A 70,122-nucleotide genomic window follows, 5' to 3' on the forward strand; every position below is an offset into this window, starting at 1 on the left:
GCCCTAATCCAGTCTGTCTGGTGTCTTTACAAAAAGAGGGAATTTGGACACACAGAGACACCAGACTAGTGTGTGCACAGAGGAAACGAGGACACAGCAAGAAGGCGGCCATCCTGCAGGCCAAGAAGAGAGGGCTTAGAGAAACCAGACCTACCAACAGTTTGATCTTGAACTCTGAGCCTCCAGAACTGTGAGAAAATAATTGTCTATTGTTGAAGCCACCCAGTCTGTGATACTTTGTTACGGCAGCCCCAGCGACGGATACGCTTGCTGTAATGCAGAAGCTTATGTGCGACTCTTGTCTTCCTCTGAGCCAGACACTAAAGAGATTTGTAAAACTGTAAAACAGTGCCACTCTCTTACTAATTTGGGGGAGGGGTGGAGACTGTTGTTTTTCATAAAATATTCTGTTTATATGAAATGGGTACATTTATTTTAAAGTAAAAAAAAATTAATTCTTTGATTTTCAAATACAGTAAATATCACTATATATATAACTCACCTAAACAAAAGTTCTTTGGGGTCCTTAGTAATTTTTTAGTGTTAAGCGCTCCTGATGCCAGAAAGTTTGAGAATGGCTATACTATACTGTACTTCCAAATGGGATCCTATTATATATGATCTTATATAATGAGCTTTTCTCACCCAGCAATACATAGTGGATCACACTGGTCTTTAATAGATACAGATCTACATCATTATTTTAATGTCTGTTATAGGTATGTTTTATCCTTTAATGGCTAATGGGCATTGAATTGGTTTCCAGGATGGGCTATTATGAACAATTATCTTTGTGAATTTATCTTTTTGTGCTTGTGGGGTCATCTAGAAATGGAATTAAATGGGTTTTAAGATGTATTCAGGCCAGGCATGGTGGCTCACGCCGGTAATTCCAGCACTTTGGGAGGCCAAGGCGGGTGGATCACATGAGATCAGGAGTTTGAGACCAGCCAGACCAACATGGAGAAACCCCATCTCTACTAAAATACAAAATTAGCCGGGTGTGGTGCTGCATGCCTGTAATCCCAGCTACTCAGGAGGCTGAGGCAGGAGATTTGCTTTGGAACCTGGGAGGCAGAGGTTGCAGTGAGCTGAGATCGCGCCATTGCACTCCAGCAAGGGCAACAAGAACGAAACTCCGTCTCAAAAAAAAAAAAAAAAAAAAAGATGTATTCAATTTGGATTTCTTATTAGAAAACTAAGGTTTCTCTTCTCCATTTTAGAATTGCTAAATATTAAGTGCAAACAGAAAAATGTGTAAAATATATGTACCAATTAGCACATATACTTAGCAGCTCCTCGTGTTTGGGGCCATTGTCTTGAAAAGGCTGACCTGCCAGTAATTCTTTCAAACATTAGGAAAACCAAGCTGGGTGTGGTGGCTCATGCCTGTAATCCCAGCACTTTGGGAGACCGAGGAGGGCAGATCACCTGAAGCCAGGAGTTCAAGACCAGCTTGGCCAACATGGTGAAACCCCATTTCTACTAAAAACACAAAAATTAGCTGAGCATGGTGGTGGGCACCTGTAATCCCAGGTACTCAGGAGGCTGAGGCAGGAGAATCGCTTGAACTTGGGAGGCGGAGGTTGCAATGAGCTGAGATCCACACCACTGCACTCCAGCCTGGGTGACAGAGCAAGACTCCGTCTAAAAAAAAAAAAAGAAAGGAAAACCTTTTCTTTTTCTTCTTTTCTGTTTTCTTTTGAGAAAGAGTCTCACTCTGTTTCTCCAGCTGGAGTGCAGTGACACGATCCTAGCCCAGTGCAGCCTTAGCTTCCAGGCTGAAACAATTCTTTCGCCTTAGCCTCCGAGTATCTGGGACCACAGGCATGTGCAACCTGGCTCATTTTTAAAATTTTGAATAGAGATAGGGTCTTGCTATGTTGCCCACGCTGGTCTGGAGGCTAGGCTCAAGCCATCCTCCTGCCTCTAGTCCTCCTAAAGTGCTGGGATTACAGGTGTGAATCAGCACACGTGGCCCTTTTTTTCTTCCTTGTAAACTAAAACTATTGGCCGTTTCCTACAAGTTTTACATCAGTCATCTGGAAATTGGGGTTCTTCTTCCTAAATAGCATTACTATTGGCTTCACTAATGGGACTGGACTAGTATTGACCCAGCTTGAAGGTGCTACAGAAGGCGAGTCCCACTGGAGAAGCTACCTGGGACTGTGGGAGCCATTTTAACCCTGAGAGTCTGGAGACAGCTATTGTCATATTGATGGGCATCTTGACAGCACCTTTCCAAACTCTTCATTTAGCAACTTTGGTAACTCTGGAAGCCCCTAAGATAGCACAGGAATGGGACAGCTGTGGTATCTGGTACCTATCTCCTAAGTGCCTTAGAGATATATAGTTAGCTTTGCTAAAACACACACACACACACACACACAAGGATTGTAGGATTGAGATAGTGGAAAAGATGGCAAATTTTCATAAATTTGCAGAACTATGGGACACCGTGGCCTTCTCTTCCCAACCAGAGGGAAGACTAACTTTTTAAAAAATGCCTATTATGCCCAGACACTTAGTATGTAATTTTGCTTGCACTTTACAGCAATTTTAATGGTGGTATTACCATTAATTTTAGTTAGAAAATAGGTAATTGCTCAAGAATCTAGCCAGTAAGTGGGATTCTGTCCCCCAGTCTCCATGACAGCAAGCCGTGCTCTCCCACTGTGCAGCGCCAGGACACACCCAGGAAGAATGCTTTATTACTGTGAGATGAAGACGTCAATGGCCAGGGCCTCACTGCAGCACCACCAATAAATCCAACAGCAAAGGAAACAAGAAAACACGGAAAGGGAGCTATTGTTTTCTGTTTTCCCAAGGAGACTCCAGCCTGAGCCACTGAGGCATTCAGAGTTCCCAGACAGGCCAGATTCAGGGTGAGGAGGAACCTTGTAAGCTATGTTTTTTCCTACTGATTAAGATCATGTTTTTCATTGCCTTTTAAAATTTTATTTTTTAGATCACAGCAGCTAAGTCTTTTTAAAAACAGTCTAGGCCTTGGGTCACAAAAGTTCACTAGGTTTTGTCCCATTAGATGATGTTTCCTCTTTAATGTATTTGTAATGTAAACCTCTCCCCATTTCTGCTGTGATCTTGGGACTGTGGCCAGCCTCCAACCTTTCCCCGCTGGTATGTCAACATTTAAATCTACAGCCAATAAGGAGGGTCACAGTTTCAACAAAACACCTTAAACAAAACCAGCACCCCACCCCATCCCCGCACGTCCCAGCTTCCCCAGTGGCTCATTCAAACTAACTTAAAGTCAAAAAAACCATAAGCAAATATGCCTTTTCCAAATTTGCAGCCTCCAAGGCAGATGAAATGGTCAGACATTTGCCTTTTAGGGTTGTCCTAGGAAGAGCTAACAAAAAGGGTGACAGCCCCTAAACAGCTGCTTGGGAAGGAGGACATCTGCCTCTGTTTCACCAGCCACTCAGTGCTCAGGCCTTGCCTCGCGCAATGCGGTGCCACTGGGGAGCAATGGTTCTGAGCAGCCAGTTGTTATACGGCTTTTGTTTTAACGAAGCCACCCATTACGGTAGAGCCATAACTCCAGGAAGCCAGCTGTCAGGGTTGTGGCGCAGGCCCCTGCGGGTGGGAGGCAAGGGGAGAAAAACGGTGTCTGGCTAAATTCCCTTTCTGACACCTGAGCCTGGCTGGCTTTGTAACCGGAGAGTTTTGCGCCCTTTCCCCCATCCCATCTTCCCCGGGGAGATCCTGGGGCCCTTCTTGCTCTCCATCCTTGGAGGGAGCTCAGGGACATTTCGGGATTCTGATTTCTTGGTCTGCAACTCCCTGTGTGCCAGGCTGGGCTGGGCCCCGCTGCGACTGGCTGGCGTTTGGCGCTCTCATCCAGAGAGCGCTTCGCTTTGAAATCTACCCACTCCTTTTTTTTTTTTTTTTTAAACCAGGTATGATGATGTCAAACGTGATGCTGATGCTACAGTTACAGCCCCTGCTGGCGCAGCCTCTCTGATTCTGTCTTCCTCTCCGCGTCCAGTGCTGGGCTTTTTCAGACAAGTGCATCTCCTAACCAGGTCACATTTCAGCCGCGACCCACTCTCCGCCAGTCACCGGACGCAGACCGCGGGAGGAGGGCTGAGGACAGCCGCGTGCTCTTCACCAGCAGCGGGGTGGGAGGAAGGACATTAAAATACTGCAGAAGTCAAGACCCCCAGGTAGAACCCGGACCACGATGCGCGCCCCGGGCTGCGGGCGACTGGTGCTGCCGTTGCTGCTCCTGACCGCGGCAGCCCTGGCCGAAGGTGACGCCAAGGGTCTCAAGGAGGGCGAGACCCCCGGCAATTTCATGGAGGACGAGCAATGGCTGTCGTCCATCTCGCAGTACAGCGGCAAGATCAAGCACTGGAACCGCTTCCGAGACGTGAGTCCGCAGGGCCGCCCGGGCAGAGGCCCAGGGTTGCAGGTTAGGGGAGTGAGCTCCAGGATCTGCGGGAGTGGCCGCCGCACGTCGCAGCCCAAGGCTCCGCAGCCCGGCCGGCTAATTACACGGAGAGTAAACAGTATGGGGGTCACAGCCTGGCGCCCCTCCCGTGTCCCTGTGGCCCTGGCCGGCGGCCCTGGGACCCCCCCAAGCCCCGGGACCCTCAGCCCCACACCCGCCCGACACTCCGGGGGCGCACTCTCCCGGGTCGCCCCTGCGGGCCGGGAGCGGGAAGGGGTGCGGGGCCGGGGGAACCCGGGCTCTGGCTGCTGCTGGACCCCGACCCGCTCCCCCGCTGCGTTGTGCGAGCCGCCCCCGGGCCTGTCCCAGCCACGGGGATGCTGCAGGCTGCACATACGGGGCACTGCAGCACCGGCAGGTCTGGGTGGGGCCGGCAGTGAGGGTGGCATCGGCTCGCGCGGTGCCCTCTGTTCCCACCGTGGGCTTTGCGGGAGGGGGCAGCAGGGGACGGGAGTGTGGCCGGGGCTCTGGGTCTGGGGTCCCAGCAGCTTTCCTAGGCGAGATGGTGGAAGGCGTGTCTGTACGGGGGTGGGCTGGGGTTCCCGTGCAGAAGGGCGCGCGAGGACCCAGGAGGGTTTTCCTGGACCAATCTTTCAGGGGGGAACCCAGCTCGGAGCGAGGGGAGCAGCTCGGAGCCGCAGGAAGGCTCCCGACCCGGTGGGCTTGAGAAGCCCGGGAGAGCCCAGAAGCTGGGTCTGGGGGCCCCCGGCGGGCGCCGCCCGAACCCCTGCGTAACCTTGGGCCGAACTCCGCGGGGTGGGGGCGGGGGGGCGGCTGCGGCACTTTTGTTTACCGGCACCTGTGGATCGGAGGGGAAGTCGCAGGCGGCGGCCTGGCGGGCCAGCTCCTTCCTCCGGGCCGGGCCGGGTTGTGGGCTGGGGAAGCAGGGGTGAGGCAGGGCGGGCGGAGGGTGTGGCTGGACCCCGAGATCGTTGGGGGTGCTGTGGGAGATGGGCCCGGATGCGCCAGAGGCGACGCCGGCTGCTCCTGGCGACCTGGTGCTCACCATCGCCCTGACCCCAGAAAACCTCTTCTAGGACCCCGGTCCTTACTCCTGCTTCCCTAGATTCCCTCGTCCGACCCACCCAGTACAACGCAGGCCACACCATGACCTCTCCGGTTTTCTCTTAAACTGTGTGCATCCACAAGTTCCTTGGAAATTTGTTTAAAACACACTTGCTTCATAGGCTGTCCAGCCAAGTAATGGGAAGAGGCAGAGATTTGGATCTTTTTGTTACCGTCAGACAAGTGACTGTTTCTCCCCAAAGTCAAACTGGCAGGTTGTAATTCACAGAGGACAGCAGGAACCACGGGTAGCCAGGTCTCCAGGCTGAGTGGCCGGGCCCCCGATGGGCTGCTGATCTCCGCCTTCTCCCCACTTGCGACCTGTCCAGCCGCAGGAGCCTTGAGCCCCGCGAGGCCTTCCCGAGGCACCTGCAGGCCCGGCGCAGATGAGCCGCAGTCTCCTGCCGCCTCCTGGGCAGCAGCCCGGCCGCAGCAGCGAGGGGGTGGCAGCAGGCCGGCCTATCCGGAATCCATGTGTCACTGGCCTGGGCCTCCCTCCGACTCACTGGCTGTTTGATCTGCCAAAATGAGACCAGTGAAGGTCAGAGGGAAAAGAGATGCTTAATCAGAATAGGAAAGGTTTAAAATAAAAGATTCCTCCCCACCTCCCTCTTCCACCTGCTTCTAATAGCCAGCTCAGTGGGTGAGAATAAATGACTTACTGCTTGACCCCATGGCACTGGGCTGCCCACCTGTCTCCCTGTATTGGTGCCAACCACTTCCCCCTTCCTCCCATGCTCATCAGAAGAAGGGCAGTAGATTTGAAAGTCTTCAGGACTTGCACATATAAGATTTATGGGAAAGCTTTAGGCGTGTGTTGATTTTGGTAGCCTCAGGCTTTTGCAGGGCAGATGTCCTCTAAAACCCCATTGAAGGTAGTCCTGGCTGCAGGAGGACAGGGTCAGGGAGAGAAGTAGGACAAAGAAGGCTGGGCAGGAGGGCCTGGCCCTGGGGATCTGTTGACAGCCTCTGCAGAAAGGCAGGAAGGAGGCTGCTAGCTCAGAGCCACTGCATTGCATAACTCTAGGGGTGTCACAATAGAAATGTCGCCCCCTGAAGTTGTGCAGTGCACAGACAGTATACAGGGTCCCCACCAGCACTAGAAACGTATTCCTCTTCTGCCAGAAGAAGCCCTACTTCCTGCCTAAGGGCTGAAGGCACTCTAACTGGGCCCAGTAGCAATGGGCTTTATATTTCCATTAGGCCAGCTCTTTGGAAAATATGCTCCTTGGTTCCTCAAAGGAGAGATGGGAATTTCATTTGAACCCCTTAAGGGGTTGCAAGGTTGAACTGGGACTTTGTTCATAACCCCATAATGGTACAGGGCCCCTCATTTGCCCTAGTAGGGTGGAGGCAAGCAGGAGGAGTGGGATACTCTCAGGCAACAGGATTGGGAGGGAAATGCCTCATTAAATGATGTGGACAGAACTGAAGGGGGAAGTTGAGGGAATCATGTTGAAAGGGTCAGGAGAATAAAGAAGAGCAAGAAAACTTGAGGAGTTGCTCCACTTTGGAACTGGCCAGAGCTGGTTGAGAGGGAGCGCAGCTTAGCATCTTTCTCTGAGCACCAGGATTATAGGGAAGGCAGGATTTACCAGTTGAGTAATCCTCCCCTCCAGTGGGCTCAGGGCTTTCACAGCCTGCGCCTGGCTAGATCTCTTCTAATGCTAGGTGCCCGACTGCCAGGGAGGAGGGGATTCTGGCAGAGGAGCAGGGAGGTTGTGGACTCCACCTGGCTCCCTGGCCCACAGATCTAGCCATGCCCTGCCCTGGGCAGTCCTGGGCTTTTCCAAGCCCTGCTGCCCGATGCTCCTACCTCCCAATTCACTCCCTGCACAACTGGGTGGAATTTAATGCAGGTCTTTGGAACAAAGCATCTAGGGCCTAGAGGGATGGACACTTGGAGGAGACAGGTCCATTACACAGCATTCTTCAGGGCAGGCTCCACAGAGCTTGGCTATGAAGAACTGACTGTTCTCTTTCTTCTTGGTTCTTCTCTACTTTGTACTCCACTTCTACGAAGTTTTCATTATATTTATGAGTGTCTTGCACAGTGCTTGGCACCCAGGAGGCGCACAGTTCATATAAGTTGAGTCTCTGGTGCAGTGAGCACTCATGTCTGCCAGTCCCTATGGAAAGCACTTTAATTTGAGTGGTCTCTTGTGCCTGTCGACGACCTGGGAGATAGTTATTGTTACTTTACAGACTACCATTTTATGGTTGTAGAAACTGAGGCACACAGAAGTAACTTACCCAAAGGTCAAATAGCTAGTAAGTAGCAGAGCTGAGATTTGAATCCAAGTCATCTCACTTAATTTTGCTTTTCAGGGAATTCTAGGGCTCACCCTTAGCAAAAGTGAGAAGGAAGGGTCTATCCTGAAGAACAAAGTCTACCCTGGCTCGTGTCCTCTGAGTCTTCAAGGATGCCCTGAGTAGGAGTGTCACCTCCTAGGAAGGTGGGCCAAAGCCCCCAGTGTCTCCAGCAGCCTTCCCATAGCCTGCTCCCCACCCAGGCCTAGCAACACTCCAGAGGCAGCTCTCCACCCAGGAGGGGCTGGGGTGCAGTGTGCTGGGACAGCTCTGGCCTGGGTGCAGGTTCAGACTCTGCCACTGACTGGCCCCAGGATACTGGGCACATCACATAACCCCTCTGAGCTTTGGTTTCAGACTAGGAAACTAAAAGGGACGCATAAGCCTGAAGGCACCTTGTCAGGGGGCTGGAGGGCTTCCAGGGCAGGTACTATGCTCCTTCCCGATGGAAAAACCACCAGATGGGTCCTCATTTCTGGGGCTGGCCCACACCATGCCTGTCCCTGTGAGAAAGACGTTACTGCACGTTCACTGTCACTCATTCACTGCAGATCTGAGCACTTCCTGGATGCCAGGGACTTCATCATGATCCTGGAGTCTGGTCCAGGGATATTGTTACCTGCTGGCTACATATGAGTCTCATGTGTTTAGGAACACCAAAAAGGCAAGTAGCAAGTAGCCACAAAGGGGCTCCCTCCTGACCACCCCTCCCTGCTTCCCACCCCACACACCTAAACCAGCGTGAGTGTGGGGATGCGCTGCGCCAATGTCTGTGGGTAAGTGTGGGTGTGTGAGAAGAACCCAAAAGTGGGTCAGGATGGATTTCATAATTGGGGTTTGGGTCCTCTGCCAGATAAAGTGACTAAAAACAAAATAAAACATATAAAAACAACAACAACAATTGGGGTTTGAGAATGGAAGGGTGGGCCTTTCCCTGACCTCCCCTCCACCCCGGCTTCTAACTGGAGCAGTGTCAGCAGAATGATGGGCTCTTGAACACCCAGCCAGACTCCAAGCCTGGGAAGAGAGGGAGAGAAGAGCCCTCTTTGCCTGGAGAGGCTGTCGTATGCTACTCCAGTCTTGCAGCAGCCTGAGAGGATGGGAAGCCAGCACCCTCCCCTCCCCTTCTCGAAGAGGTCAGAAGGCTACCTGGAGCACAGAAGAGCTCTGTCCTACCCTGAGCCCCAAGGGCCAGAGAGAGTGCTCTGCTCATCTTCCCAGTGAGGGGATAGAACTAGTTGTGACCTTAGGGCAGCCACTTCACCTTTCTGGGCCTTGATTTTCCTGGTGGTTTAGTGGGGAGGCGAAACCAAATCATCTACAGAGGCTTTAGCATGCTGTGACTCCAGGAAGAGCCTGGAAATGGCCTGGCCACCCACAGGTATACCCTGCCTATCCTGCCACACCACCGCCACAGGCTGGGCAGCAAGTCTTTGGGTTTAAGGAAGAGATTCTCTTTTTTCTCCAGAGAAAGTACCTGTGACCAGATTAGGTGAGGGTATATTAGCTGGAGACCAAGAAACCTGAGAAATGGGGCCTAATGGCATCTTGGGGCAAGCACCAGGCTGAGGACGCACGTATCATCTCTCTTAGTTAGCTAGTTAGCGTGGGCTGCTGTAACAAGATACCAGAGATGGGGTGGCTTAAACAACAGAGATTTATTTTATCCTCACACTTCTGGAGGCCAGGAAGTCTAAGATCAGGATGCTGGCAGACTTGGTGTTTGATGAGGGCCCTCTTCCTGGCTTACACTTTTCTCATTATAGCCTCACATGGCAGAGAGAGAGAGAGCATGAGCTCTATGTAGCCTCTTCCTTTTTTTTTTTTTTTTTGAGACAGGGTCTCACTCTGTCACCCAGGTTGGAGTGCAGTGATGCAGTCCTGGCTCACTGCAACCTCCACCTCCTAGACTCAAGCGATCCTCCCACCTCAGCCTCCCAAGTAGCTGGGATCACAGGCACACACCACCACGCCTGGCTAATTTTTGTATTTTTTGTACATAGGGGGTTTCACCATGTTGCCCAGGCTGGTCTTGAACTCCTGGACTCAAGCAATCCACCCCCTTCCACCTTCCAAAGTGCTAGGATTACAGACATGAGCCACCATGCCAGCCTCTAGCCTCTTAAACAGACCCCGATGAGGGCCCTACCCTGATGGCTTACCTAGACTGAATCCACCCCCCCAAGACCCCGCCTCCTAATCAACTCCCATTGGAGGTCAGGATTTCAGCATTTGGGTTTGGGGGAACACAAACATGCAGTCTACAACGCCATCTCTGCGTCTCCTTGCAGGAGCAATGTGGGTCTTCTTAGATTTGCGGATGGGAAAAATGTATGCCCAGGCCTAGGCCTGGATACAGAATTTAGATACCACTGTGCCCAGCCTCAGTGTGCAGACCTGGCCCGGCTGTGGCTCTTGAAGTGTGCCAGCCTCTGACTGCCCAAGGGCTTGGCCAGCATCCAGTTGCAGGTGTGGCTCCTTCCTCGGGGTTCCTGCAGCATTTATTGGCCATAACTCATTTGGCACAGGTTTAGATGCCACCTCATAGCATCACTTAAACTGCGGGCTGTATCTTCCGAGTCCTCCTGCTGGTATTTGTAGTGTATGTTTGTCACATTCCTCCCATCGTAATCCCCTGAGGACAGGGTCTGGGAACAGACTGCCTCGCGTAGCTTACCACCCCATCCCCAGAGCATTGCATGGGGTGTTTGGCACACAGTAGGTGCTCAATGTAAACGTGTGCACTGTGGCATGTTAGAGCCAGACAGGATCTCATCCAGCACATTCTCTGCACCCCTCCCTCTCCTCTCCAAGTAGCAGGGCTGTGGGTTCAAATAAAGAGGGGCTGGGGTGCTGGTCTGACTGTGCTGGTGATTTGGGGAGATCTCTTCCTCTTCCTGAACCCCAAAACATTGGGACAAACACAGCAACACGCTCAGCTCCCTGAATTTCAGTGATTCATTTGTGGGATAAGGGAGTGAATGATAAATGAAGGACGACTGTCCCTGGGTCTCCCTGTCCTTCAGCCCTCTGTGCCTGTCCCTGGCTGCAGCCAGTCTCCCACTTTATCCTGTGGAGAGGGTGCTCTGAGCCTCTTCCCCACTCCCACACCTTATTATGCCCAAAGAGTGTGCCAGTCACCTATCAGACATGTGGATGGTGGGGACAGGGCTCCCTCGGGTAGAGAACAGCTTCTGTAGGGCGGGGTGTACAGCCCCCTCCTGCTCTCTGCCCTAACACCTGCCAATCTGTCAAGGCTGCCCTGTACAGAAGGGTAAGCCAGACCCCGCTGGTGTCTTACCTCTGCCTGGATGCAAACAGCTCGCTCCTTCCCTGACCCCCTGTCCCCTGGCACAGGGCAGAGGACGCAAAGAGTCTGAAATCGTTCAGGCTCCTATTCTGCTGATCTCCAAGTTCTCAGTTTGGAAGAACTGGGGGAGCAGAATCCTGGAGGCTCAGAAGCACTGAGCCCCACATTTCACAGGTAAAGAAACAGGGCCAGCCGGGCGCGGTGGCTCAAGCCTGTAATCCCAGCACTTTGGGAGGCTGAGACGGGCAGATCACGAGGTCGGGAGATCGAGACCATCCTGGCTAACATGGTGAAACCCCGTCTCTACTAAAAAATACAAAAAACTAGCTGGGCGAGGTGGCGGGCGCCTGTAGTCCCAGCTACTCAGGAGGCTGGGGCAGGAGAATGGCGTACACCCGGGAGGTGGAGCTTGCAGTGAGCTGAGATCCGGCCACTGCACTCCAGCCTGGGTGACTGAGCGAGACTCTGTCTCAAAAAAAAAAAAAAAAAAAAGAGAAACAGGGCCAGAGAAAGGGCAGAAAAAAAAAAAAAGAAACAGGGCCAGAGAAAGGGCAGGCACCTGCGACACCGCTCCTCTTGCGGCCCGGGGCTCTTCCCCTGCACCATTGCCTGTGGCTCAGCTCCAGCCCTGGGGTCTCCCTCAGACCTCCCTGGGGCTTGAATTCTGACCCCCATCCCCATGTTCCAGAAGGGAAGCCAGGGTCCTGAGGCAGCTCAGAACACAGCCCCGGGCCTCTCACTCCTCCCACTGTTCTCTGCCCTTTATGGACTATTGGGGCAGGGACCAAGGACTAGGGCAACCACCAAAATGCCACTGGACCAGCAGGGAGGTCAGGCCCCGGGCATCAGGTGGGTGTTGGCACAGGCATACCTGAGCCCAGGCCCAGCCTGGCTCCTGGCACGCGGGGAGTGATGATAAGCACATTTTTGCCCTCCAAGGAAATTCCTCTGAGGGCAGAGGAGGTGGGAGGCTGGAGTCTTCTAGATGCCTGTCTCCTTCTGTTTATCCAGGCCTAACACAGCCTCTGCCGCCGCCTCCAAGAGAGGGGCAAGTATTTATACCTGGCCCCTCTGCCCCCCACCCCCCTGCCCAGCCACCCCCACCCCCTCGCAGGGATGCTGCCTCCCCAAGTGCCCTCTCCCGGGTGTGTGATGGGGTGTTAATCCTCAGCAGAGGAGGATCCCAGGTGTCGCCACTGGGCCCCGCCTCGCTCTTTTCTGGGTCCTTCTCTCTGTGCCCTGTGGCTGTTTCCAGGGAGGGCAGGAGAAGGCCACAGAGGCCAGCTTCTTTCCAGTCCTGGGCCTTCTTCGGTGGACTGGCCTCCATCACAGGCTCCCTTGCCTGAGGAATGAGGTCAAAATAATGGCAGGTACAGGGCCTCTCAGATGCTGAGCCAGGCCTGGCCCACTTCCATTTTTAGAGATTCTTGGTCTATTAAAAAATGAAGAAATGCCGTAACAAGGTTAGGGAAGTTGTAGTGTATTCAGTCTTATGATGACCGTCTTCTTTCCGTCCTCTTGCTGTGCTTCTGGCTGTGTGGCAAGTGGAGACAATGTCAGACATCCATATTGAGGCCCCTTGTAACACTAAGATCCTACAGAGCCTCTGCCCAGCCCTGCCCCTACGCTCCCCGGGTGTGTGCCAGAGAACCCGGGGTTCAGGTGTCCTGTCTTGTGTGTTTTGAAAGTACAGAGCTGGCCGGGCGCGGTGGCTCAAGCCTGTAATCCCAGCACTTTGGGAGGCCGAGGCGGGCGGATCACGAGGTCAGGAGATCGAGACCATCCTGGCTGACACGGTGAAACCCCGTCTCTACTAAGAAATACAAAAAACTAGCCGGGCGAGGTGGCGGGCGCCTGTAGTCCCAGCTACTGGGGAGGCTGAGGCAGGAGAATGGCGTGAACCCGGGAGGCGGAGCTTGCAGCGAGCTGAGATCCGGCCACTGCACTCCAGCCTGGGCGGCAGAGCGAGACTCCGTCTCAAAAAAAAAAAAAAAAAAAAAAAAAAAAGTACAGAGCTTCAGTTCACAAAGTGCCCTTGCAGACACGATTGCTCAGGTTCTTCTGTAGCTCAGAGGGGAAGGCAAGGGGGTCTTCCTTATTTTGCAGCCAAGGAAGCCAGTCCAGCAAGGGAAGCAACTCACTTGCTGGCAGTCAGTGGCAAGACCAAGCAGGAGCCCAGGCCCCCCGAGTCCTTGGTGGTGAGGGGTATAGGGGGTAAGGTCTCCCTGTCACACTGTGCTGCAAAGAAGCAGGTGGATCTTGACCCCATAAGCCAGGGTCTGGAGGGCTGCTCTTCTTTGCTGATGCGCTGCTGGGCCCCAAGCTTCCCACCAGATGGAGAAGCTGGGAGAGATTGGGTTAATTCAAGCTGTGAAGTGAGCGGGTGATTTGGGTGCTAATTAAAATGACAGGAAGTAAACAGCACTTGGAAACACCCAGCATGTGCCCCCTAAGCCTGACTAGGCTTGCGCACTCACTGCTGTCTCCCCCAGCTTGGCGCAGTGGGCACCGTCTCCATGGCAACTGAGCTGAGCTGCAGAGATCAAAGCTGGAGATGGGTTAGCTCCAAACCAGCCAAACCAGGGGTCGTGTGAAGGGGTTTCTGAAAAATGCCTGGAGAACGGGGGCCCCCAGGTGTCTTCCTCTTCCACCGCCAGACCCTCCCCTCCTAACTGCAAAACTCCCTGCCTAGGGCTTGAAGCTGAGTTGGTGTGGTAGGAGAAACCACCTGTGGGCTGGGATTGGGCCTCCTGGGACCCGCCCCTGGCCTGGGACTTTTTTCATCAGCTAACATTCATGGAGTACTGGTTAGAGGCATGGATTCTGGAATCACAGTTCTGGGTGCAGCACTCTTCTCCTTTGCAATTGCTGTGTGACCCTGCATAAGTCACTTAACCTCTCTGAGCCTCAATTTTATAATCTGAGACATGGAGATAATAATAGTAATGTTTCTTAGAGTTGTTGTGAAGAGGAAACAAGCCAATGAATGTAAAATGTTTAGCATAATGCTTGCCACGTGGTAATTGCTGTAAAGATGTCAGCCAGTGTTAGGAGTGTGTATTACTAGATGCTGGGCATAGAGAGAAGAAATTTACATGATCTCTGCCCTCAAGAAGGGCATCCAAGGAACTGGCCATCTAACTAGGGCAGAGTGAGGCGGAGGCGACATTGCCTGGTGTCACTGGAGCAATGGTAGACTTCTGTGAGGTGCAGCTGGCCTGAAGGATAAGGAGTGGGGCTCGGGAAGATGATGGCCGAGCTGGGTTTTGGGAGATGAGTAGAAATTCTGGGGCTGACGTGAACTGGCATTCCAGATGGCGAAGGCTGTGCTGGCCATGCTGGAACCTTGCAGGAGGGACCTGGAGCCGGGGTAGCCAGGGAGAGATCAAGAGAAGATGGAATTTCTTCTGTAGGTGACAGGGAACCCGTGAAGGGCTTTCAAAATATAATACTTATGATTTTTTAATTATTTTTAGAATTTATTTTATTTTATTATTTATATTTATTATGATTATGATTATGTTTTTTCCCTTTATTACAAAGTAATATATGTTCATTGCAGAAATTTTGGGGAAAGTTGGGGAAAAGCAGAAAGATGTCAGAATTCTCTGTATTCCTACCCAGCAGAGGAAATGACTATTACCATTTTGGTGTAAATCCTTTTCACCTACTCACTTTCTTTTTCCCCAAAATGAGATCAAACTGTATATTCAGTTTCAAGGAGGGAGAGACCGGGTCAGAATTGTGTTCTGGAAGGATCTGGGTGGCCACAGCCATGTGGAAGATGGTGGGAGGAGGGAGACCCTCAGGAGGTGCTGCAGTTGTTCGGGTTGGGGTGGTCCAGGCCAGTGGGTGGAGGGCAGGGAGGGCAGGCAAGAGGGATTTGGGAGGGGAAGGGGCAGGACAGTGTTTGGGTTGGCAAGGGTGGCACTGTGAGCCCGCTGCAGGAACAGGCCTGGAATGGGAAGCAGGAGCCTGGGTTCTCCCGGGACCAGCCTGTTCCTCAGCGCACCTTGTATTGCTTTGTGTGAGGCACCCTCGGAGGGAGGAAGAACGGCTGCTCTTTTTCATCCCAGAGGCCCTGTGTTTGGGGTGAAGACACCCAAGAACATCAGCAAAGTGTTAGACATAAGCACAGAGCGGGAGGGACCTGAGGCCTCATGGCTGGCTCAGTGGTCTCTAAGCTGCCTGCCTAGAGCCAGCGCAGAAGCCTGGCCTAAGCTGGGTCTTGCCCATGGGATTCCAGAAGTCTCAGGTAGCACGTGGGTGCTGGAAGATTTAAAAAGCTCCTCGGGGAAGGGCACGGTGGCTCATGCCTGTAACCCCAGTGCTTTGGGGGGCTGAGGCAGGAGGATCACTTGAGCCCAGGAGTTGGAGATCAGCCTGGGCAGCATATCAAGACCCTATCTCTATGAAAAAAACCACACCAGAAGTTAGACAGGCATGGTGGCACATGCCCGTGGTCCCAGGTACTTGCAAGGCAGGAGGATCGCTTGAGCCTGGGAGTTTGAGGCTACAGTGAGCTATGATCGTGCCACTGCACTCCTGCCTGGGTGACAGAGCAAGACCCTGTCTCAATAAATAAATAAAAATAAAGAGCTCCTCGGCTGATTCTAAGGCACAGTCACCACTGAGGTCCTCATGGCACAGTAAGGAAGTGACTTGTTTGAGGACACGCCGTGGGCCAGGCTGAAAGTGGACTCCTGGTCCAATGCCCCTTCTATGTCCTCTCTCTACCTCCTCCTCCTCAGTGCAGACACTGGTCCTCTCTCAAGGAGAGATACTCTAACTTATGGGGTGGGAGTAGGGGATGGGGAACCCTGGCTCAGTTCCTCTTTTGTCTTGCAATCTCTGGCCAGTTGCTGTTCCTCTCTGAACCTTCATTTTCTCCTTTCTTCTGGTGTTGATCCTGTTGGCTCTGACTACTTCATAGGACTGTGAAGACAAAAGGCAGACCCATCCAAATTCCTGGAGAGAACTTACTCTAAAAGCACCATGCAGGCTGGGCACAGTGGTTCACGCCTGTAATCTCAGCACTGTGGGAGGCTAAGGCAGGAGGATTGCCTGAGCCCAGGAGTTCAAGACCAGCCTGGGCAACATGGCAAGACTCCCATCTCTATTAAAAAAAATGTTTTTAAATTAAAAGCTTTACTCATATAGATAGGTAGATAGATAAGCATATCTAAGCACCATGCAATACAAGCCATGGGCTCTTCCAAATCCCCATTTTCCAGGTGAGGTTGGCAGCAGAGCCACCTGCCAGCACTCTCAGGTGTGGAACGGGGCCTCTGTTTCCTGAGAAGCCCCGGGTGCCCTGATGAGACTATTTCTCACAACTGCTAATGAGCCCACTGGGGTGCCAGAAATAGACACCCAACGCTGCACTGAAAGGCATTATTCGCACTTGCCAACAAACACCTTCTTATCAGCTTAAAGGTGGCACCAGCCCACACCTGGCCTCAGGGGCCCTCAGTGTGTCCCTGGGTTTTGCCCTCAGAGTGGCCACTCCCAAGTTGCCCACAGGACTTCCTCATCCTTCCTCCCTGCAAGACCACCTAGGGGACTCTCCTCACACCGCCTATGGTCTCTGCTGTCCCCGTGGTGGCCTCTCCCTCTCCACTTTTACGGGGTTCCTCATGTGGCATCTCTGTCCCCCATTTCCCCACCCGCAGTCCGGGGCCTGTTCGGCTTTGATTTGTTAAGTGCTTCTTGGATCCCAGGCACCCCACAGGTGCCATCTGCTTTAATCTCTGAGTAGTGCCGTGAGGCACTGAGCCCCTTGAGGTCGGGTGCTTGCCCAAGGTGCACTGGTCAGGGGAAGCCTGGGGATCTGCAGAACCCCAGGGCCCTGCTCTCCTTGTCCCTCTCTGGCTGGCTGTCTTTGCCCTCCTGGGAGTGAGGGTCCTGGAATCCAGATCCACCGGGGCCCCTCCATCCCTCCCACCCAGCCTGGCCACAGCAGAGGCAAAAAGCCGAGGCTGGAACCTGGGGCAGTGCTTTGCACAGAAGGGGCTGCCTCCCTGCCAACTGAGTCAGGAGGGGAGTAGGGGATGGTGGAGCTGCTGGGGAAGTCCCTTTCTTAGAACTCCCACCCCATCCCCACTTTCCCCCAAATTTCTAATCAGAAATTCTTGGTCTTGATCTTTGAGAATCCACTGTGTACTGAGTCCCAAAGATTCCACTCACAGCCTGGCTGGAGGTTAAGGCAGCAGGGTTGGGCCAGAGGATGGAAGTATCAGGGGCCTCAGATGATGCCCAGGGGCTGGAGGTGCCTTCCGTACTCCCACTCTGGGCAGGTGGGTTATGGGCACACAGATCTTGTTGGTTGAGGGCAGGTATGGTTGAGGGCTCATACCTCCCTCCCAGCACCCAGCCATTTCCTGTCACCTGCACAGTCTTGTCCCCACCCTTGCCCCAGGGGATGATGGGTACAGATGGGAAGACCCCAGCTGATGGAGACCAGTTGCTACTTTTGCCCCAACCCTTGTCATCATGGCCTCAGCAGCTGCACCTCTCTTGGCCTCCCTCCATCTTCTGTGGGGTGGACCCCCAGCAGAGGACCCCTGCACCCCGAGGAGCTCCTGGAGAAGGCTTTGTTGGTTTTAGCAAATGAGGGAAGTGGTACCTCCGCGGAAGCTTGCCTAGGGGCTCAGGAGTGCTCAGGTCAAGCCCCAGGGATGGGGTGGGTGTGACACCAGGTGCCCCGCAGGCTCCCAGGAAGCACCCCTGCAGCCATCCTCTGTCTGCTCCTGGGCCCAGGGGCTGCGGGACTCTTGGCTGCTGGGACAGGTATGTGTGGGCCAGGTGTGGGCCGAGCAGAGGGGTGGGGAAGAGGCTCAGTGAGAGAGGCAGAGGAGAAAGGGACACAGGAACACACGGGGACGCAGGTGAAAGCAAGAGAAAGGAGAGAGAGGGAGAGAGCCGGCCTGGGCCCTCACGGGAGCAGTTTGTGGTCCTCCCACCCTCTCCCTCCTTCCCGTCTCCTGCTGCCTCCCTCTCGCACTGCGGAAGAGGCAGGAAGGCCAGCCTGAGGGAGAGCCTCGAGTGCGAAACTGGAGGCTGCTCACAGAGTGGGTCTTGTCACCTCGTTTCTGGATAAAAACTATCTGGCACTGGGTGAACAGTGTCCTTGTTAGTGTCCTTGTTTTCCTACTGTAGCTACACACGTGTGTGCATATGTCCACCTGTGCATAAATGAGGATGTGCATACACACAAACGCACCTGCACACACACGCTACATAGTACAGACCTGTGAGTGTGCATGAGTGCACCTGGGTCTGCATAAATGCACACATGCACAGAAGCATGCACTCGGGTCTATGCCTGTGCACACCACGTCTTTCTTGGTGGTAATGCCAACTGCTTGCTCGGGTCTGGCCCCTTCTGGCCTTTGTCCAGGAGGCCTCACCCTGCCTGCTCTGATGCTTGCCAGCTTCCAGGGGAGGCTTCAGAAGCCTGAAGGCCTTGGGATTTCAAAGCCCTTTAGGCACGGTTCTGTGTGCCCACTGCTGCATGCATGTGGGTGCCCTTTGGTGCCATGGCCCCGTGCGCTTTTCCCCTAGACCTGACAGCTCTGCTCACCCCTGCACATCTCCGTTCCTTTGGGCTAGGGCAGAACTCAGGATGAAGGGGGCAGCTGCGCATGACTTCTCATGCCCTTTCCCCCCCCCCCCCCAGCTCCCAGAGCCCCTCCTGGAGCCCCACGCAGAGGAAGTGGGCAGCTGGTCCTTGTAACTGCCAGCCTCCAGGCCTGGGAAGCCCCCTCCTTGCCTGCCTGGCAGAGCTTCCACCAGGAGTGCCCTGGGACTGTTTGGTGTTTTTTAGCAACTGTCTCTGCCCTGTAGGGGAAAGGGAGGAAGCCAGATAAGTTGGGTGTTCTTACCAGGGAGCTGGGTTGGGTGGGAGGTGCTCTGCCTCTGGCCACTCTGTGGTCCATGGCCTGAGAGGTTCCTGCAGCCGAGCAGGGTGAGAAGGTCTCCCTTGTGTCTTAGGCCTCAGAGAGTGTGTTGTAGCAAGAAGAGTGGCCTGTGCTGGGTGTCGGGACACCTGGGTTCTGTGACAGGAGGACCTGGGTCAGGTCATCTCCTGTCTCTGGGCTTTCTCCTGCACAAAGAGGGGGCTGGACCAGGTGACCTCATAGGACCCTTTCTGGGTCCTCTGCCTCTAAGGATTTGAAGCTGACCTGTGATAACTGGGGAAGCCTCATCACAGGCATGGCCTCCCCACTCACTCCGTGCACCAGCTGAGCTCTGTAGAGAAGTGAGACCTTGAGCAAAAAGCATCCCTTTGCAGCCTGGATGAGAGGCCCTTCCTCCCGCCTCACTCACATGGTGGGCAGAGGTCAGGAGAGCGGACTGACAAGGAAGGGGCCTTGGCAGGAGACAGACAGTGCACCGTTTCTCAGGCAGTTTCTGGGACACCCAGGGCACAGGCATGAGAAGCTCTGTTCCCGTGCAGTGTGGGCCCCTCGGACATCTGTCCTGGTGGTGGGGCTGGGAATGGAGTGGGGGTGCCCCACCCTCTCAAAGAAAAAGCCTCTTCTTCTCCTAAGGCCAGTCTTAAGCTCTGTGGTGAAGACGTAAGAATACTGGCCTCCTATTGGGGTTCCTGGGGGTCAGAGGAACACAGCCATCAAAGGCCATTGCTCAGCACCCATGGCCACATGACGAGGCAGGGGACCCCAGAAACACCAGATGGCCTCACACTGATATCCCCATCTTTCTCCCTTTCTCCTCCTGCTCCGTTTTCCATGGCTTGCGGCTGTTCCCTGATCTCCAGGAAGTGGAGGTGAGTACTGCCGGGGGCCCAGTCTGTGTGGTCTCTGCAGAGCACATCCCCTCCCCTCCTGTCCCTCCACACCCTCACTCTGACTTGCCTTCCCTGCCAGCCTCCAGTGTGGCGCTGGGGCAATAAGGAGCTCACGGGAGAGGCTGGAAAGGATTCTAGACATGGGTTTACAGGGATAGAGGTGTGGGGAAGGCAGCTGGCAGGGCCTGGGTGGACAGGAGTCAGCCACCAGGATGACGGCCATTGGCACATGGCATTGCTGGCCCGGCCTCTCCTTGGCCCCGCAGTTGAACCTCTGGGATATGGATCTTAGCCCTTCCCTTCTCCCTTGTCCCTCTCTGTCCTCTAGGACGACTACATCAAGAGCTGGGAGGACAATCAGCAAGGAGATGAAGGTAACATGACTCTCCCGGTGGGGGAAGGTGACTGACAAGTGTGAAGACTTGAGACCAGAGGGCAAGCCCTGACCCCGCTTGGAGGCTCCTTGAGCAGCCAGGCCCTGGTAGGGGTGGGACTCCTGAGCTCAGGAGCTCTGGTTATCAAGGGCTGCTGGAGGGAGAGGGCTCCCAGCTCAGAAGCGGGGCTGGAGGTTCTTGGGTTCTCCCAGGTGACCTGTGTCCTGACTCTGTGCCCCTGTAGCCCTGGACACCACCAAGGACCCCTGCCAGAAGGTGAAGTGCAGCCGCCACAAAGTGTGCATCGCCCAGGGCTACCAGCGGGCTATGTGCATCAGTCGCAAGAAGCTGGAGCACAGGTGAGGGGTTTGGGGAGGTGGGAGCCCTGGAGGGGGTGTGTTCAAAGAGCAAGGGCTCAACTGACCCTCTCCTTATGAATTAGCCATCTACTGCTGTGAAATAAATTATAAAACTTAGTGCTTAAAACAGCAAATATGTATTATCTCACATCATTTCTGAGGGTTGGAATCCAGAAGTTGTTCTCTTAGATGGTTCTGGCTCAGGGTCTGTCTTGAGGTTATAATCAAGGTGCTGGCTGGGGCTGTTTCATCTGAAAGCTTGTCAGGGGCTGGAGGATCCACTTCCAAGCTCACTCTTATGCTCTTGGTTGGAGGCCTCAGTTCCTGGTCATGTGGACCCCTCCATAGGGATGCTTGAGTGTCCTTACAACATGGCGGCTGCCTTCACCTAAAGTAAATCATTCAAGAGATGAGTGAGGAGAAAGCCACACCATATAAGAACAATTACCAAACACTGTGGGATCCAGGGAAAGTCACATCTCCTTTTTGGGCCTTGATGTAGTATCTCTAAGACAAATAAGTTAGACTAGATAATTTGAGGTTCCTTTCAGCTTTGACATGCAGTGACTTCATGAAATATTTAAGGTGGTAGCTTGTGAGAGGTTGTAGCTTGCAGAGGAGAAAGGAGTGAGGGACATTTAAGGAAACCTTAGCTCCAGCTGGGTGTGGTGACTCACGCCTGTAATCCCAACACTTTGGGAAACCAAGGTGGGTGGATCACCTAAGGTCAGGAGTTCGAGACCAGCCTGACCAATATGATGAAATCCTGCCTCTACTAAAAATACAAAATTAGCCAGGCATGGTCGCTTGTGCCTATAGTCCCAGCTACTTGGGAGGCTGAGACAGGAGAATTGCTTGAACCTGGGAGGCTGAGGTTGCAGCGATCCAAGATCACGCCACTGCACTCCAGCCTGGGTGACAGAGTGAGACTCCATCTCGAAAAAAAAAAAAAAAAAAGGAAGTCTTAGCTCCAGCCCAAGGACAAGGCTTTGTCTGGCTTCAAGACCCTGGAAAAGGTTCCAGTTCCCTCCCTTCTCTCCTGAATCACAGAAGATGAAAGATGGAGTTGCAGTCTTAGAAGGCTGCAGGGGCGTGGCCGGTAATGTAATGCATGAAGAGCGGTTTTTTCACCGGCCGTTCTGTGGAGCACAGGCCTGGCAGCTCCTTCTTGGCCCTGGCCCATTATGTGGGAATGCAGGTCCAGGACTCCCATGTCTTCCATTTTTCAAAGAAAGGGCAAGAATCCAGGTATTTATGTGAACTCTCCCATTTGGTAAATGTTAGTGCATAAATAACTCAATTAAAAAAAAAAAAAAAAAAACCCTTGGTGGCCAAATATGGCCCATAGGTCATCAGTTTGCAACCTCAGATTTGGTCTGACCCCTTAAGTGAAGTGTGACTCCCTTTTACCTCTGGCTGTCAGACCTGGAGTTGCTACCTGAAGGCCCCATGGGACTCAGTGAAGCCTGGAAGAAGCGAAGCTGGGGGAATTTATGCCTTGCCCAGTTGGTTCAACCCTCTGAGCTGGAGGAAGGTCTGGCAGCAGTGTGGGGAGGGTGGGCAGGGGCAGGATGGGGCTGATCTGCTGGAGGTTGCTGCTGCCTTCCTGTTGGAACAGGTCTCCTCAGCCCTCCCTTCCCCTGCTCCTTCCTCATTGTCACCTCCACCCTGGTGTGCTCCCCACCCTCTCCTGTAGGATCAAGCAGCCGACCGTGAAACTCCATGGAAACAAAGACTCCATCTGCAAGCCCTGCCACATGGCCCAGCTTGCCTCTGTCTGCGGATCAGATGGCCACACATACAGCTCTGTGGTGAGGAGCCCTGGCCCCAGGTAGGGTGGGGGTGGAGTCACCCGAGGCCACAGGAAGCAGAAAGGATGACCCAGCTGGGGCCTCCCAAGGGGTTTCCAGGACTGAGGTGGGGCCAGATGGCAAGGTCAGTGCGTTCAATGCAGCCAGCCATACTGGGGCCACCTGCAGCCCTGGCTGGGACTACCTGACAGTTGGAGCCAGACCCTGTCTGTCCCTGACCTCGGACAGGTGCAGGTAGGGAGTGGGGCCTGGAAGAGACTCTGCGGTCAGGTAACTGCAAGTCAAAGGAACTGAGGGAAGCCTCAGCCAAGTGTCCATGGCTGTGCAGGGAAGAAGGAGCTCTGGCATCCAATTGTTAGAGGGCGAAGAAAGAAGGATTTCCACAGGGAGGCGCCAGTGTTCACCAGTGAGCAGGAGCCTTCTGGGGCAGCAGGAAATAATCCTCCATAAGAAGGCGATGGAAGAAGGAACTGACTGGGAGAATGAATTCGCACCTTATGGGGATTTTTGTGAGGATTTCAGGAGACAATATTTGAGAAAGCATTTAAAAAATTTTAGGCTGGTCATGGTGGCTCACGCCTATAATCTCAGCACTTTGGGAGGCTGAGACGGGTGGATTGCTTGAGTCCAGCAGTGTGAGACCAGCCTGAGCAACATAGTGAGACCCTGTCTCTACAAAAAATATAAAAATTAGCTGGGTGTGGTGGCATATGCCTGTGATTCCAGCTATTTGAGAGGCTGAGGTGGAGGCCAGGAGTTCGAGGCTGCAGTGAGCCATGATTGCACCAGCCTGGGCGACAGAGTGAGACCTTGTCTCAAAAAAAAAAAAAAAAAAAAGTAACATAGAAATACAGATGCTGATTATGAATGTTTTTACTGGCAACAAGGAGTCAGGAATTGCTTGGTTTGGGAGGGCACTGACAGCTGGCTCGGGGTGGATGCCAGGGCTGAGGGGCCTTCCTGGAGTGAGAGGCAGATTTCAGTCACCCGCTGTGGGTGATGATTGACGTTGCTGTGGGGATGAGGTCACCAGGGAGAAGAAAGGGAGGAGAGAGAGAGAGAATGAGGAAGAGGCCAAGGCAGAGGCTGTATTTAGGAGGTGGGAGGGGTGCAGAGGAGCTGGCAGAGCTGGCAGAGGGAGGAGGAGAAGAAGAGGAGCTAGTGTCCCACGACCCAAGGCCAGGACAAGGTCTGGGCAGGACGCTGCAGTGTGGCCCGGTTCGGGGATCATGCTGTCCTTTAGGGAGGTGGAGTCAGCAAGAAATCTGGCTTTCACCCTGGCCCATGGCCTTGGGCAAGTCACTGGGCCTCTCTGCGCCTTGCTGTTCTCTGCTGAGCAGGAGAAACCCAAGCCTCCCAAGTGAGACAATGTTATCGAGTGCTGTGATGACCCGCTTCCCATTAGCAGCCGCCCCATGAGAAGAAAGAGATATGACCAGGAGAAAAGGCTTTCATGATGAGGAGTGCATGAGCCCCTCTCAGAACCTGGCTTTAGCAGGCAGCCGCGGCAGAAGCAGTTCTCAGTGAAGGCCGAGGAATTGTTAGATGCTCCATAGGCGGTGCTGTGTCTTCTCAGGAGAGCTGAGAAAAGCCCACTGGGGTGACTGTGGGGAGATCACTGAGGGAAGGGCTGATGGCTGATTACACAGGGACCAAGGAACAGGCCATGAGAACCAGGGGGAGCAACAGACAGCTAACACAGGGGAGGGGTGACGGGGCAGGGAGGGAAGGGGAGATGGGTGTCCTGGGAGGGACAAATCCTCAGAGAGGGCCGAGCAGGTACATGGGAGCCTGCATGGCTAGGACCAGCTCTGGACTCCGCTTCCCGGGCCCTGCCTCTCTCCACCGTGCACCTTGGTCTGCAGAGGGACCAAGAGGGGCCCTTCCGGCTGTTCATGGGTGCTCCATGGGGGGAGGCAGATGTGGCTGCCATGGGAGACTTGAGGGTGACCCCAGTTGTGGGGACCCCTGGGGTAAGCCCTCAGTCCCCTGTCCCACCTTTCCCTGTGTGCAGTGTAAGCTGGAGCAACAGGCGTGCCTGAGCAACAAGCAGCTGGCGGTGCGATGCGACGGCCCCTGCCCCTGCCCCACGGAGCAGGCGGCCACCTCCACTGCCGATGGCAAACCAGGTGAGGAGAGCACTGGGCCACCAGGCTGGGGGCGCTGCAGGGCCTCCTGGCACCTCCTTCAGGGCTCTAGGATGGTAGAAGAGGTGTGCAGAGCAAGAGGGAAGTGGCAAAAATGCAGAAAGGCTTCAGGGAGCTGTGAGGTCAGAGGTCCAGGTTAACACAGAGCAGGAGGCTTGGGCTCAGCCCTTGTTTCCCCCCCTGGGTGCCTGAAAGATGGGCGGAGGGAGGGACTCAGCCACAGGGAATCTGGGCTGTGTGTTTTTCATGCTAGGAAGGAGTGGGTGGTGGGAGATGGGAGAGGACTCAAGAGGAAGTCCGATTTCCACCTTCCCATCTGCTGCTGCCTCCCTGACCCCTGCTCAGCCTCCTGGCCTGTAGGGCAGGATCCCAGACTGAGATCGAGCCTGCTGCTCCACTGCACATTCACCCTCCATGCCTTCTCTCTGTTCTGCAGAGACTTGCACCGGTCAGGACCTGGCTGACCTGGGAGATCGGCTGCGGGACTGGTTCCAGCTCCTTCATGAGAACTCCAAGCAGAATGGCTCAGCCAGCAGTGCAGCCAGTCCGGCCAGCGGTAGGAAGCTTGCTGCTCCGCCTGGAGGAGGGAGGGAGATAGGGAAGGGGCTGAGGACACAGGTGTATGCTGAGCCAGCCCACCCTTGCTCCTTCCTGCTGGACTCTGGGTCCTACAATCTGGGCCCCAAAAGAACCTTCACCCCAAAGAGGTCGACTTCCACCAGAGCAGGAGGGATACTAGTTAGCTAGTAGGAAGAACTTAACATTGGTGGAGGAAGCTTAAACCCTGACATGGGTAGCCCAGGGAAAGCAGGAATTCTTTTCCCTGAAGGGCTTTCAGAACAGGGTTTTGAATGGTTCAGGCATAGTCCTATGTGGAGGTGAAAGGAAGGACCCCTGGCCATTCTCGAGTTTGTCAATGCCATGGTTAGATTCCAAGCTGCCCAGACTCAGAACAGAGGGCTGGGGCTGATGGTGAGGTGGAGGGCTGGAGGGCTGGAGAAACGACTGAAGAGCTAGATGAATCGTGCCTGAACCTGGTCTTTTCCCAGGGCTGGACAAGAGCCTGGGGGCCAGCTGCAAGGACTCCATTGGCTGGATGTTCTCCAAGTTGGACACCAGTGCCGACCTCTTCCTGGACCAGACGGAGCTGGCTGCCATCAACCTGGACAAGTACGAGGTCTGCATCCGTCCCTTCTTCAACTCCTGTGACACCTACAAGGATGGCCGGGTCTCCACTGCTGAGTGGTGCTTCTGCTTCTGGAGGGAGAGTGAGTGTGACCCCTCTCCCAGGCCCCTGCCTCACCTGTGTGGGCTCTGCCTGAAGTTCCAGGCTCTCTTGGGAAGTCAGAGTGGCTCTTTCTTGGCTATGTCCCCAGACTCAGCACTTTCCCAGCTTGCCCACTTCCTGCACTCCCTCAGGGCTTCATCCTTTAAGGCCCGGGGAAGCCAACACTTTCAGCTCCCTTACTTGGCAGGCTCCCAGGCGGATCCAGATTTTGTGGTTCCTGACGCTTATATACTTTTGGAGGTCTTCTTTAAGAAAGAGTTAAAAAAAAAATCCCAGCATTTTGGGAGGTCAAGGTGGGAGGATCATGTGACCCTGGGAGTTGGAGACCAGCCCAAACAATACAGGGAGACCTCATCTCTATGAAGAAGAAAAAAAAAAAAATAGCCAGGCGTGGTGGCATGCGTTTGTGGTCCCTGCCACTTGAGAGGCCGAGGTGGCAGGATCGCTTGAGTCTAGGAGGTTGAGGCTACAGTGAGCTGAGATTGTGCCACTGCACTCCAGTCTGAGCAACAGAGCAAGAACCTGTCTCAAAAAAAAAAAAAAAAAGGAAAGAAAGGGTATGAAAAATTACAAATGTAAACTTTCTGGGGCCCCTCGGGAGGGCTTGGGAAAGGGCTGTATAAATGAGGGTCTTAGAGCTGAAGATGCATTTGCTTCTCGGTGATTCTTCTTTTGGGCACATCTTACGTTTTGTGCCGCCAATAGGTGATTACATACGTTGTCATCAACCTTAGAGATGTGATGAAATTTCTCAGCTGAATATACCTGAAGCCAGAGCTTTCGAACCAGAGTCCTCTCTGGGGAGACTGAGGTCCCCAGGGCTCACCTGACCTATGCGGCCGGAGCTGGGGAAGCCCTGGTGTTCCTCGCTGGATGCTTCTCCCCATCTTGGTGGGGGATCGGCAGTCAGGGCCCAAAGCTTCAGCCCGAGCCCCACCATACGCTAGTCAGGGATCCCCGGCAAATGACCAAATCTTTCTAAGTTCTGCTTCTTCATCTGCATCAGGAAATAACAATACCTATCTTGGAGCCTGTTGTGAGGATGTGCCAAGAAAATCTGTGCAGAGCACCGTGTAATTCACAAATCCCTCTGCAAATGCGTGATGTTGTGATCTGTTTCAACACTCTGACTGCCCAGCCCTCCTGTGACCTGTGTCACTCCAGCACTTTGACTTTCCAGGCCTTTGAAGGCCATTCCATCCATTCTGTACAGCAGCTTTCTTGGGCAGGAGGCTGGGAACTGTCCTCATTTTACAACCAGGCAGGCTTCCAGGTTGGAGAGGTGGGGACTTCCCAAGGTCGCAGACAAGTTAGAGGCTGGCTGCCAGTTACAGTCATGCGTCACTTAATGAGGGGGATACATTCTGAGAAATGCATCATGAGGTGATCTCCTCACTGTGCAAGCATCACAGGAGTGCTTCCACAGACCCCGGTGGTGTGGCCTCCTGTGCACCTGGCCCATTGCTCCCAGGCTACAGCCTGTGCAGCATGTTATGTGCTGAATACTGCAGACACATAACATGTAACACATAAATGCTTACCATTGTTACAATGGTGTTACAATGGTAAGCATTTGTGCATCTAAACATAGCTAAACATAGACTGGGCGTGGTGGCTCATTTCTGTAATCCCAGCACTTTGGGAGGCCGAGGAAGGTGGATCACCTGAGGTCAGGAGTTTGAGACCAGTCTGGCCAACATGGTGAAATCCCGTCTCTATTAAAAAGACAAAAATTAGCCAGGCATGGTGGCAGGCGCCTGTAATCCCAGCTACTTGGGAGGCTGAGGCAGGAGAATCACTTGAACCTGGGAGGCAGAGGTTGCAGTGAGCCAAGATCGTGCCATTGCACCCCAGCCTGGGAGACAAGAGCAAAAGTCCATTAAAAAAAAATAAAATAAACAGCTAAAAACAGAAAAGGTATGGTAAAAATAGTGTTGTAATCTTATGGGACCACCATCCATTATTGACTGAAATGTTGTCATGTAGCGTGTGGCTGTATTTTCAGGCCTGGGAGTTCTCTCTAACATTCCCTCTAGCATTACGTTCCCCTGGGGTCTCTCACCCTTGGGTGTCTATGTGTTCACCCCACCTCCTCTTCTGAATCCTGTTATTCCTCTCATGGGTCCCTAGGACTTCTTGGGGACCTCAGGTCATCCACAGCTGTGGGATGAGCTCCCCTAATTAGAGACTGGGTGTTTTCATGCCACAGAGCTCCTGTGCTTCCCACCCCTGCTGTGGGGTGGCCCTGTGTCAGAAACGGGGTGTTTTCATCTTGCAGAGCCCCTGCCTGGGTCTCTAAGCCTTGAAGGGCTCAGTGCGTCCCCCCAGCACCAGGGGACAGCCCCATCAGAGATTGCTTCTCTCCCCACAGAGCCCCCCTGCCTGGCGGAGCTGGAGCGTGTCCAGATCCAGGAGGCTGCCAAGAAGAAGCCAGGTGAGGGGCCAGACCAGGCACTCAGAGGAGGAGGTGGGGACGGCTTCCTGGGTTCGTCTGAGACCCAGTGGCTCAAGCCTTGGGCCTCATGGCAGACATGGAGCCCAGAGGAGGCCCTGGCCTAGGAAGACAGGAGAGGGATGCCCCCTTCCTGTGTCTATCCTTGTGGGGGGCAGGGCCTCCCAATCTGCCCCAGAAAAGCGTGTTCTAGGCACTAATTTTATGCCCATCCATGCCGGAGCTAGAGTTTGGGATACAGAAGGACGCTGGAACCCTCGAGTTCAGTTTTCTTCAGCAAGCGTGTGACTAGTGTTTGAGTGAGGCGGCTCCCTGAGAGACATTCCCTCACATACTCCATAAACACCTGGGGGCCTTCTCCAGAGATACAACAGCAACAGACCCAGCTCAGAGCGGGTGGCAAGACAGATGCACTCCTCGGCCTCATAACCCTTTAGCTTGGGCCAGTCAGGAGACACACAACACACAAATGGACACACCAAAAAGATAGAACCAGCAGTGTGACCTGTACACAGGCGCCCAGGACCTTCAGCTGCAGGGCCTACAGGAAAGCGAGTGGGCCCTGGAGGCAGGTCAGACTCCGAGTGGCTGGGAGGAGAAGGCTGGGCTTTCCTGGCAGGGGACAGCCAGGCTGGAGGAACTGTGGGAGGATGGAGAGTGTCGAACCCGATGAAGTCAGACTGGCTGTCCTAGAAGATCTGGGCCACAGAGTCAGGGAAACCGATGGGGTGGCTGGGAGCTGGCACAGGGGCCTGAGCAGTGGTTCAAGGAAGCGGGTGTCCTCATCTCCAGCGAGTAGAGCCGGAGGTCACCTCTCTGAGGGGCCCACAGCCCAGGTCCCTGCTCTGACCTGCCTGGCCCCATCTCATTCAGGCATCTTCATCCCGAGCTGCGACGAGGATGGCTACTACCGGAAGACGCAGTGTGACCAGAGCAGCGGCGACTGCTGGTGTGTGGACCAGCTGGGCCTGGAGCTGACTGGCACCCGCACGCATGGGAGCCCTGACTGCGGTATGGGCTGGACGGCTCGGGGCCCACTGGGGGCCCGGGCCTGGGGGGCCCTTGTCATAGGATGCCAGGTGGGGGCGTACCAGAAGCTCCCTCACCCCCTGTTGGCTTGGTCCCCTCACAGATGACATCGTGGGCTTCTCGGGTGACTTTGGGAGCGGCGTTGGCTGGGAGGACGAGGAGGAGAAGGAGACGGAGGAAGCAGGCGAGGAGGCCGAGGAGGAGGAGGGCGAGGCAGGCGAGGCTGATGACGGGGGCTACATCTGGTAGATGCCCTCAGGAGCCGGCGGCCGGGGGGACTCAACAGCAGAGCTCTGAGCAGCAGCAGGCAGCTTCGAGAACGGATCCGGAAATGCAGTCAGAAGGACCCTGCTCTACCCGGGGGGACCGGGAGTGTGAGTGTGCATGGCATGAGTGTGGCACAGACGGCTGGGATGGGTGACAGTGTGAGTGCGTGTGTGCGTGCGTGTGTATGTGTGCGTGTGTGTGTGGCATGTGCTGACAAATGTGTCCTTGATCCACACTGCTCCTGGCAGAGTGAGTCACCCAAAGGCCGCTTCGGCCTCCTTGTAGCTGTTTTCTTTCCTTTTGTTGTTGGTTTTAAAATACATTCACACACAAATACAAATTGACAGGTCAAAATCCATGAAATGAGATGCCCCCAGCCGCGTCCCCCAGCCCAGCCCTGACCCCTTGGGTTCCTACCCTGGCTCGACCAGCCCTTGCCTGCCCTTCTGCCTCTCGCTTCTGAAGTCAAGCTCTGGCCTGCGAGCCTGTCCCCATTGCAAAGGGGAGGGAGGGCAGGGAGCTGTCTGCCGGCTGAGGGCCTCCCAAAACTGGGCCGATGTGGTATGACATCCCCACCAGCCTCAGATGAGTCGGGCCAGGACGCCCAGCCACAGCAAGCCCTGTCCCTCTGCTGATCCCCAAGCACTGGAAAAACTCTCCTGACCCAAGGCAGAGTGATGAAGGTGGCGGCGGCGGAGGAGGAGGGCAGCAGCTGAGAGGCCGGGGACAGGGTGCCTTGCCAGGCTGTCCAAGGTCTGTCCCAGGGGGCCCAGGTGGTGCGGGTAGAACAGGGTGGGGAGAGGGGTCGGCTCAGCAGGAGGAGGCTGTGGCTGCAGAGACTGGAGGAGCTTTTAGGAGTTGAGAAGGGGCAGCTCTGAATCCCAGACCCTGGAATAGCCTGTCCCTTTTCTCTGGGTCTCGTGGTGGAGCCATGGTCTGGGCTGCTCTCTTGGGGACACTGGGCGGTGGTTACACAGTTGACCTCTGCCTGGCTCCCCCTTGGTGCAGCCCATCCCATGGGGTGCTGCTCCTGCCTTCATCCCGTTGCTGGGGTCCCCTCGTCCACTTGAGGGCGCCTGAGGGCCAGCAGCAGCAGGCGAAGAGCCTGGGTCTAGGCTAGGGGTGTGTGTGCCCACCTCCTCCCTGACCCTTAACACTCCCGTCCTGCCCAGACCAACAGAGAGACCTGTCCCTGAGACCCCAGAGAGAAGCAGCTGTCGAAGGCTGCAGGCTTCCCGCGCTCTGAGACCATGATCTTCCTCCTGCCATGGGGAGAGCCACCCACAGGCCATGTCCAGCCCCACTCCCCGCAGCCCCCCGGGGTTTCCTTCTGGCCCCTCTGAAGATCCCCTAGGGTTGCCCCAGCAGAGGGGCTTCCCCAAGCTCTGTTTCGAAGCCTGCAGTACGGAAAAGTGAGAAGTCAGAGGGGACAGGACCGGTGCAGCTAGGCTCTGCGGCCACACCTCACACCTCGCTGTTCCCAACATCCCCTGAGCAGTGTAAGCTCATCTCACCAGATGAGAAAAGGCCCCGTGCATTTCTTTTGCTTGTTTGTTGCTGTTTTCCCCACCCGTCAAGTTCTCCCCATGGAAGCAAATTCCTTAACACCTTTGGTGGAGAATTTCTTACCCAGACTTGGGGCTGTGATGCCCTTCAGTGCGTGAGAGCAGCGTGCGTGTGTGTGCCTGTGTGTGAACCTGGGGGCCGTCTTGGTGGCCTGGGAGTGTGAGGAGGGGCCTCCTGTGTGCTGGGTGGGCGGCGGGTGTGGGGTCAATGCGGTGAGGCTCTCTGGGTGAAGCTCCCAACCTGGCAGTCCCCAGCCTCCCAGCATCTGCGAGTGTCTGTTGGACTTTACAGAAGAGCCTCACCCTGTCTGCCCCTCACTCTGCCCTGGAATCAACATCTTCCGAGTCCTTCTTGGGGGAAATAGCAGAGCCCCACTTAGCCCCATAAACCGCTTTCCATTCCGCAGCCCAGTTCTGAGTGTTGAGGTGTCATGCCATTCCAGGTCCCCCAGCCCCTTCTTCCTCCTGTCCTCTCTCTGTCCTCCACCTCCGCCTCCAGCCCCGGCTCAGTTCAGGGAAATGCTGTTCCACATCAGCCCTCTGCTCTCTGAGGCAGCCGCGCCTCTGACTCGGAGCTACTTGAAACTTCGCTCTTGCTAGGATTGAAGTCTACCTGTCTCTTCCCTCTGCCCCAGCTGGAGTTCTGGAACTTTCCTACTGGGGGGGAGGTTGTTAAGGATGCTGGGGGGCCTGGGAAGGGAAGGAATTCAGAGGAAGGGTGTTCCCTGTCCTCTTGTTGTCGCCCTCTGCTCCTGGGGCACGTGCTCCCTCTGTCTCTGGGTCTTCTGACTGTACACGTTTGTGTGTCCTTGTAAATATGTTTTAGCAAGAAAGCAAAAGGGATTGAACTAGCCTCTGGCAGGATTGCAGGGGTCCAGCCTTGCCTGTCTCAGAAGCCTCTACACTGCTTTTTGCCCCACTGAGACTGGGCCCCTCAAAAGGTAGACAGAACAGCAGCTCCCAGTGGGGCTGAAGGTCGGCCTCCAAGTGGCTTCTTGTTAGACAAGGTTAAGATTTCCTCATGATCAATGTTGCAGATTGGTCCTTCCTCAGCTCCTTGATTCATGCCCTTGACCAAGGGGCCTGCCACCCAGCCCCTCCAGCACCCTCTCCTCGATGCCTTGCTTCTTCCTGCCCCCACTCCCCTGGCTTAGGCAGGTAAGGGAATTAGGGCCATGCTGGAAGAAGCTTAACCATGTGTTCAAAGAACGGTTTCTTGCTTGCTTGGTCCTGGAACTCCCCTTGGCTGTCCCAGGCCTCCTTGGCCCGTGGGTGCTGGGGGAGGTGGATGTCAGTTCTGGTAGGTTGGAGCACAGAAAATAAATGTGCCTTGAGAGATCACTCAGAGAAGGTCCAAGGGTGATGGAGAAGGAAGCATGGCCTGGGAGCTTGGAAGGGAGGGGCGGTGGGTGGTGGCATCTTGACTGCCCCCTGTTGTCCCACACGGGGGTGGTCACACCTCTTCACTCCAGCCCGCCTGGCTTCAGCCTTCCATGAGCTCCACCTGCTTCCAACTTCACCTTGGAGGGGGTGGGATCTGTTGGCATCAACATGGGACCCCCTGCTTCACCAAAGCCCGAGCCCTCAGCCCTTGGGGAGAACGAATGGCTGAGCTTTGATTCCCGGGGTCCTTGAGAGGCTGCAGGCTGGTGGCAGTCCCAGGGGAGAGACACCACGGGTGCAGAAGGAGACCCAGACATCCTGAGGAATTCCCAGCGAGCAAACTGCTTTCCAGCCTGAAGCCTGCTTAAACTGTGTGATGTGCAATAACCGAGCTTAGAGTTAGGAATTGTGTTCAAGTGCTTGGATTTCCGTCTGTAGATTTAAGTGCTGAAATTGTATCTCTCAGTAATTTTAGATGTCTTTAAAAAATCGAAAAACCAAGTGTTAGACTGTGTGTGTGCGTTGATGGGCACTCAAGCGTCCCGTGAGTCATCCAGCCATCCCTTTCCCCTGCACCCGATCCTCTCATGTCCCGCCCCGCCTCCACTTGGGGACGCTGCCTCGTGTCGTCTTTATCTGCCTATTACTCAGCCTAAGGAAACAAGTACACTCCACACATGCATAAAGGAAATCAAATGTTATTTTTAAGAAAATGGAAAATAAAAACTTTATAAACACCATCTGCTGGCAATACTCGGATTATTCTTACCCTTGGTATTATTTTTCACAAAAACAGCATTTATGGCTGGGCGCGGGTTGAGGCAGGACGATCCCTTGAGCCCAGGAGTTTGAGACCTGCCTAGGCAACATAGCGAGACCCTGTATCTATCCAAAAAAAAAAAAAATGTTTTAAAAATTAGGCTGGGAAGAGGGGGCAATGTGTGAGGCTAAGGATTGCTTGAACCTAGGAGGTTGAGGCTGCAGTGAGCTATGGTCGTGCCACTGCACTCCAGCCTGGGCAACAGAGGGAGACCATATCTCTAAAAAGATAAAAATACAGTACAGTACAGTTCAGTGGCATTTAGTACATTCGCGTGTCGTACAGCCATCACCACAATCCAGCTCCAGAGCATTTTCATCCAGGGTGGGAGCTTTTCAGAGACTTCAACCACCTCTTAGCAAATGGCTTGTGAGAATGGTAAAACCAACTGAGACAGCGCCGTCAGTGGAGTACGTGAGTATCGGGCCCTTACGTGCTTGTCAGCGTTATGATTCTATTTTTTTAATTTTTTTTTGAGATGGAGTCTCACTCTGTCGCCCAGGATGGAGTGCAGTGACACGATCTTGGCTCACTGCACCCTCCACCTCCCAGGTTCAAGTGATTCTCCTGCCTCAGCCTCCCAAGTAGCTGGGACTATAGGCACCTGCCACCATGCCTGACTAATTTTGTAATTTTAGTAGACATGGGGTTCCACCATGTTAGCCAGACTGGTCTCAAACTCTTGACCTGTAGTGATCCTCCCACGTCGGCCTCCCAAAGTGCTGGGATTACAGGCATGAGCTGCCACGCCCAGCCCATGATTCTATTTATTTTTTATTTTTTTAAAATTTTTTGAGACAGAGTCTCTGTTGCTCAGGCTGGAGTGCAGAGGTGTAGTCTCGGCTCACTGCAACCTCCGTCTCCCTGCTTCAAGCGATTCTCCTGCCTCAGCCTCCCGAGTAGCTGGTACTACAGGTGTGTGCCACCATACCCGGCTAATTTCTGTATTTTTAGTAGAGACAGAGTTTTACTCTGTTGGCCAGGCTGATCTGCCAACCCAAAGTCCTGGAATTATAGGTGTGAGCCACCACGCCCAGCCAGAGCAGCAGAAGAATAACCATGTGTCTTTTATTTCTGGGATTATCTGAGCTGGGGGACTGTCATCATCATTCTGTGACTTTTCTTCTCTTAGGCCTTGCCCACTCCTCACTAGACGTGTCTTTTAACAAATCCTTTTGCGGTGTGGAGGGGGATGGAATCTGGGCACAGGACCTCTAAGCTCTAGCCCTGGAGATAGCTAACTGTGACCTTGGGCCAGGATCTGATGGATGGATCACATGTGGTAGCCAGCCCCAGTGCTTTCCGAACAGCAAAAGCGAGCCCCCGGTGACAGCCTGCAGCCAGGGCAGGCTCTGCCCGTCTGGCTGCAGCGGCTCCTTAGGAAGGGGAGCTTTTCTGCTATTCATTGTGTCTCGCTGCCACCAGCAGGCTCAGACTTGGAGGCTCAGGAGCTTTCTGGAAGGTGGTGTGAGGAGCGATGGGGTTTGCCAAGGGGCTGCTCCCAGCATGTAGGATGAAAGGGGTGGCGATGAGAACAGCGGTTTCGGATTCGGAGTGGCTAGGAGGACCCTGCAGCCTGCTGAGGGGGAGCCTTCTGAATGAGCATCTTCAATCATCAGGGAAATGTTGGCTTTTGTACCTGGCGGATCGACATTTGCTCAGATGACGGGAAGCCAGAGGCCAGCCAGGGCCCCAGCTTCTGGAACAATCCTTCCATTGTCACCATGTCCTGTCAACCTGGGTTCTCAGGGTTCCTTGGCCCAGCAGCAAACAGAGCATTGCCGGGGACAGGCCCAGGTGCCGACCTGCAGTGCAGACGTGCCTGAGGCCGTTCGGGAAGCTGTCACCGGAGCCCAAATGCGTGGGGACCTCGCTTTCCCTCAGCGTTTAGCCTCCTGGGAACAGGGTCTATGTACTGACTTCTCTCCAGTGAATAACTGGGGCCTGGGAACAAATCTGAAAGAAAAAACCCAAACTGCACACAGAGTCCTACAGGAGCCTTTCCCTCCTTTGTGCAGAGCTCAGAGAGGAGAGGGGGTGCATTTGACCAAAAACAAACAAAAACCAGAACTTTTTATATTTGAGCAAAATAGGTGAGGGAGAGGAAAGGAAAAAAAATGTTTTTATGTTCCCTTCAATGCCCTATGTCCTTTACATCATCATCATCATTATTATTATTATTACTATTCAGAGCAGGTTTCGCACTCTGTTACCTAGGCTGGAGTGCAGTGGTGAGATCATAGCTCACAGCAACCTCAGACTTCTGGGCACAAGTAATCCTCCCACCTCAGCCTCCCTAGTAGCTGGAACTACAGACGTGTGCGACCATGCCCGGCTAATTGTTAAACTTTTTGTAGAGATGGGGGTTGCCCAGGCTGGTCCTGCACTCCTGGGCTCAGCCTCCCAAAGTGCTGGGATCACAGGTGTGAGCCAGTCCAGGCCGCGTCTGCTGTTGAATCCCCTCAGCAACTCCACGAGGCAGGGATCACCAGCCATTCAGACCCATTTATGGATGAGAAGACTCCGTTTCCCAGGGCTGATCTTGGCTCAGGCAGGGGTGTGCGGTGGAGCCTTGGTGTTGCTCCAGGCCTGGCTCACTGCAAGGTCAGCTGCCCAGGGCTGTAGCCACTCCTGGCGTGCCTCCCGCACTGAGATAATGCCCACGGTGGAAAATCCTGTGTTTTCATCAATAAGTCATGGTTGAATGTGGTTGGGAGCGTGGGTACTGGGGAAGTACAGAAGAAGGCAGGATATAGAGATTCTGCCAGGCTCTGCTTCTGAACTTGGGTCAGCACCTCTCCATGGGCCTCAGTTTCTCCATCTGTAAGATGAGGGGATTGGACTCAATCGTCCAGTGTTGTGAATCTGTGAAAACGTGCACAGGTGAAAAAACAAACAAACAAAAAACAAAAAACATGCACAGGTACGAGTCCAGAAAATGTCTTGTTAGGTTCAGGATTGTCTTGCTTTCTCTCTCTCTCTCACATTGCACATTTGCTGTGACTCTGCCACTGTTTCCCTGGAAGGATGGGCATCCTTGATGCACCCCTGTGGGATGGGTCAGCCTCTAGAGAAAGCTGGGCTGACCCTTGAGGTGGAGCTCCTGCTCCGGCTGCCCGTCCTCTTCTGGTTCCCGCCATGCCAGTAGAGGAGAGGGTGGATGCCTTCCAAATCTCCCAGGAATATTTGCTTCCCCGGCCCTGGTGGGGAAGGAGGCCTCTCCCTGCACTATCTCCTCTCAATCTCCTTAATTAAATTAATTAATTAATTAAATTAATTTTTGAGATGGAGTCTCACTCTGTCACCCAGGCTGGAGTGCAATGGCATGATCTCGGCTCACTGCAACCTCTGCCTCCCGGGTTTAAGCGATTCTCCTGCTTCAGCCTCCCGAGTAGCTTGGATTATAGGTGCACACCACAATGCCCAGCTAATTTTTTTTTTTCGTATTTTTAGTAGAGATGGGTTTTCACTATGTTGTCCAGGCTGGTCTAGAATTCCTGACCTCGAGTGATCCACCCACCTCGGCCTCCCAAAGTGCTGGGATTACAGGCATGAGCCACCGTGCCTGGCCTCAATCTCCTTTACAGTCTGTCTGAAGGGGAAAAAAAGCAAAACTATTTTTCTCTCTTCTACTCTCACTCTGTCAACACAGAAGGCTTCCCCTTCGGTCACCAAAATGTGTGGGGATTTTTCTCTACACACCAAGTTGTTCTCCAGGGGACACCACCTAGGTGTCCCACATTCAATTCAATTCCCACAGTGCCTGGAGAGAGTGACACATCCTGCAGGTCAGGGCTCAGTCCCACCAGGCGCAGTGGCGAACTGGGAGGCCAAAGTGGGAGGATGACTTGAGGCCAGGAATTTGAGACCAGTCTGGGCAACATAATAAGACCCAATCTCTACAAAAAAAGCAAAACAATTAGCCAGATGAGGTGGCATGCACCTACAGTCCCAGTTACTTGGGAGGCTGAGGGTGGAGGATCTCTTGAGCCTGGGAGGTCAAGACTGCAGTAAGCCATGATTGCACCACTCCACTCCAGCCTGGGCAAGACAGTGGGACTCTATCTAAAAAAATTAAAATTAACGAATTTAACAATTTTAAAAAGGGCTCAGTCCCACAAGGCTGCCCCCACCTCAGATGCCAGTCACAAGCCCCAGGTTCTGACCTGTGCTTCTGACCTATGGGCTATAGATCAGGGTTCTCAACTCCCTCCTCAGGTTCAGTTAATTCGCTAGAGTGGCTTGCAGAACTGAGGGAAACACCTTTACCCATTTATGGTGAATGATATTACAGAGGACACAGATGAACAGCCAGATGGAAGAGACGCATAGGGTGAGGTGGGTGGGAAGGATGTGGAGCCTCCATGCCCTCCATGGGCACCACCCTCCGGGACCCTCCATGTGCTCAGCTGTCAGGAAGCTCTCCAAACCCTGTCTTTTTGGGTTTCTGTGGAGGCTTCATTACGTAGGCATGACTGATGAAATCACTGGCCACTGGTGATCGCCTCAACCTTTGGCCCCTCTCCCTTCCCCAGCGGTTGGGGAGTTGGTTCCCCTGGCAGCCAGCCCTCATCACAAGGCTATCCAGGAGCCCCCCAGGAGTCACCTCATTGGAACAATAGATGCTTATATCACTCCGGAAATTCCAAGGGATTTCAGAGCTCTGCGTCAGTAGTTCCCATTACTCAGGAAATTACAAAGGTTTTGAACTCTGGGTCAGGAACTGGGACAAAGACCAAATACATATTTCTTCTTATATCACGATATCACAGTCAGTGACACCAACAGAGACTGCATTCTCTCCTCCGCAGCCCCAGCCTCCTCCCCGAATCTGCCAGGCAGCTGGCTCCAGCCGGGTCCTCCAACACTCCCCTCGTCCCGGAGGGCCAGCCTGGGGCCTGGCAATGCCCAGTTGTTCAACATGAAGGAGATCTGCCCCAGGGCCCCTAGGACCACCCTGGAGGGGCCCCCATCAGGCGAGGCAAGACCCCTGGGCCAGGGCTGAGGGGGCCTGTTCACTTGCTGAGGTGCTGATGGGCAGGTGATGGCCTGTCCTGCAGCAGTTAGAGGGCAGCGAGGGAGACGCGGGCTCCTACCTTTCTCTCCCTGCACCCCTTCTTCAGCATTGTTTCCAGCAGGCTCGGGACTCCACTGAAGCTGGGTCTCTTTGGTTTTTCTCCTTGTCCTCTCCCTCTGCTCACACACTGGGCTCCAAGGAGCCCATTCAACCCCAGATTCTTGGATTCAGAATCCTGGGATCATCAAATCCCAGAGATGTCAAAGCTCGCTTGGTCTGCCCCTTCCTTAGAGCTACACCATCTGCCCTTGACCCTTGGAGATGGAATGTCAACTTGGATGAGTTTATTGAACCCTTGCTGTATAGAAGGCTCTTTGCTTATCAGGCTTGGAGAAATTGAGTTAGGTGGTGCAAAAGAGGATACAGAGGGAAATAGTGCCTGGCCTGCTTTAGGAAGCCCACAGTCCAATAAAAAAGACACAAGAACATGTGTCCCAGTGTGATTCTTCTTGGGGAGGAAGGTGCTTTCCCAGGGGTTGCAAACTCATTGTGAAGGGGTGACGGGGCCTGTGTGACAGTAGGGAGGGCTGGGAACAGTGGCGGTCTGCTGGGTGCATACCCTGTGCAGAGGGGGCTGCAGACCTTGTGCATGCTGTGGCTGGGAGGCAGGAAAGGATTCAAATGAAGCCTGGAGAAGTAGTTGGGGCCAAACTGTCCAGGCTAAAGTCTGCCTTCTAGTTGAGTATGGATACATCATACCTGCTGAATGAATGCATTCCCCAGCTCAGCCCTGATCACCTGTCACTTGGACAGTTGCAGCAGCTGGCAAACTGGGCTTGTAGCCCCTTCCTTTCTAGCGCTCCTCGTCCATTTTTGTCATAACTACCATTGAGAGGGGTGAGGTGGGGTCTTTCTTCTACATAAAACCCTCAATGACTCCCTACTACCCACAGGGTGAAAGTCAAGTTCCTTCACCTTTTGAAAGCCAGGAGAATTGGTCCTTGCCCTTGTCACCAGCCTCATTGTCCTCCCTTTTCCCTCTACCCTCTGTACCTTACAACATTTTGCTTAGGGCTGCACCCCCTGCCTGAAAATGTTCACCACTCCTTTCTTGACTTTCCTACACATCCTTCAAAATCCAGGCCAAGCCAGGTGCAGCGGTGCATGTCTGTAGTCCCAGTTGTTTGGGAGGCTGAGGCCAGAGGATCACTTGAGCCCATGAGTTCAAGACCAGCCTAGACAACATAGGGAACCCTTGCTCTTAAAAAAAAAGAAAATTGGCCTGGTGCAGTGGCTCATGCCTGTAATCCCAGCACTTTGGGAGACTGAGGCAGGTAGATCGCTTGAACCTAGGAGTTCAATACTGGGCAACATGGCGAAACCCCATCTCTACTAAAGATACAAAAAAGTTAGCTTGGCATGGTGGTGGGTGCCTGTAATCCCAGCTACACAGAAGACTGAGGCAGGAGAATCGCTTGGACCCAGGAGGCAGAGGCTGCAGTGGGCCGAGATCGTTCCACTGCATTCCAGCCTGGGTGACAGAGTGAGATTCCGTCTTAAAAAAAAAAAAAAAAAAAAAAAATGTAACCCAGCTCAAATATCATGACTTCCCTGACCTCCGCAGGCAGAGAGAACCGGGCTGCCTCTGCTCCTGGATGGCCTTGCACAGGCCTCTACCCTGCCCTGGGCTGGATATAGGATATATCTATAAGGATATAGAACTGGGTCGCATCTTCTTGACTCCCTGAAGCCTCTCCTGCCAAGCTCTTTAGGGCACAGATCATGTCTTGTCACATCTGTATCCCCGAGGCCTGGGCCTGGTGGGTAACCAGGACATACATTGAAATGAATGCGTGAATGAATGATCTTGACCCAATTCAGCCCTGACATCACCCTTACACTATCTTCTCTACCTGTCATTTGAATATCATCCATGTCTAAAACATCCACCAGCCTGGCCAATGTGGTGAAATCCCATCTCTACACAAATATTTAAAAAATTATCTGGAAGTTGTAGCACGTGCCTGTAATCCCAACTACTTGGGAGGCTGAGGCAGGAGAATCGCTTGAACCTGGGAGGCGGAGGTTGCAGTGAGCTGAGATCATGCCACTGTACTCCAGCCTGGGTGACAGAGCAGGACCCTGTCTCAATAAGTAAATAAATAAATAAATAAAATAAAACATCTACAAGCACTCCTAGTACTTTTTCTCACCATTGGAGATTCATTTCTTTTCAGTTACTTTAAACAATTTTACTTTTCCCTTCAGAATCTTTCTGTAAATTTTTTCCAAGTCAATGTATCCCAGCTGCTTCTTGTTGGAAACCAAAATGTCAATACTTTACATGAATTTCTGAAAATGTTATATTTAGTTAAAAGAAACAAGTTTTTAGTAATTTTGATTTACAAAATTTGCACCAGTAAATTCGGTGGCTGCATCTAAGGCATTTTGGTATTTTGGAAAATTGGCCTACTTTCTACCTCCTGAACTTTTGTCCTAGCTTATATTTCAAAGGGAGCTGTAATCCAAAGGAATGACTGAGGGTGGACATGTGCATCCTTTGGAGAGAGTCTGATTTGTTATCTTTTCTACCCTATTCATAACTGACTTCAGTTCACATCCCTGTGCTTTTTCAATGTCACCTTTTTCAGCACCAAGCACCCACCAGAAAGTGCTCTGGAGTGACCTGTCTGAACCGGAGAGAGGGCTGCTGCCAGGATGGGCACCGTCTCCCTTTGCTTTCACTGGTTGCTTGGTCTGCAGGGGCAGGGTTTCAGAAACAGGACTGTACCAGCCAAGAGCCTTTGGTTGCAAGTGACAGACACCTACCTAACTCCGACTGGCTTAGACAGAGAAAGAATGTATTGGCTCTCATAGAATGTGGGGATCCTGAAGCAGGTCTTGGAATTGAAGGAAGAATTTGAGGAACCAGGTCTTCGGGGATGGCAACTGTGAGTTCAGCACCCTGGGCTTCTCCATGCTGACTGTCTTCGCTTTACTGTTTCTTTTCACCTGTTGGCCTCAGTCTGTCTGACTCCTGATGGGCTGTCTCCATGTGGCAGGGAACAAGACTGCCCCAGCAGACAGAGAGCTGGTTGCACCCAGAATCTGTATACTAATCCCAGGGAATGACCCTGATTGGATCCGTTACTGTTGCCAAGTGGATGGAATGCAGTGATTGGCCAGGTCTGGGCCAGTCATGTGCCCATGCTTGCCTCCAGGGCCTTGGTCTATTACCAGGGGAAGGACCCTGGAAAGACACAAAACCAACAGCCCTCTCTATATAAGAGGCCAGTGAAATAGTTTAACTTGAAGGAAAACCCCTGGGGAGGTGTGTAAATGTCAAATTCTTTACTTAGCATGCTTGGGGACCCAGGATTTTGTAAAGATTTAGACTCTGAGGCCGGGCGCCGTGGCTCAAGCCTGTAATCCCAGCACTTTGGGAGGCCGAGACGGGCGGATCACGAGGTCAGGAGATCGAGACCATCCTGGCTAACACAGTGAAACCCCGTCTCTACTAAAAAATACAAAAAACTAGCCGGGCGAGGTGGCGGGCGCCTGTAGTCCCAGCTACTCAGGAGGCTGAGGCAGGAGAATGGCGTAAATCCGGGAGGCGGAGCTTGCAGTGAGCCGAGATCCGGCCACTGCACTCCAGCCTGGGCGACAGAGCGAGACTCCGCCTCAAAAAAAAAAAAAAAAAAAAAAAAAAAAGATTTAGACTCTGCTGTTTCATTTCAACCTACTGACCCCACTCAGCCACAGGGCTCCATCCAACTAAGCTCATTGCTCACTGCTTAGTGAAGAAACATTCATGGAAGGGATGGGTGGATGAATGTTACTGTGCATGACCCACACATTCCTCCTCTGGGCCTTTCACTGCTTTATCGCCTGGAATATGCCTTGCACTCCCACCAGTTTCTGCTTGTCTTGTCATAGCCGTCCCTGAAGCCCAGTTCAGGCACCACCTCTTCCATGAAGCCCTCCCTGATCCCACAACCAGCAGGATTTCTTTTCTTTTTATGATCTTGTTTCCACCCACTTTTTTTCAGTGTTTTCCAGGTACCCTTCCCCCCATTTTTTATAGACTTTAGCCTGATTTTGTGTTGTTGGTGTTGTGTACTGGTTTAGCAGAAAGAACTTTCCAATGATTAGTCCATCACCCAGTGGGGAGATGTGAGCTTTCCCTCCCTTGAGGCTTTAGAGCAGAGGCCTGTTTGGGGGTTGTTGTAGAAGAGCAAGGGTTTCCTGGGGATTGCATGTTAGTTTTCTAGGGCTGTCATGAGAAATGACCATACACTGGGTGGTTTAAAACCACACAAATTTATTCTCCCACAGTTCTGGCAGCCAAAAGTTCAAAATCAAGGTGTCAGTGGGGTTGGCTCCTTCTTGAAGTTCTTGGGGAGGATCTGTGCCAGGCTTGTCCCCAGCTTCTGGTGTTTGCCAGCCATCCTTGCATTCTTTGACCTGCAGATGCCTCACTCCAGGCTGTCTCCATTTCCATATGGCCTTCTCCTCTGTGGCTCTCTATCTTCCTCCTCTTCCTGATTCTTCTTCTTCTCCTCTTTCTCCTTATCCTTCTTCTTGTCCTTCTCCTTCTTCTTTTTTTTCTTTCTTCTTCTTTTGTTTTTGAGACAGGGTCTTGCTCTGTGGCCCAGGCTGGAGTGCAACAGTGTGATCATAACTCACTGTAACCTCAAATTCCTGGGCTCAAGTGACCCTCCTGCCTCAGCCTCCTGAGCAGCTAGGACTACAGGTGTGAACCACCAAGTCTGGTTAATTTTTAAAAATTTCTGTAGAGATTGGGTCTTGCTATGCTGCCCAAGCTTATCTCAAACTCCTGGCCTCAAGCAGTCCTCCTTCCTCGGCCTCCCAAAGCATTGGGATAACAGATGTGAGGCACTGCACCCAGCTGGTATCCTCCCTCTTCCTACAGGGACATAAGTTGTTGGATTTAGGGCCCACTCCAAATTCAGTAAGATTTTATCTTCAGATGATTAACTAATTACGTCTGCAAAAATCTTATTTCTAAATAAGGTCACATTCCAAGGTTCCTGGTGGACACAAATATTTGGGAGTTATTATTCCACACACTACAGGGACCGTGTGCTGGAGAAACTGAATGTAAACCACAGAGGCCAGACAGGTAACTGGAGAGTACAGGCCTCGGCCTGTCATTGTCAGACCTGGCTTTCCAAAGAAGTCAGAAATCTGGATTTGTACATAAAATATCTAGATTTTTAAATGCTGGTAACATATGAAGAACCTGGCCCCTATATGCATACTCTGTAGATAGCGCATCTATAGGTCTCATTCCGCCTTTGGAGCAACCAATTTGTGATCTCTAGTGGAAGCTCTAAAACTTGGCTTCTGTGAGCTCAGGAAAAAAAGCACGGATTTATGCACTTCTGCCAGTAGCCACCAGAGGGCGCGGCAGCCATTGTGTTAGAAAAGGCCTCTGACAACCAGGCCCGGGAGGTGTCCAGGGAAATCCAACCGAGGTTTTTCCAAGTCTGGGAGTGGATGGGATCGGGGGAGGTCTAGGATTAGGCTAATGACCAAAATTCATTCTATTTGACTCTTACTCTTCCATAATTGTCTCCTAATCTTTTATGCCTGGTACCTCTTGTCCACTAAAGATACCTGCTCCCTTTGCAGACAAAACAAGTTCAAAAACAGCAAAACAAACAAACAAACAAACAAACAAAAAAAAAAAACACTACAGGGAAAAGAAAGTAATAGCCAACAATAACCATTTGATGATTTTTCTTGATTATGAATCAATCAATTAACTTAAGAAAATTGACACAGGCTGGGTGCGGTGGCTCACACCTATAATCCCAGCACTTTGAGGGCCGAGGTGGGCGGATCACTCGAGGTCAGGAGTTCGAGATCAGCCATGGCCAAGATGGTGAAACTCCATCTCTGCTAAAAATTCAAAAATTAGCTGGGCGTGGTGGCAGGCGCCTGTAATCCCAGCTACTCAGGAGGCTGAGGCAGGAGAGTTGCTTGAACCTGGGAGGCAGAGGTTGCAGTGAGCCGAGATCACGCCACTGCACTCCAGCCTGGGCAATAGAGCAAGACTTGTCTCAAAAAAACAAACAAAAACAAACAAACAAACAAACACCGTTCATGTACCCACCCCTAACTTCAACAATTAGCAACTCATGACAAATCTTGGTCCCTCTATGTACTTTTTGTTACTTTGCTGGCGTATTTTAAAGCAAATCCCAGGCATTGTATAATTTCACCCCAAAATACTTTAGATAGACACATTGTTTTATTTGTTCTTTTATTGTTACTGTTATTCTTTGTTTTCCACCAGAGAACTAATTCACAGCTAACAGACTCGAGGCTGATCAGCAGCCAACATGGGCAGATGAGAGCCCCTCTTAACTCATCTCAGCCTCAACTGTCTTAGGGGTGGGAGCAAACACCTTTTCCATCATTTCCATCTGAAGCTCCACTTTTCTGTTTTCCACCTTTATTTTAAATTTTAATGGAGATGGGGGTCTCACTAGGTTGCCCAGGTTCATCTTGAACTTGTGGGCTCAAGTGATCCTCCTGCCTCAGCCTCCCAACATCATGTAGATTGAGGGATGTTGCAACCATCTTTGGAAAATATAATCTTCCACACAGAGCCATCACCAATATCCAGTGCAGGTAAGAACTGGGATAACATATGTGAGCCACAGTGTTCGGCCTCCACTCATGTTTTAAAAATCAGATAGTATGGTTAAAACTCAATGATGTATTTTATTTTTTTATTTTTATGTATTTATTTTTTGAGATGGAGTGTTGCTCTGTTGCCCAGGCTGGAGTGCAGTGGCGTGATCTTGGCTCACTGCAATCTCCACCTCCCAGGTTCAAATGATCCTCTGCCTCAGGCTCCTGAGTAGCTGGGATTACAGGTGTGTGCCACCACACCTGGGTAATTTTTGTATTTTTAGTAGAGATGGGGTTTCGCCATTTGACCAGGCTGGTCTCGAACTCCTGACCTCAGGTGATCCACCCACCTCGGCCTCCCAAAGTGCTGGGATTACAGGCATGAGCCGCTGCGCCCAGCCTCAACAGTGTATTTAAATCATTGCCTAAACTCAGCCCTGCTGACAGACAAAGATGGCCACTGCCAAAACCCATTTCTTGGCCGACACGTGGTGCCTATCACAGCTCAAAGTGTTTGCCACATCATGAGGCCTATGATGGCTGAAATTGGTGTAGATAAAAGGTAGTCTTAGGGTGTCCATGTCAAATGTTCAGTGCCTCAGTTTGTCCATGTCAAATGTTGCATCTGCCTCAGTTTGTTCTTACCTGCTCTGGATATTGGTGATGGCTCTGTGTGGAAGATTATATTTTCTACAGATGGTTGCAACATCCCTCAATCTACATGATGTTGAGTGACCTTGACATTTCTTCCATGGAGAGGTCTGTGTCCTGTGTCTTTGCATCTGATGGGCCTGTGGCTTGCTCATAGCCGATAGAAAGCAACGGAAGTAACATGGATGACTTCCGATCCTAGCCTATAATATGTGATGCAGCTTCTGCTTGGTCAGTTAGAATACTTGGGCTTGGAGGCCTGAACTACCATATAAGTAGACTAACCATCCTGAGGCTGCCATGCTGTTAGGAAGCCCAAGCTGTCACACATGAGGAGACCACGTGGAGAGGCCCTGAGACTATATGAAGAGAGATACGTGGCCATCCCTAGCAGTTCCAGTCTTGAGCCATTCCAACACCAGCCTCCATCTGACTGCAACTTTATGAGATCCTTCCTGAGCCAGAACCACCCAGCGGAGCCCATTCTGATTTCCTGGACCTCAGAAACTGTGAGAGATAATAAAAGGATTGCTGTTGTGAACTTTAGTTCACTAAGTTCTGGGGTGATTTGTGACTCAGCAATAGATATTTGGAACACTCTTGAATATGTTCTGCAGATTTTCCTCTGAGGTTGGTGGAAAAGCCCTTCTAGGCTTGGGTGGAGTGAACAGCTTTGTGTATATTCTGATTTCAGTAACCTCCAAATATTCTTCTATTTGTGCCAGACAGTCGACAACTCTTGGCTGACTCTTTGTGATACTGCTACCTGTCCTTCTTATGAAGACGTGAACAGCGAGTGTCTGACCCCATCTCACTCTACCCTATTGTGAAGCAATGAGTCAGACCCTTTCCTGAATGTGGACAGCCGAGGGGAGCTGCAAGATGTTCTCCTGGACAGATGCATCATCTGATATTTGCAGACGCCTCAGCCCCTGATGGAGACTTCCCTGCACCCTGTTCTCACACTCTATATGAGCCAGCCTCCTCTCTCTCAGGAGGCTGAGGCAGAGGATCGTTTGAACCTGGGAGGCGGAGCTTGCAGTGAGCCAAGATCACGCCACTGCACTCCAGCCTGGGCGACAGAGCGAGACTCCATCTCAAAAAATAAATACATTAAAAAAAAAATCTGAACCCCTTCAGAGTTCAGAGAACCCTCTACCCTCTTTAATGCCAAAATCAGTCACTTATTTTCTCCTATGAACACTGGGAATTAGTAACTGACCACATTTTTGTTTTTGCTTTGGTTGCTGGAAGATATGTGGCCACAGTTGTGGCTTACCATGATAAGGGTATAGATCATACTGGTAGGAAAATGATGAAAAAATACACAATTCTAATACTCAGAGATAAGAACGCTTTGAAGTTTGTGGTACAGCCTCCTAGACTACACACATACATGAAAGTGGGATTTCACAATACATACAGTTTATACTGTGACTCTTAACTTCTTGGAGGCCATAGTCATTTCAAGAAGGTCACGAGACTTCTAGCTCCCTTTGAGGAAAAATCCTCTTAGGCCTATACATACAAGCTTGCCATTAGATTCTGTAAATACATAAGTAGTAAATTAATTAGGTTCTATACCTATAATTTCAGTATTAATGGCTGCATAATAAATATTATTATGAATTGAATTGTGTGGCTATATTGTAATTTATTTAATCAATTCCCTATCGTTGAACATTTACATGGCTTCTGATGTTCCTCTGTTTTAAACTATACTCAAAATCTCAACCTGGTGTGGTGGCGGCACCTGTAGTCTCTACTACAGAGGCTGAGGCAGGAAGACTGCTTGAGCCCAGGAGTTTGAGGCTGCAGTAAGCTAGGATCCCACCACGGCACTTCAGCCTGGGCAACAGAGTAAAACCCTGTCTCTTAAAAAAAAAAAAAGTCATTCTGAGCATTTCGTCCCAGTCTTCATTTACACTGGTTGCATCTAATGTGTCCTTGTAGCTGCTTTAGATCTTCTGTGGAACAAGGCAGGGCATGTTTAAATACACACAGTGTTTTAAAAATGAGAAATACACCTTGGAACTGTCCCCAGCTGTGGCTCCAGGCAGCTCCCGGTCCTGCCTCACCCACAGCTCCAGGAGGCCGGTGGAAGCAGGACCAGGCCCGGTGTCCAGGCAGCAGGCGTCAGTGGCGCCTGTGATACAGGCTGCCTGGACAGAGGAGCGGTGATTTATGTCGTGGGTTGAGGAAGAACAGAGGCTGTGTGTTCGTTCCTGGAGTCAGGACCTCACAGAGCTGGGGTGGGGAGGGGGCTGGGAACATGGCAGAGGCTGGCTCTCAGTCCTGTTTACCTCCTGGATGAGCAGGAGGGGGAAGCAGCTGGCTTCCAAGGGCCAGGGTGCACCAGCCGGCTGGTCCGTGTGTCCACAAAGGCGGCCCTTCAGCAGCGGGCAGGGGCTGTGTCCTCGTGCCTGCCGGCAGTGTCTGGAGGCTGCCCATGGAGGTGGGAAGGGCCCAACACAAACAGCCACCAGAGAAAGGGGCCTTTATGGCCAGTGGAGGATGGCTGCTGGACTGCAGGGAGGATGCCAGCGCTGTGTGGCCAGGGACGTGGCCAGCAGGTGCTGCTCCAGGCCGTCTTGGTGTGGTTGCACCAGAGCATTCGGGGAGAGGCTGTATGCAGTGCTATGGGTCGGGGGCTTGTCTGTACTTTCTTCCTTCCTCCCTCCTTCCTTCCCTCTTGCCCTCCTTTCCTTCCTGTCTATCTCCTTTTCATTTTTTTGTAGGGGAGTGGTTTCCTTCCTTCCTTCCTTCCTTCCTTCCTTCCTTCCTTCCTTCCTTCCTTCCTTCTTTCCTTCCTTCCTTCCTTCCTTCCTTCCTTCCTTCCTTCCTTCCTTCCTTCCTTCCTTCTCCTTCCTTCCTTCCTTCCTTCCTTCCTTCCTTCCTTCCTTCCTTCCTTCCTTCCTTCCTTCCTTCCTTCCTTCCTTCCTTCCTTCCTTCTTTCTTTCTTTCTTTCTTTCTTTCTTTCTTTCTTTCTTTCTTTCTTTCTTTCTCTCTCTCTCTCTCTCTCTCTCTCTCTCTTTCTTTCTTTCTTTCTTGTCTCGCTCTGTCGCCCCGGCTGGAGTGCAGTGGCAAGATCTCGGCTCACTGCGACCTCCACCTCCCAAGTTCAAGCAATTCTCCCGCCTCAGCCTCCCAAGTAGCTGGGATTATGGGCACCTGCCACCACACCCAGCTAATTTTTGTATTTTTAGTAGAGATGGGGTTTCACCATGTTGGCCAGGCTGGTCTCAAACTCCTGACCTCAGGTGATTCACCTGCCTTGGCCCCCGAAAGTGCTGGGATTACAAGTGTGAACTGCCACATGGGGCCATGAGCATCTTTTCAAACGGTGATTGGCTTGCTGATTTTCTTGCTGTCAGTTCCCTCTGTACATGCCTCTGGGGAACCCTTGTGGAGTAGGGGAGCTGGGTCCTGTTCTCTTTCTTCCTGGGTGACACTGTCTTGCACTGATTGTCCGTTTCTTCAGTGTTCAAGGAGTGACAGTGTCACCTTTCAGGGTTGTTGTAAGGTAGTATCAGCTCGCAAAGCACCGTTGCTCACAATCATCCTGACCACCTTTGCCGGGTGCTCCTTATAGACTGAGCAGACTGAGCTACACCCTCCACACACCCCACCTCATCTAATCAGAGCACCCTCGTGAGATAGGGATGGCCGTTTCATCTACATTGCAGATAGGAAAACAGACCCAGAGAGGTTAAGCTGCTTGCCCAAAGTCACCCAGCAAGTAGACAGCAGAGCCAGGGTCCAAACCCAAGTGTGAGTTTGAACTCAGCTCCTAACTGCAGCGGAGCCTCCCCTCCCTCGGTGCCCCGTGTCACCTCTGCACGGATGCTCCCCTGTCCCTTGGCACCCTGTGTCACCTCTGCACAGATGCTCCCCTGCCTCTGTCATCCCCAAGAAGCCCCCTCTTCTCCTCCTTTCCCCAGAGACCCTTCCTCACCCAGCCTATCTCTCTTTCTGCCCTGTCAGCCCTTCAGCAGAGTGAGGACAGTAGGCTCCTGCCGGCCAGAGTTCACCCCAAACAGCTCCCTTACTGTTCAGCCAAGGAAACTGAGGCCCCGAGAGGGCCAAAGACTCATTCCAATCACACAGCAAAATAGCCACAGAGAACCAGAGCCCAGGCCTCCTGACCCCTTCCTCATTAGAACATTCTTTGCATGCCCTGTAGAGTTCATTGGGAACTGCTGAGGAATCTGTACCAGTTTGACCTGAATATGAAGGCATGTTACTTTCTATCCAAACACTGCTATCGGCTGGGGGAAGCCAAATGCCCCAATTTCTACCCCTTGGAGATATCTTGAGAAGATTCTCTGTTTTTCTGCTGACGTGGTTTTCTAAATGAGTCCTGTCTAATTTAAAGTGCTGGTCTTGTTCCTGATTGGCCACTGCTTCTGCACACCCTCGTGTGGGTCAGAGCCGAACCCTCACTGTGAAGGGTCTCTGACACTGAGGGGGCTCTTCCCCTCTTCATTTTGCTTGTTGGTGGGGACAGGAGCAGAATCGGGATGCAGGGGACACTCATGGGTTGTGGGTGGCTGAGCTCTGACATCCCAGCTCCCGGGGCCCTGCAGCTATGGGGGGTCTGTTTGTAGATGGGGTGCATGGCCTGCTTGGGCAGTGCCCAACTTCCAGGCAGCCCCCCCCGTGCTGAGGACCCTCAGAGAGGGGCCCTGGGTCCTGCCCACAGTCATACCCTTTACCCCTTCTCCAGCTTAGGTCCCTGGTTCTTCCCCCATCCTCACCCCCACCTGCAGAGTTCCTTCTCAGGGCCCCCTTTCCTGTTTCCAAGGGCTGTGGGGGCCTGGGGCACCCCTACATTTGCTACTCAGGCCTCCTGCCCAGGCTGCTTCTCAGGTATGTGGCCTGTGCCATCGCCCAGGCCCTGCGCTTAGAAGGGCTTGGCTTTTGGTTTAACACTCTGCTGTCGTCTTGAGATTCCTCATAGTCTTTGACCAACCTCAAAGTGTTGGTCAGGTATCTTATAAAACATCATTCAGTTTGGATTTGTATGATGCTTTTCTCCCAGTTAGACTGGAGTCATGGGTTTTGTTTTGTTTTTTTAGACAGAGTCTCCCTCTGTCACTCAGGGTAAAGTGCAGTAGCACGATCTTGGCTCACTGCAACCTCTGCCTCTCCAGTTCAAGCGATTCTCCTGCCTCAGCCTCCCGAGTAGCTGGGACTACAGTTATGCACCATCATGCCTGGCTAATTTTTTGTATTTTAGTAGAGACAGGGTTTCACCATGTTGGCCAGGCTGGTACTGAACTCCTGAGCTCAGGTGATCTGCCCGCCTCAGCCTCCCAAAGTGCTAGGATGACAGGTGTGAGCCACTGTGCCTCCTGTGTTATGGGTTTTTGGGAGGACCCCAGAGGTAAAGTGCTCTTCTCCTCACCTCATACCAAAGGCACATGGTACAAACATGGCCTCACCACTGACGTTAACCTTGCTCAGGAATCTTTGAACTAGAGCCCTGCATTTTTGTCTTGTGTGGGGCCTTGCCTTTATTCCACGCATCCACGAACACCCACTGGTGCAGCTTGCCCTCCTGTCATCCTGTCCCACGAGCAAGTGAACCACGATGACAGTTCGGGCCTTGTGCACAGGGACTGGGCACCCCATGCATGCCAGGCCCTGTCCTGGGTATTGGAGGCAGTGGGGAAGCCAGATAAAGCTGAGCTCCGTGGATTTCACAAGTTTGTGAATCCAGGAAGATGAGGCAGAAATAAAGCAGATGAAAATAGTCACCAACACCCAGCAGGCTTGGCTGCTCTACCAGGGCAGGTCAGGAAGGCCCTCCTGAGAAGGTGACTCGAAACAGAACTACATTAGAACCGTTGTTCAATCCAGCAATCCCACTACTGAGCATCTACCCAAAGGAAAAGAAGTCATTATATCAACAAGATACCTGCATTCATATGTTTATAGCAGCACTGTTTACAGCAGCAATGTTTACAATAGCAAAGATATGGAATCAACCTCAGTGTCCATCAACGGTTGACTGGATAAAGAACATATGGTATATATACTTATAGAATACTATGCAGGCATAAAAAAGAGTAAAATCATGTCTTTTACAGCAGCATGGATAGAACCAAAGGCCATTATCTTTTTTTTTTTTTTTTTTTTTTTCCTGAGATGGAGTCTTGCTCTGTCACCCAGGCTGGAGTGCAGTGGCGTGATCTCGGCTCACTGCAACCTCCGCCTCCCAGGCTCAAGTGATTCTCCTGCCTCAGCCTCCCACGTAGCTGGGATTACAGGCACACACCACCACAACTGGCTAAATTTTGTATTTTTAGTAGAGACGGGGTTTCACCCTGTTGGCCAGGCTGGTCTCGAACTGCTGACCTCAGGTGATCCACCTACCTTGGCCTCCCAAAGTGCTGGGATGATAGGCGTGAGCCACTACACCTGGCCAAAGGCCATTATCTTAAGTGAATCAACTCAGGAAAAAAGTCAAATACCACATATTCTCATTTGTAAGTGGGAACTAAAAAATGTGCACATGGACCCACAGAGGGGAATGAAGGACACTGCTGACTCGGGAGGCAGGGAGGGAGTGAGGGGTGAGGCATTACTCAGTGGGTACAACGTAAACTATTCAGGTGATGGTTGCACTAAGACCCCAGACTTCACCTTACGCATGGAACAAAACTGTACCTGTACCTCTTATATTTATATAAATTTTTTTTAAAAGAGAGAAACTGAGGCCTGAAGTGTGAGGGAGCAGCAAGGGTTCCAGGCAGAGGGGACACCCTCATTACCCTGCCTGGGTGGTGAGAGACGTCACGGGGTCATCCCCAGCCCCAGGTGTCCAGTCTTGGCTCAGGTAGGCATCTCCCGAGATGAGGGCCCGGCCCTCCCCAAGGCTCCTGGGTGCATCTTGCTGCAAGTGCCATCTCCACAGCTGCCAGTTATCCCCGGGCAGGAAAGCGTGGGCGGTTGGCCTGCTCCTCCTGGTTTTCCATCCTCCCTGTCCTCCTAGTCCTCCCTGGCCTCCTCACCGCCACCCGCCCTGTAATTTCCTGTCTGCCATGGGAGCTTATTTGGGACATAACCAGGAATTGTCTCACACAAGGCAAGAACAGGGTTCTCAGTGCTCACCCTGAGTCAGGGCGGCTGCCCACCCACTGCCACGACTTCCCTGCAGAGGCCTGTGCTGTGGAGGTGTGGCTGGCAGAGCGCTGACCCTGTGGTGGGGGGCTTGGACCTTGTCCTGGCATGCTTCAGCTCACTGGGTGACCCTGGGTACGTCACTGACCCTCTCTGGACCCTTCCAAATTAACGCCACACAGTTCAATTGAGGAGAACTTAGAATCCCATGAGAATTTCAGGTGGCGAGGAGCCAGGCATCATCCCAGGGTGCAGAGGGGGAAACTGAGGCTGTACCATAACACGTGAGACATCAGAGGTGGCATCAGGGGTGCAGGCTTTCAGTCTGGCATCACAGTTCAGAAGCTTTCCAGTGTGGGGACAGGAAGCTGGGCCTAGACAGTGGAAGACTTGTCACTGTTCTAGTCCCATCTCTGACCCCCACTGACCGTGAGGCCTGGCCACACAAGACCCTCAGAACCTAGGTTTCTCCATCTGGAAAATGGCGTTAAAGCTCTTTTCTCCCAGGGTTGCTGTGAAGTTGAAATGCAATAAGCAATGTTAAAGGGTCTTGTAGGGAGCATCTCCCGGGTAAGGGTCCTCACTCTCTGTAGGATGAGACCCCAGTCTCAGCCCTGCCCAAGCCTCTGAGAATATAAACCTCATGTGACTGAGAGACAGCTCAGAGGCACAGCTGTGGAAGACACCTCCTCCTTGGTGGCTGGGAGGAAGTCACGAGGGGCGCTGTGACAGGGACAGACCTTCTTCAAAGGCATCTATGGGACAGTGGCTGACTACAGATAGGGAAGCCTTGAAACCTCAGCTTCCTTCTCTATAAATACAGATGCGCATATTAGCAATTTACCAAGTGAGAAGCTGCCTGGCTTACTATTCGACTGCTTTTTATCTGCGAGGGCGGCATGAGGCAGGTGTACGTGCCCCCATTCTGCAGACCAGGAGCAAGTGACAGGGGAGCCCACTGCCAAGCTTGAGCCCCGACCTGCCATTCTCCAGGCGGGGAGGGGTGGGCTCCAGAGACCAGGTGGGACCAGGGAGGTCTGAGAGCCTGGGGACAGGGTCTAGCCTCCAACTCTGAAAAATCACATTAGGTCACCAGGGGACAGGGTGCTCTGAGGAGACAAAACAAGGCCAAACCACTTCCCGGCCGGGTGCTGGAAGTCAACACCTACTCTTTCTACTCTATAAATAAATTTCATATTTAAATAAATATGGAACAACGTGACTTTTTTTTTCCCTTCTGCAAAAGAAAAGAGCATTTATCCCACCTCCAGAAGCTCATTTCTTCTTTCCAGCTCCTCTGACATCGCCCGGGGGCAGCCAGGGAGGAATTTTCTCTTCCGGGATGACTGGATCCCAGAATCAGGCACATCTGGGCGGCGCCTGCTCCACAAGCCACAGACAGGCCCTGTGCCCACGATTCTGCTACAAGTCGTTGTCCAGAACTCAGAGCGGATTTTCCCGTGGAAGCAGTATTGCTAGGTGACCGTGATAACCATGACTCCATGGACACTCGCTTGGAAACAATCTTGCGTGTGGGTCTTTGGTTCCCAGGCTAGACCAGCAGCCTATTTTGGAGGCAGGAGGAAAAGGCAAGGGCTTTGGGGTCAGCTGTGTCCTGGTTGTGTGACCTTGAGAAGTGACTCAACTTCTGAGCGCCTCCCTTCCCTAGTCTCCCTTCCCCAGTCTGTCAACACTGGGAGATCGTTCTCCAGGGCCTCTTGCATTCCTGCTTGTCTTGTGACAGCTTTTGTTCTGGATTATCTTTTCAAGGATGTTTGTGTAGTCAACAGCCTAGGAAGTGTACACAGAGTAGCTGAGACAAGTCTCAATCAACTTAGAAAATTTATTTTGCCACCATTAAGGATGTGTCCTCAGGAGGTCCTGAGGACATGTGCCCAAGGTAGTTGAGGAACAGCTTGGTTTTATACATTTTAGGAAAAACATGAGACATCAATCAATGTATGTAAGATGTATACCGGCTGAGTCTGGAAAGGTGGGGCAACTCAAAGCAAAGAGGGGGCTTCCAGGTCATAGGGTGGATAAGAGACAAAAGGCTGCATTCTTTGGAGTTTCTGATTAACCTTTAACTGAATACCCAATTTACAGGAATAGCTACTTGTGCCATAGTCCGGCTTAGTGAAACAATAGGGCAGAGGAAACAATCAGACCTGCATTTGTCTCCCGTGAGCAGAGGGATGACTCTGAACTCTGTCTGTCCTTTGTCCACAAGGAGTTTCCTTGTAGGCATTCCTTGTAGGCAAATCGTGAGGGAGGTATGTAGCTTTATCTTGGGAGGCAGGTTTGCACTACTCAGTTCCCAGGTTAAGGACCTGCTTGACTTAGTTCCTGGCTTGATTCTTCCCTTTGGCTTAGTGATTTCCGCATCTCCCTCCAGGGAAGAGGGAAGATTTCTTTGTTTGCTTTCCAGGGGAATAAAAACAATGTTTCCCTTCAGGGCAAGTTTACTGGAAACCCCCTTCTAAGATTGGGAGTTTTCCAGGTTCAGGATTCTTCAGCTAAACCCACTGAACGTGGGCCCACCTCCAAATCTGCCCGATGAAACAAGGGGAACCAAGGCGAACAGGAACGCCTATCGCCTGCTGTGTTTGAGCAATAAAGCGCTTTGTCTGGGCCCCAGGAGTCTTGCATCTTCTGCCAGCATCCATGAAAGCAGGACAGGCTAGCTGGCTAGCCTGAAGGCAGGGCGGAACTCAGACCTCCGCAGTTCTTGACGGCCAATGCCATGCTTATAATACTTACCTTGTTGCTGTGAGGGAGATGCCGGGCCGTGCCTTGCCCTTGGTGGGTGGTTAATAAAGGTGATTGTGACAATTTTACTATCAGTGGCCAGGAAGTTAGTTATTTACAAGCCACAAGGGATTCCCACCCTGAGTGCCCGTGGTATAACTGGCCTTAGCCCTGGGATTAGAAATTCCATTCCTTCTGTGGGGTCTGGGAGCCTGGCCAGGCTCACTGCGCGTGGGGGAGGGGCTCCAGAGGGTGAAAGTCCTCCTTGGTCACCCCTTCAGCCCCTTCGGGTAACCGCTATCACCCATGTAAAATATATCTTTCTAGATCCTTCCCTGCACATCAACATGTTTAGAGAATGTATAGCAGTTTGTTTTCACGTAAATGATTTATACTGTATGTGTTGTTTTGCAATTTTCATTTTTCACTTAAAAATATTTCCTGGATACCTTTCTCTGTCAGCCCACTTAGCTTCTGACTGCTGCATACCTTTCACAATAGGACTCTCCAACCATGTGTCTGCTCCTCCCTCGTGGTGGACCTTTGGTTCTTTCCATTTCTCATCAATTCAAAAATGCACATTGTGTGGCCGGGCGCGGCGGCTCACGCCTGTAATCCCAACACTTTGGGAGGCCGAGGCAGGTGAATCACCTGAAGTTAGGAGTTCAAGACCAGCCTGGACAACATGGCGAAACTCCGTTTCTATTGAAAAACCAAAAATTAGCCAGGCGTGGTGGCACGCGCCTGTAATCCCAGCTACTTGGGAGGTTGAGGCAAGAGAATCGCTTGAACCCGGGAGGCAGAGGTTGCAGTGAGCCAAGATTGTACCGCTGTACTCCAGCCTGGGCAACAGAGTGAGATTCTGTCTCAAAAAAAGAAAAAAAGAAAAAAAAAGAAATGCACATTGTGTGTTGGAAAGCCTTCCTGGGTGCACAGGGCAGGGCTTCCCTGGGGCAGAAGCAAAGATTCCATTTGCACATTACAGCCTTGGAAATGGAGGCCCGAGGGGCTGTGATGTCTCAAGATGAGGTCACACCAGGCGTCTCAGCCCCTCCTCTCAGGCCCCAGAGCCTGGTGTCCTCCTCCTTCCTCTCCGCTGGGAGTCTCTGCTCTGAAAGAGGAGGGGAGGGACCAGGAGATCAGGCTGGGGAAAGGAGGGAAGGGGTGACTAGGTAACAGGGCGTCCTCTCCCTGTGATGCTAGCAGACCCACTGGGGACAATTGGGGAGGCAGCACAGAGACCCCTGAGGAGCTACCACACTGGAGGGGAAATATGGCCACCAAGGGCCACTGGGCCCCAGGTCTCCTGAGAACCCTCTCCTAGGTGACCTGCTTTGGAAAGAGGCTCTGTCCAGAGTGACACTGACTCACAAGCTATCAGGTAGCCCAGCCCCTTCGAGCTCAGCCTAGAACCCTGCATCCGCCAGCCCTAGGTCCTCTCAGGCTGCTGCCCCTGTCACATGTTCTTACAGTACAGATACTGCAGAGCAGATCAGTCAGGTCAGCCAACGAACGCACAGGGCCGGGGGAAGAGGCCAGCCGAGACTGTGCAGCTCACCCCTTTTCACAGCAGACCAGGTGACAGAAACGCCAACTCGGGTCCCCGAGAGATCCTGCCATGCTTTGTGCTGGGCCTGCTGGGGACATCCATGGAAGGCACAGCTAGCTGAGGTCAAACTGGCAGGAGGATTTAGAAACTTCTAGGTGACATCACACAGTAACAAGCAGAACAGACCTAACTAAAGGTTAACTAGCCAACCACCAACTGGGAACTTGAAATGTGCGAGGCACTGTGTCGAGCTGGCTCCCATCTCTCCTGCACTGGGAGGTCAGTGTTATGACAATCCCCCTTCTACAGACCAGGAAACAGGCTCGGAAGGGCACAGAACTTAGTCCAGTCCTGCAGGGGATAAGTAACGTGCCTGGGACTCAAACCCAGGCCTGTCTGACACTGGCCTTCTGCTACTAAATGGTTTATAACCTTTGGAGTATTATGGACCCCTGTGAGACTTTTTTTTTCTCTTTTTTTTTTTTTTTTTGAGACGGAGTCTCACTCTGCTGCCCAGGCTAGAATGCAGTGGTGTGATCTCAGCTCACTGCAACCTCTGCCTCCCAGACTCAAGCGATTCTTGTGCCTCAGCCTCTGGAGTAGCTGGGTCTACAGGCATGTGCCACCACACAGGGCTAATTTTTGTATTTTTAGTAGAGATGGGGTCTTGCCATGTTGGCCAGGCTGGTCTCAAACTCCTGACCTCAAGTGATTTGCCCGCCTCAGCCTCCCGGAGGGCTGATATTACAAGTGTGAGCCACTGTGTCACTGCCCTTTGAGATTCTAATGGAAGCCTGGAGCCCTTTAACCAGAAGAGTGCCTGAGGTGTAAACACACAGCATGTGTGTGCAGGGCCTGCTTCCTGGGCGTATGGCCTGTGCAGTTGCACAGGACTCCAAATTCATAAGAGCCCCATCTTTGGTTTAATGCTCTGCTGTTGCCATCATGAAATGCTTAACGCTTTTGCACAAGGGGTGCCACATTTTCATTTTTCACTGGGCCCTGAAACTTATGTAGTCTGTCCTGCATGTGCTACACTGGCATGCACGTGTCCACATGCACCACCACTTTGCAAATGACTTCAGGTGTGCAGGAATCCTATAGGCCATTATATTCTCAGGAGATACCCTTTTTGCTTTGCCCTGCACCCTGGCAAGCTGTGTACATGTGCACGTGTGTGTGTAGGAAACTGTCAGGTGAATCCGAGTGCGGGCAGGGAGCCGGGTCAGCAAGCAGTGGGGGGGCTGCAAGGCTGGCATTGACCTCCACACAGCCCATGACAGCAACTCCTACACCACCGGGAGAGGGAACCAGTCCTAGTAATAAATAGCCCTTATCCTCAATCCATGTCCTTAAAAATCTGTCCCCTTCTTGGACAGGACAAGGGGCCTTTGTCAGGCATGGTGGCCTCAGAATAAACACAGGAAGGCGACCAGCGGCAGATGCTCCGACTGCTGTCTGGGGCAGAGTTTTCTAACTCAGGCTTGGCATTTCACTCAGAATGCTCCTGCCTGTGGCCAACTGGAGGGATCCCTGTGCCCATCCCTGAAAGCAAGAACGTCCAGGCGGGCAACAGGGACGCAGAGATGGTTACAAGCCTCTGAGGACAGAGAGAGCACCTGAGCCTCCGCAGTCAGGAAGCGGCAGCTGGTGTGGGAGGGGGCTTTATACAATCTTCCCTTGGTCTGTGTGACCTTGGCAAGTGGCTTTACGTCTCTGTGACTCAGTTTCCTCTCTGTAAAATGCAGGTGATCACTATACCTACCCCGGGATTTTTGTGAATGTTGAATTACAGTCTAATATCCTTCCAACAAAGCACAATAAATAATAACTGCTGTTATCATTATCATTATTATTATTTAAAGCTAGATTAGAGGACAAGGCTTCAACATAGCTGTGCTTTTAGTTTCATGGTTTGTTAATGTTTATTTTTCAAAATCAGTTAAAGCCCCAAGTGAGAGATCATATGCGGGGAGTGGGGAGGATTCACCAACAAAGGTTGGAGAATTAATACTGGATGAAAAGTACCCAGTGGAGAGACACAGGGCTGGTGTGTGTGTGTGTGTGTGGGGTCACCCCATGACACAGGAGTCTAGAGTGCCTGGGAGGGGATGGGTCACAGTCTAAGGCTGGGACTCTCTTCAGGGAAAGGCTTGGAAGAGGAGCATTTCTTTTCTTTCCTTTTTCTTTTATTATTATTTTTTTGAGACAGGTCTGTCATCCAGGCTGAAGTGCAGTGGCACGATCACAGATCACTGCAGCCTCGACCTCCTGGGCTCAGTGATCCTCCTGCCTCAGCCTCCTGGGTATCTGGGACTACAGGTTCATGCCACCACTCCCAGCTAATATTTTTTTTAAGTTTTTGTAGAAATGGGGTCTTGCTATGTTGCTAGGGCTGGTCTCAAACTCCTGGGCTCCAGTGATCCTTCTACTTTGACCTCCCAAAGTGCTGGTGTTACAGGAAAGGGGTCTCAACCCCATGTCCCAAGAGAGGGTTCTTGGATCTCACACGAGAAAGAATTCAGGGCAAGTCAGCAGTGCAAAGTGAAAGCAAGTTTATTACGAAAGTAAAGGAATAAAAGAGTGGCTACTCCATAGACAGAGCAGCCCTGAGGGCTGCTGTTGGCCCATTTTTATGGTTATTTCTTGATGATATGCTAAACAAGGAGTGGATTATTCATGCCTCCCCTTTTTAGACCATATAGGGTAACTTCCTGATGTTGCCATGGCATCTGCAAACTGTCATGGCACTGATGAGGGTGTAGCAGTGAGGATGACCAGAGGTCACTCTCATCACCATCTTGGTTTTGGTAGGATTTAGTGGCTTCTTTCCTGCAAACTGTTTCATCAGCTAGGTCTTTATGACCTGTATTTTGTGCCGACCTTCTGTCTCATCCTGTGACTTAGAATGTGTTAACCATCTGGAAATGCAGCCCAGTAGGTTTCAGCCTCATTTTGTCCAGCTTCTATTCAAGATGGAGTTGCTCTGGTTCACATGCCTCTGACACTGGAATTACAGGCGTGAGTCACCTTGCTGGCCTCTTTTCCTTTTAATAACAGCCAAGGGGCTGTTTCTGTGTCTTCATGTGTGACAGATTCACGTGTGACACATTACTGGGCCCAGCCTCGTCTTGGGTCCAGTCACAGGAATAAGGCCCTCTGGGGGGTGTGAGCAGCCTCCTGGCACAGAGCAGGACAGGGTGTTGGGGGGCCAGGGAGGCTGGCAGTGGGGACTGGAAGGAGGGTCCCATGCTTCACCCCTCCCCCCAGGGCTAAGGAAGTTCTGCCCTGGAGTCCTGGGGTCTGAGGGAAGGGGAGATTCAGTCATCACCATTCACCCTCCCCCAGTATTTCAGAGGAATTGCAGCCATCTCTGTGGACAAGGCGGCCTGTTGTCTGTGAGCACTTTATGATTTTGAAATTCATCCCTGCCATAATTATAAGGTAACATTTGGAGGGCCTTCTACATGCCAAGCTCTTTTCTAAGCCCTCCTCTCCGCTTTTTTTTTTGGAGTCAAGGTATCGCTCTGTTGCCCAGGCTGGAGTGCAGTGGCTCTATCTCAGCTCACTGCAGCCTTGATGTCCTGGGCTCAAGTGATACTCCCGCCTCAGCCTCCTGAGTAGCTGGGACTATAGGCATGTGTCACCACGCCTGGCTAATTTTTAAATTTTCTGTAGAAATTTTAATGGGATCTCACTAAGTTGCCCAGGTTAGTCTCCAGCTCCTGTCCTCAAATGATCCTCCTGCCTTGGCCTCCCAAAGTGCTGGGATTACAGGTGCGCGCTGCTGCATCCGGCCTCTTTGAAAGCTCTGTCTGCATTATCTCGTTCAAATCTCACAACATTCACGATGTTCACGACTTGTTAGGGATGAGAAAACAGGCTGAGAAAGGGACAATCACGAGCCCCACGTTGCCCAGCCAGGGAACCACCGTGAGCCGGGACGGGAACTCAGCTCAGGGGAACGTCATAACTGTGTTCTTAACCACAGTTGGCCCAAACATTGGGTCCCTAAGCCCATGGCTTGAAGCTGGCCCCTCTGTGGGACAGAAGCAGCTCTCCCATCTGCTGATGTTTCTCTCTACTAGCCCCTCGGCATCGGGCCAAGGCAGCTGACCCTTTCCCGGTGCCCACATACCTTGGTAGCAGAGAAACGTCTCAGCATTTTTACTAGCTTTTCAGATTAAAAAAAAAATAGCCAGGTGTGGTGGTGGGTACCTCTATTTCCAGCTGCTTGGGAGGCTGACACCCGAGAATTGCTTGAGCTCGGGAGGCGGAGGCTGCAATGAACCGAGATTGTGCCACTACACTTCAGCCTGGGTGACAGAGTGAGACTTCATCACAAAATACCCCAAAAACAAAAAAAGGGGAGAAGAAGGAAATGGGGAGGGGTAGAACGGAGGCTCAGGAGAGTCAGAGACATGAACCACAAGAAACTGGGAGAGGGGCTGATCTTTCCGTCTCCCGTGAAGGCAGCCGTGACATCCTCCACCAGAAGGATGAGTACCTGGGGCTGGAAGGGGTTGCACCACTTGCTCGAAGCCAGCAGCCTTGTTCCTGACAACCTGACACCCTCACAGACCCACCATCGTTCCCCTGCCCAGAGCCCCAGCATTGAGTGGGTTGAGGCGGGATGTGAGGCAGTGTTTGCAACAGCTCAAGGCTGCAGTCCAGGGTGACCCTGCCTCCCCTTAAGCTGCCTTCCCCGGGAAAACAAACACAAGGCTGCCACCAGAACTGTTTGTTCCAGCCACGCCCCAAAGATAGGGCCCCTGCTCTCACTCTCTGTAGGAAGATAGGAGCCTCACTCCCATAGCGCCGGTTAGCATGGGACCAAGCTCCTTCTCCTGGCTTTTTGTAATGTTTCACTTTGTCCCATCCATCCTAATACACACACACACACACACACACACACACACACACACACACACACACTCACAGGAGGCCTGGCCAGGGTTCTCTGCACATGAACATCATTTTTTGTAGGGGAAACTGGGATTCATTTTGGATCATCCACTCTTTCCTCCCTCCTAAGACAGTGTTCCTCACATTCTGCTACCTCAGACGAGGTGGGGCTCAGGCTTTGTTCAAGCCGTATTGCTTCAGCCTCGTAATTTCAAGACCTTGAGCAAGTTACTTTACACCTCCAAACCCTGGTTTCCTCATCTGCAAAGTGGGAAGGATAAAATAATCTACTTTGCAGAGTTGCTGAGAGATTGTTTTACTTTTGTTTCGTTTTTGTTTTGTTTTGCTTTTTTGAGACTGAGTCTCGCTCTGTTGCCCAGGCTGGAGGGCAATAATGCAATTTCGGCTCACTGCAAGCTCCGCCTCCCGGGTTCAAGTGATTCTCCTGCCTCAGCCTCCCGAGTAGCTGGGATTACCACCAGGCTGGGTTAATTTTTGTATTTTAGTAGAGACGGTGTTTCACCATGTTGGACAGGCTGAACTCCTGACCTCAGGTGATCCGCCCACCTCAGCCTCCCAAAGTGGTGGGATTATAGACGTGAGCCACAAAGCCTGGCCAAGATTGTTTTATGTCAACAGTGAAACAGTATCTGGTACAGAGTAGGTGTTAAACAAATAATTGCTATTGTTATTTTGTTGTTATCTGATCCTCACCTCTATCCTCAAAAATATCTCCAGTTGACTCAGTTATTCCTCTTTTATAAATCACTAACAAAAACAACACGTATCAAAACACCACTCTGCATCCCATAAATATGTACAATTATTATGTGTCAATTGAAAATAAAAGGGAAGGCCGGGCGCGGTGGCTCAAGCCTGTAATCCCTGCACTTTGGGAGGCCGAGACGGGCGGATCACGAGGTCAGGAGATCGAGACCATCCTGGCTAACACGGTGAAACCCCGTCTCTACTAAAAAATACAAAAAACTAGCCGGGCGAGGTGGCGGGCACCTGTGGTCCCAGCTACTCGGGAGGCTGAGGCAGGAGAATGGCGTAAACCCGGGAGGCGGAGCTTGCAGTGAGCTGAGATAGCGTCACTGCACTCCAGCCTGGGCGACAGAGCGAGACTCCATCTCAAAAAAAAAAAAAAAAAAAAAAAAAGAAAAGAAAAGGGAAAAAAAACCCAATACAAACAAATAAAAAACACCCAGGTATGTTTCAGCATCTCCTGTCTCCTTGCGGCACTAACTCCTTGCCACACTTCACCTGCCTCAGAGCTGAGTAAGCTTCTGGAGCTTTGGAGGAAGTCTTGGGTTAGAAATGAGAGATGTTACTGGCACCTGAGAGGGGGAAGCTGTGAGCGGGGACAGGAGAGACTGCTCAGCTGCAGCTCAAGTCCGGAGTGGTTCAAGGGGCATGGCTGGGGGACAGAAAGCGTCCACTCCCTTGCCTCCTGTACTAGCGCAGGAACCATGCAATAGGCATTCAAATATGCAACTGGCAGGAATGTCATTTGTGCAACCATTTCAGAACATTGGTTGGTAGGCCGGGCATAGTGGCTCAGGCCTGTAATCTCAGCACTTTGGGAGGCTCAGGTGGGAGGACTGCTTGAGTCCAGGAGTTAGAGACCAGCCTGGGCAACATAAGGAGACCCCATGTCTATTATTTTTTAAAAACAAAAACAAAACAACAACAAAAACAACATTAGTTGGCACCATGTATTGAGAGATACTAAAATGTAGATTTTTGTTGTGGTTGTTGTTTTGATATAGAGTCTTACTCTGTTGTCCAGGGTGGAGTGTAGTGGCATAATCTCAGCTCATTGCAGCCTCTGCCTCCTGGGTTTAAGTGATTCTCATGTCTCAGCTTCCCAAATACCTGGGATTACAGGCATTTACCACCACACCGGGCTAATTTTTATATTCTTAGTAGAGACGGGGTTTCACCATGTTGGCCATGCTGGTCTCGAACTCCTGACCTCAGGTGATCCACCCACTTTGACCTCCCAAAGTGCTGGGATCAGAGGCGTGAGCCACCATACCCAGCCTAGATGTCCTTTGATGCTAAAGTTCTGTTAACAGCAATGTATCCTAGGAAGATAATAGAATACATGAGGGAAAAACCCCCAGAGATGCAGGTTGTGTTTTTTTACATAAAGAGGTTCATGTTATGCTATTTAGAATAAAACAATTTGAAAGTAAATATAATGCCCCAGATTAATGAGTAGTGGCACCAAGTGTGACACCTCTGATTTAGTGAGGATTAGATTCAGTCTTGAGTAATAGAACACTCAAAATTAGAGCAACATTATGAAACACAAACTTCACACACATTCCAGAGATAGGCTATCCAAGGCTAGTGTCATGCCTTATCAAAGACTCAGGAGACTTCTATCCAGTTCTGCTGTGCCCAGTGAATGACTTTTACTCCATGCTCCAATATGGCAGCTTGAGTCTTGCCATTATGTCTGCATTTGAGCTGTCATGAGGTGGAAGAAGCAAAAAAGAGTACCACTCTCCCTTTGTGAAATCGCACCTAACGCTTCCACTTACTTTCCATCTTTCCATTGGTTGGACATTAGCCACATAGGTACACCTAGCTGTAAGAGATGCCGGGAAAGAAGATAAGACAATAAAGAAACATCTTTCTTTTTCTTTTCTTTCTTTTCTTTTCTTTTTTTTTGAGACAGGTTCTCGCTTTGTCACCTAGGCTGGAGTGAGGTGACACAATCATGACTCACTGCAGCCTCCACCTCCTGGGCTCAAGTGATCCTGCCACCTTAGCCTCCCAAAGTGCTAGGATTACAGGCATGAGCCACCACGCCCAACCTAGACAGTTGACTTCTGACCCAGAGCCCCAACGGGTCAGGGCTTCGGAGCCTTACAGCGTTGGGGTTTCATTCCATTTCTGTACCACAAATACGTCTACAATGATTTTGAGTGTGACTATGCTTTTTATTTTCTAAAAGAGGGGATGGTTTTAAATTTTCCCTTTTAGAGGTGGAGGTTGCAGTGAGCTGAGATCACACCACTGTGCTCCAGCCTGGGCGACAGAGTCAGACTCCATCTCAAAATAAATAAATAAATAAATAAATAAATAAATAAATAAATTTTCCCTTTTAATGTTTTGCCCATTTAATGCTGTTTCTGGGACCACAGGGCCTCAAAGCATGGATGTGAAACTAACCTGACTAGAAGCCTTCCCCACTTCCCTTGCCTGCATTTTACAGATGGTAAAACAGATTCAGAGAGGCAAGAAGGCTTGGCTGCGGGGCTGCACAAACCCAGTCATAACATGACTTACAGGACTATTGACACCTAGACTTTAAAACTTTCCAGCGATTTTCCTCCCGTCTGAGATAAGGGAATCCTACACCAATTCAACATTTTTTCTCTCTCTCTCTCTTTTTTTTTTTTCAATTAGGCTGGGAGGCTCCCGGGGGGAGGTTATGGGCAAAGATGAAGATTTAAGAAAATGAAGATGGAGTCTGCGTGCGCTGGGGCTGGGAAGACTGAGGGGTAGGAATCTGTGTGGAGAGGGCAGGAAGGTATGCGAATCAACACACACATGCACACAGGCACACACACACCTATATGCACATACATGAGCACTTACACGTGCCCTTATGCCAGTTCCCACTCGGCTTGTTTGTATCAGACCCAAGGAGGCAGGATAGGGGTGAGCAGTCATGTCTTCTAGATCAAGGTCTGACAGCACCTACTGTGGCGTCATAAGGATTAATTTTGTTTTAATTTAATTTCTTTTTTTTAAGATGGGATCTTGCTCTGTTGTCCAGGCTGGAGTGCAGTGGTGCAATCTCAGCTCACTGCAACCTCTGCCTCCTGGGTTCAAGCGATTCTCCTTACAGGCGCTTGCCACCATGCCTGGCTAAGTTTTGTATTTTTAGTAGAGGTGGGGTTTCACCATGTTGGCCAGGCTGGTCTCAAACTCCTACCTCCTGATCCACCTACCTTGGCCTCCCAGAGTGCTAGGATTACAGGCGTGAGCCACTGCACCTGGCTGTCAAAAGGATTAATTAGGATATTGCCTATAAGTGCCTGGCCCAGGAGAGGTGTAATGTGTGTGTCTTCCTCCCCAGTCCTCATTGTGGCTGCTGGGTCAGCGTGCTTGCCTGCCTGATCTCTCTTTGAGGCTCCTCTGAGCAGGATTGGCCAGCATCCATGGGCCACTCACTTCCTGAATGTACTGGGACCCAGTCTGCAATGAAGTCATTGTTTGAAGCATCTGCTCTTTGTTTGGTAAATCTTCCCAAAGGGGGCTGGAAGCCCACAGCTCCCCTCTGCTGGGCCTAGCTGGAGGCAGGGTCCACAGTCTTGCCTTGGCATCCTTGTGATTTATGCCCATGTGGGTCTGGCCAGGCGGAGGGATAAGGGTCATAGGATCTCGGCTTTTCCAAAGACCAAGGCGAGTCACTTTCTATCTGCTCAGTGGTAAGGAAGGCGAGTCATTGGGGATCTCTGCACATAGACAAGACGAGGGAATGTTTCTCCCACAACAAAGGAAAGAAGGGGAGGCACTTGAGAGAAAATCAGAGCAATAAGATGTCAAGGAAACGCAGACTCAGAGCCAAGAGGCGCCACCAAGCGCTCCTGTCCCAGAGCTCAGCCAGAACCGGAGCAAGGCCGGGCCACGTGGAGACGGCTCCTGCAGAGCCGCAGTGGGGCTAAGACTAGGATGTGGAAAGGGAACAGGAGTTAGATGAGGTGGAAGCAGCTGGAGCTTAGCAAGTACTTAACTGAGAGCCGGATGTTTCTGCTTATTTTATACTTTTGTGTTATTTATTATTTTAGAGTCCATGTCCTGCTGAAAGTGCTTATTTTTATAATGTGCTCTCGTAGTAGGTTCTCCATAACTGGCCTTGGTGGTGTGAACCCTGGCTCTCCTGGGATACCCTGGGTGTTTTTAAACAACAGCTGCCAAAGAAACCCCACTCCAGACCAACCAAATCAGTCTCTGAGGACTGGGGGAGGGTGGTGGTTCTCAAAGTTGGACCCGGGGACCAGCAGCGTCTGCATCACCAGGGCACTTGTTAAAGTGCAAACTCTCAGGCCCCACCCTGACAACAGAATCCAAAGCTGTTAGGTTGGGGTCCAGAGATCTGTTTTAACAAGGTCTTCAGGAGCAAGGCGTCAGATGTCCAGGAAAGTGTGAGAGCCAGTGGGAGATTTTAACTTGTGTCCAGTGCTGAAAACCACTGGGTTTGTTTAGTATTGAGTTTGGGGACTCTTTCTTCCCTGTTGAGGGACAGAGTTCAGAATGAGGAAAGCTGGTCTCTCTCTACTCCCTGTAGGGGAAGGGGGATAATGACTTTACCATTCTTTGAACATCTTCTACATACATAAGTGAGAATAAGAAAAATAGATGGCCACAATTAACGTCCCTGACCACTGTTCTATCTCCAACACCAGTAACAAAAGAGATCCACCCCACCCCTGCACAGGGCAGCCTTGCTAACTCTCCTGAAATGCTAAGAGGTCCAGGACCTGCAAACACAAAGCCTTTTTCTTAGTTTTTGGCACCTCCTTCACAACCCTGATCCTGGAAGAATTAATCGCTCATTTAGAGTAGTGGAGTTGTTGTGGGAAGTGGGTGGAGTGGAAACTTCTAGGAATCACAACTTCTTTTTTTTTTTTTTTTGAGACGGAGTCTTGCTCTGTCGCCCAGGCTGGAGTGCAGTGGCCGGATCTCAGCTCACTGCAAGCTCCGCCTCCTGGGTTTAAGCCATTCTCCTGCCTCAGCCTCCCAAGTAGCTGGGACTACAGGCACCGCCACCTCACCCGGCTAGTTTTTTGTACTTTTTAGTAGAGAGGGCGTTTCACCGTGTTAGCCAGGATGGTCTCGATCTCCTGACCTCATGATCCACCTGTCTCAGCCTCTCAAAGTGCTGGGATTACAGGCTTGAGCCACTGCGCCCGGCCCACAACTTTTTTCATTCACTTCTCTCTCTCGTTTTCAACCTGATGATCCCGTCAGCCCTTCTGACGTGCTCGTCAGCCACAGTCACTTGGCTTTGTCTTGGGTCATGAGACATCCACAAGCAGAGGGGCTGCAGCTTCCCTCCAGGCCAGATCAACAGGAGGATGGACTCTAGCTGAAGTTCCATGACCCTTCTGCCCTCCTGGTCTGGGAGGAGGGGCATGTGTGTGTGTGTGTGTGTGTGTGTGTGTGTGTGTGTGTAACAACTACAAGGTGCCCCAAATCCTGTTCTCCCATATCCGGAAAATCTGTGACCTACATAAAGCCAGCTCCTGCCTAGTGAGGAACAACAGGAAAGGATAGAAACCAAGGGCAGGTGGTCGCTTCCGGAGGCTGCTGCTGGCTCCAATGGGCATGCCTCTGTCTGGCCCATAATCTTGATATCTGAACACATGGGTCTCAGCTCACCTGCCAGATGCGCCCCGGTTCCCACTTGGTTATTCACCATCCTCCTCTTTCCTGCCTGTCTCTTTGCCTCTGTGGATCTTTGCTGGCAACCCCACGGGGTTTCTCCTTGGCTTCTTCTAAGTCTGCTGGGCAAAGGAAGATGTCTTGGATGTATTAAAATCAGCCCCATATTGGGGCCAGATGTTCCACAGCAAGCGAGGTGGTCAGGACTGAAGTCAAGAAGCGAAGTGAGGAAACAAGGAGGCTCCAGTGATGAACGATGGTCTCTCCTCAGCCCTTACTGAAAAATCTCCTTTCTGTCTTATTTTGCTCTCGGTATGAGCTCTGCTCTTCCTCTCCTCCCAAATCAAACATTTGGTGATGCATTTCTGCAAACTTCCACGTCTCGCTCTGGGGCCAGGAGACTGGTGTTTGCTCTGCTGTTTCTTCCAAGCCCTCTCTGCAGAAAAGGGCACGGAGGAGAAAATGCAGGCGTTCTGGCAAGTGTGGGCTGAGGGCCTCACAGCAAGTCTGAGAGCGAGAGCCAGCCTGGCGGGGAAGAGCTGGTGGGGACAGCTCTCGGGGACTCTGGGTGATCACAGGATATGGGCAGAGGCCAAGGCTTATCACCTTCCCAATTGCAAAGGTTATATTAATAATTATAACAGTAATTAGTCATGGTGATAACAGTGACGGTAACGGATAACTGTGGGGAACTGCACCGGGGCAGCACACGGGATGTATCATGTCACTTAGAGCCTCCAACACCCTCCGAGCTAGGGTCCTGGCTTTATTATTATTCTCTCCATTTTGTACTTGAAGACTGCAGCTCAGAGCGGTCTCAGCTAACCCAGAATGGAATTGGGATTTGAACTCAGGCAGCCTGACTCCGAAGTCCATGCTCTTAACTGCTATGTGATGACACGAGGAATACATGTTTGTTAAAGAAATTGTTAACAATTCAGATAAAGAAAGGGAAAACCATAAAATACTCGCCATCTACTGTCAACACTTTGGCTTCTTTTTTTTTTTTGAGACAGAGTCTCGCTCTGTCTGGCCCAGGCTGGAGTGCAGTGGCGCGATTTCGGCTCACTGCAAGCTCTCCTCCCAGGTTCACGCCATTCTCCTGCCTCAGCCTCCTGAGTAGCTGGGACTACAGGCTCCCGCCACCACGCCTGGCTAATTTTTTTTTTTTGTATTTTTAGTAGAGATGGGGTTTCACTGTGTTAGCCAGGATGGTCTCGATCTCCTGACCTCGTGATCCGCCCACCTCAGTCTCCCAAAGCACTGGGATTACAGGCGTGAGCCACCGCGCCTGGCCATCAGCACTTTGGTTTCTATCTTTCCAGTCATTTCTCTGTGCAGATATATTCACATTAGAGATAATATTTCATCTCACAAAAATGAGGTCATATAGTGCTTATTGTTTTACAGCCCACTTTTGTCATCTAATGTATCCTAAACATTTTTAATTGTCATGAAAAAAACTGCAGGATCATTTTAATGGCTGCAGAGAATCCATCATATGTAACCATAATTGATGTAACCAGCCCACTGTCATTCAGCACTTGAGCAGTTTTCCAGTTTTTCACTATTATAAACAACATTTAATGTTTA

General features: G+C 51.9%; 1 protein-coding gene and 1 long non-coding RNA gene across 2 annotated transcripts; one reads left to right on the top strand and one right to left on the bottom strand.

Annotated features, from left to right (window-relative positions):
- The first annotated feature begins 3,983 nt into the window (after positions 1-3,983).
- Positions 3,984-33,383, top strand: SPOCK2 (SPARC (osteonectin), cwcv and kazal like domains proteoglycan 2). The gene is made up of 10 exons (XM_028826506.2): positions 3,984-4,393; positions 20,297-20,342; positions 20,587-20,701; positions 22,398-22,512; positions 24,527-24,641; positions 25,096-25,215; positions 25,709-25,927; positions 28,319-28,381; positions 29,273-29,410; positions 29,532-33,383. Exons 1-10 carry the CDS (start codon positions 4,205-4,207, stop codon positions 29,675-29,677), a joined length of 1,266 nt encoding a protein of 421 aa, XP_028682339.2. The 5' UTR covers positions 3,984-4,204; the 3' UTR covers positions 29,678-33,383.
- Positions 5,922-11,290, bottom strand: LOC144331153 (uncharacterized). The gene is made up of 2 exons (XR_013398093.1): positions 11,151-11,290; positions 5,922-6,057 (listed from the first exon to the last, which is right to left on the bottom strand). It is a non-coding gene; the product is annotated as an uncharacterized LOC144331153 (long non-coding RNA).
- Positions 33,384-70,122: the final 36,739 nt, after the last annotated feature.

Source organism: Macaca mulatta, chromosome 9 (genome assembly GCF_049350105.2).
Source record: "Macaca mulatta isolate MMU2019108-1 chromosome 9, T2T-MMU8v2.0, whole genome shotgun sequence".
In the NCBI taxonomy this organism is placed as follows: domain Eukaryota; kingdom Metazoa; phylum Chordata; class Mammalia; order Primates; family Cercopithecidae; genus Macaca; species Macaca mulatta.

Bases quoted from the DNA above. Each gene is read 5' to 3' on its own strand.
- SPOCK2 (XM_028826506.2), top strand. From the start codon at position 4,205: ATGCGCGCCCCGGGCTGCGGGCGACTGGTGCTGCCGTTGCTGCTCCTG. The intron at 4,394-20,296 runs GTGAGTCCGCAG...TCTGTCCTCTAG, and splicing joins ACTGGAACCGCTTCCGAGAC to GACGACTACATCAAGAGCTG. The intron at 24,642-25,095 runs GTGAGGAGAGCA...TCTGTTCTGCAG, and splicing joins CACTGCCGATGGCAAACCAG to AGACTTGCACCGGTCAGGAC.